The following is a 72,089-nucleotide window of genomic DNA, read 5'->3' on the forward strand; positions in this document are numbered from 1 at the left end:
CATATATCATGGAATAAGGTCACAAGCGAACTCCACTCTTTATTCTTTCTCCATTCTTCAGATGTGCATTCATAGCGATCCCACAAAGGCACATCGTCCCCTCGCCAGTGTGTGCGTGGTTTCACGAAGCATCGCAGCGTTCCCTAATCTGAAGACGGCTCCTTTCCTCGGCTCTGCAGTGTAATTTGTTGTTCTGATGGGACAGATGCGGCACTGCTTGACTCTTTTCCCAACTGATGAATTGATGTGATCATTTTTCAAGACACGGCGACTGAGATTGAGCTAAATTTAGGTTTAAGATTAAAACACAGGTGTTAACGACAGTGCATCACATAATTGTCTTGTGTCACATGGGGATTTAACACCGGGTTATAGAGTAAACCTCAGCTGAGCTAGCAATACTGCAATTTGGCCCAAGGTTTGTTTTGAAAGTCCATGTGAATTCTTTGAAATTAACTCGATTCTTCTCCCCACCTGAGCTGATTGTTCAGTGTGGGGATAATTGGCACGCAGAGCTTAAATCCCCCATGCCAAATCCCTTTATAGCACAGGGCTATTATCACTACAATTTTTTTTATCAATATTAATTAAAGCTAGATCCTCCTTTATGTCGGTCCTCCTCCTCATGTTTGCTCAGGTAAAACCGCCACCGTTGCCATCACCTCCCTGCTGCTGAATCTCATGTGGAGACCCCGACTGGGGATTTGAACTCATGTCTGTGAGTGTTGGCCTAAATGACAATTTGCGCCGAAAGGACGGTATGTGGAGACTTCACACACCGGCCGCTACCCACAGTGGTAAACACGTGTTATTATAACTTCCCTTGTGCTCGTCTCTTCGTGAGAGGAACCGGGGACTCCGTTTCATTCAGCCAGCAGTGTCAGCTAATTATTTCTGGGCCCCCTGCAGTTCAGCACACTCAGTTTCTCCACGTCCAGCCCTCCTGCTGCACGAAACTCCCAGTCATCCCCCAACTCCCTCTGATTAGAGGCCACGTCTGCGCTCCTCTTCATGCACGCCTCTCACTCTCCCAGTCTTTTTTTGTTTTATCTCCATTTGCTTCTCTTTTGTTTTCCGTGCGTGCAGTGCCTCTCTGAACATGGTACTCTTACCAGAACAAATCCAAAACGCAGCCAGATACGCAGACAAAAGTCAGACTGATGACTGCCCGACCACACGCTCACATACACTGAATTTAGATAAGCATACAGAAGAAATGCAGGTACAGCTCACGCATAACAAGGTCTTCAGTGATGTGCATGCAAATGCTCAAGCACAAGGGTGCAATTTAGTATGCAGGATAAGGGATTTTGGTTGCTTTCCACAGGCACATACCCCACAGTGGCTTTTTTGAAGAAAGAGTCTGTTTACAGTGTTGTTTTTGCTAAATAATCATGTGACATCTTATGCTTTAACATAAATAATCCTTCACAGACTAATTAAAAAAGCATCATTAACATATTTGTTGCGGTGCAAAAAAAGCTGCTAATCATTTGTCTTCTCAAAGATCATTAACAAAAAGATATACAGTATAAATCTCTATTAACAGAGACAAGAAAATTACAGAGTAAGATTTGGTGCATATGTATTGTAATACAATAAAAAGGCACAGCTATTTGAATGTTTTCAATTATGGTAATAATAATAATAATGTGTGGGTCTGTAGCTTGCATGCTTCACTCTTGTTGTATGTGTGACTGCTTTCAGACATGCGCAGCTTTCCACCAGAGGGTAACTGCAGAAGTCAGCCTCAAGTGTGAATGAGCACCCTTGTCACGCTTTCATTTAAGTCAAGATGACAATCTTACAGCCCATTTTCCACATAGTTCAGCATGCTTTGTTGAATGTAGATTAATAGCAGTCTTATATTTTTACATATCATTTCAGTCCTGTATTTAAGTGAAAATTATACCAAAAGCTGAAGCCAGTTGCCAAGCCTAAAGGCTTGCAGCTATGCCCTTCCAAAATCCTGTCTAACCTCTTGATGTGTTTCGTCGGCTTTGAAGGGACTTTTTTTAAGACAAAAAAGAAATGGAAAAAGAGCCTCCCATCACAAAGCTGCCCAGTGACTCTCCACTGCAGTGTTTCCGTGGTGCCGGCAGGTACCAACACATTAAGTGGCACCTCTAATTACTGGTCATTTTATACATTTGAGAGTCCAGACTGCTGGACAAATACATATTTATAAGGTCATTCTCTTATCCTTTATGTTTCTATCTTCAAAATGCTTACACCTCACGCATTATCTTAGCTTTAGCAATTTCTATCATTACTCTCGATAAAAATAGCCTTTTTTCTATAGCCTTCAATCTATAATCGTAGAAAAAGCTTTTGATGGAAATTGAACCAGTCAGTCTGTCTGTTTCCAAGGTGATAGTAAATGTAAGAAAGGGATAAAAGATGATGAGTAAAATGTCAGCTGTCAGCTTCCCTATTAACCGCGACTGTGTGAATTTTTAATATGTGGGATGAGGATGATTAACATTTATATTTACCACCTGTTAATGTTTCAGTTCCTAACAATCACGTTAAAGAGACTAAACATTTGTGCTGGCTGGGAAATGATCCCTTGAATAAATGAACAGGTATAATCCTGCTCAACCCGCAGAGTAATGCGACGCTTCTCATCTTATCATTCAAATGTATTTATTTTATTTTTTGCAGTTATATTGCATCTCCCTTACCTGCTGTTGTGAGTAACTTTGTCCACCAAGCCATTTGTTTTATTCAGTATCAAAACCTGTAAATGTTATGAAAAGAAACGGCATCTGTAGGCGTTCTCTGACTCTTATCAATCATCACTACGCTGCCTTTTATGACCAGGGTACCAAAAGAAATGGACACCTAGAGATTACAGCATATCTGATGCTCTTAGCTAAAAAAACGAATACGAAGAAATGTTTTGTTAATCGTTGAGAAAAAATGATTTTAATGGCTGCAGTTTAGCTGCTAAAGAAGAGTCCTCCAGTTATTGTGGAAAGTAACGAGAAACTCCTTTTTCTTTTAGATCAGAGGTTTTCAGCTGGTTTTGTCCCAGAGACCACCATTATAACCAAGAAGCAACTCGGGGACCACTGCTTTTGGGGATGTTTGTTTTATTTTGCACCTTGCTTTTAAATAGTATGGGCCTATATAGGCTATTTATTTGCATCAGTGTATATTTTTATTTGCACCTTTTGCTATGAAAAAAAAAATGAAAATGAATAATAGGAAGTAAAAAGGGCTTATAATATTTGACGTAATTTGGATGGGTAAATTATTCACAAAAATGAATAGTAAATTGAAAATAAATTCAGTCTAAAGAATGAATATATATTCTTTAAATTATTATTGTTTTCCATTTACAATTTCACAGACCAACTGCAATACTGCCGCAGACCACCAGAGGGCCGCGGACCACCGGTTGACAATCCCTGTTTTAGATGACAAGTCAAAATACCAATATTGTCAAAGGTTTCAAAAACAACATTGTGTGCAAATGTCAGAGTCTGAGACCTTCCCATGAGTTATTTATATGATACCACACAGTCATTGTGATGCGATCTTGCAACACGAGCAAAAAGTATCTGCGATATTTAAGGCGGCACTTAAGCTAGGCAGCAGAGGGATCGTTAAGTTTTTCCCTCAAACATGCTGCTTGATGTGATCATGAATCCCAGGGTGGAGAGGTGTGTATGGTCTCCTCCGTCCTCTCCCTACTGTAGCTGCCGGACTAAAACAGCGTGTTTTACATGCAAAACAAAACATCTTGTAATGTCTGTTACTCTTATTTTGTGATATGTCTTTATCAACCCTCCATTTAGAGAGATGTTTACACCCAGTCACATGTTTAATGCAGAGAACAATGTTTTCATAGTGATGCATATTTTATCTATTGACTCTATCGTTGGAATCAGCTGGAAGATGAGAAATGAAGTTTAGCGAAATATGAAATGTTGAGCATTTCGTCCTCCGAAGAGGAAAGGTATGGGTGTATTCCAGCACAAGCAGCAGCAGACAAGTACACAATTGTATCCACACACGCACACGCTTGCGTTTTCTTCTACACAAACTGGTGTTTATAAAAGGAGGAACATACAGTGACAGCAGAGGATGTAAAACTGAATCATACTTCAAGGGAAGATGAAAGGTAAATATGTGATCTGCAAAACAAGAGCTCCACAGTGCTCCCTCATCAAAACTCAGCATCTGTTCAAACAATTTTACTGGTCTGGACAAAATTTACAAGCAATGCTTTTTATGAGTTCTTTAAGTGCTGACCTCTGTACGACTCCACGGGGCATCTCATCTTGTGATCAGTCAAGGCTTCGCCCTGATGCGCGGCGTCCACGTCAGCTTTTCTTTTTAATCAGCTGTTTCAAACTGACTTGATCTGACCTGGATCATCGTTTTTCACTTCTTTGGTGCTGCCTGAATAATAAGCAGTCGATTCTAATGCCATAACGTCATAGATTTAACAACACAACCAAGATTTAAATGCATCATCTGTCATTTCCTGACAGCAAATGTGCTGAATGTTAAGATCATGTTAATAGAGTTCAACATGTTTTGTGTCAACTTTTGATCAGCTTTGTACACCGCCAGTCTTCCTCAGCCCATGTCCGAGGAGGCCACTGCTCCACAGGTTTCAGATGTTTCCCTGTTCCAGGACACCTGATTTAAACGAATGAGCCATTAACAGATTGTGCAGACCGTGATGGCAGGATGATGGTAACCCATTCGTCTGAGAAAGGTGTGCTGAAGCAGAGATGTGGCCCTCGGGGAGTGCTGTTATAGACCATTAACATTCAACTTTTTTTTTTTTTACACATTACCAGATGTGGAAAAAGCTGCTCTCGTATTTTATTTAAGTCTTCCAAAACTCTTATGAAAAATTATACAAACATGCCCAAGAAGGTACTCTAGTCAGATGGACCTTAAACTGCCTGTGGCACACACCCAACTCTGTCCACCTCCAGAACTCCTTCTCCACTGGACCCACGGTGGTGGCAGCTTCACCCTGCTGGACTCTCTCATTTGCAAGTCTTGAGAAATTTAACAGAATTGTCTCATTTACAGAAGCACTTTCCTTTTTTTCCAGAGAGCTGAGACTGGAACAACACGTCACATTTCATCACGACAATGGCTCTAAGCATACTACGAAAGCAATGTTTATATAAGGCTAAATATTTAATGTCTTGGGACGGCCTAGCCCAGCCAAGGCCTCGGTACCACTGAGACTGTATGATATGACTTAATGATTGTTATACACTAACAGAACTTGCCCAGCTTAAAGCTGTTGCCTGGAGGAGCTGAGACGCACATGAGTCTTGCAGCTATAATTACTCCAAAAGGGGATTTCTACAATCTCTTTGACATTTAACTTTTTTTGTGTGAGCTGGCATGTTGTGTTGATAAAAAAAAAAACGATTTTAATTCCAGGTTGTAAGGCATCAAGAAAACAAAAGATATTCAAAGCACGCTGCGCGAGGACTTCTCTTATGTTTGATATATTTGACTCAACATAATCTAACGGCAAGACCACTCTGACTCTGCCTCGGCGCGTGCAATATTGATCTCTGCATATTTTGTACATGCAATAAGCAGCGGAACAATCCATTGAGTTTCCCTGCAACTGCTGAATATCACTTGACTAAGTACGGCAACTACGGCGCGGACCAGAAGATGATGAGGCAGTGTTATGCAAAGTGGATACTGATATTTCTGAGAGGAGCAAAATAAATAAAAGCCTCCCAGATGGATGATAAAATAAGAGCCACAGTGTGAAAAATTTTCACTACACGTCCACACTCATGTTTTAGAAAGTATGCCCTTAAGTGGCAAAATCTAAAAGTAGCCTACGGAGCTGATGCATAAAACATGTGTACACACAACACATACATTTTTATCTGTGGATGGCAGAGGCCAAACTCATAAAGGGAAAATGCTGATGGTATAAAACAAGTGAGAAAGCAAAAAATGACCTAAAAGCCTCAGAACATGTGAAGCAGGAGAGCGGAGCCTCACATACAGTAAATGCATTAGAGTCTGGGATGACGTGCATCTTTGGCTTCAATTCCTGCCATCAGACCGTTTGCTGCTAACAGATTTCAACACTGCAGCGTGAAACACACACACACAACCAGAAGTGCACAGAAACAATTATAGATTCAGACAGGCAAAAAATAAATCACACACTTAGGCACATTATGACAAGTGCACACACGCACACATAGAGAAGAGACAGCCCTAGATAGTTTTTGATCAGAGTGCATGTCCACTTTAACACACACACACACACACACACACACACACACACACACACACACACACACACACTCTGTAAGCGCTAACTGACTCAGACAGTCTGTGTAACAGCCTGCCTGCACTCAGCCAGGGCTCATCTCGCCCGAGCCGTTTGTTCACCTCTAAATGAGAGCTGTCAAGCGGAGCCATAGTGACGCCTGCCACCTCTAATTGGCAGTGCATTAACAATCAAATCAGGCTAATTAGCCAGAGCATGGTAGCGAGAAATAATATTCTCAGTGTATATGATTGTGGCACATGGCCTACTCTGTTGCCAGCTTTCTATTTTGCATATTGTAATTTCCAAGGGACAATGGGGGAAAATTAGAAAGACTAGAGTAGTAGAATTGATCTGAGAGCGTGACAGGAAATGAGAGACAGCCAGCTCAGCAGAGAGCAAATATTCCAGTAAAAGGTTGGTAGCTTGTTTGCTGGTGTAACATTTCGAAAAAACAGTGATAGTTTACCTAAGAAAATGGAAAATCTGGTAGAAGAAATCAGAAATACCAGACTTTCCTCTGTTTTTCTCTTTCCCAGGGTGGTTAAACACTACTCCCGTCAAAGCCAGCGCCCTCTCCGGCATCCACACAAGGTGTCTGTTGACATTTGGGTTGTGAGACAGCGGAATATTAAGGGTCAGAATTACAAATCACCAGGTGTTGGCTTTAAGACCCCTTTCTGGAAATGTTTCTGTCTTACATTACTTGATTTCATTTTAACAAGGTGGTTCAGGCAACACATCAACTATGGTTTAGCTATCAAAACCATGTTTTATCAAGTTTACCTCACATGGTGAATAATAAAGAGTGGACAACAGGACATCTACTGCTTTGACCAATCCTATGTTCTTAGTAGTGCTGCTATGTTTTAAAATCTATAACTCTTGTGACATTTATACCTTCTGTCTTCACTAATCTGGTAAGAAAATATTTATAAATGACTGTCCAGCCTTTATTGTTTGACCACTACCTTTGTCCTTCTTATGAACTTTTCTGCAGCTTATTTATGCATTTAAGAATACTACATCAGGATTCATGCGGGGGGGTATGTCCAGCAGACCATGGATGGTCATTTGATTTGCATTTAAGGTGGTTTCAAACACAGAGTTGAAATGCCCTCACGGACATGGATCCGTTTTTTCTGCAAAACAGTATTTTAAAACAGAAGGTAGGAAGTCGGAACTTTGTCTGAAAAAAAAGAAACCATAAGATAGTATTTTAAAACAAAACCACGAGTGTGGACAGATCCCATGAGCTTGTGTAAATGTGTAATAACAAATTACGCTTTGGGTATTAGACCAGGTTCTCCATAAAAAGAGGGCAAAAAAACTTTGTCTGACTTAAATGAACCAGTGCCCAGTTAAGACACTGCAAAACACAACACATGTCCAGTCTGAAGGGCTTTTTGTACTGAAGTTTGACTTTGACCATGTTTTGGAAATGGGTGTTGTCACTAATAATTTCTACAACAATGTGTGTTTTTGTGATGGAGAGATGTCTCTTCACAGGGAGCGTTACGGTGATGAAAACGTGTGCCTCCTGCACACACACACACACACACACACACACACACACACATAAATCTTCCCGTGTACACACAACCCAAATACACATACATAAACACATCCATCATACCAGCTGTCTCGAAGTGCCCAAGAGGAGATGTTTACACTCGTGAATGATGTCATACTGGACATTTTCAGCCCTCAGTTTTATTTGTGTTTGGTCTGTGAAGTGTGAGAGGCTGTGCTTTCAAATGAGTAATTAGATAGCTGTAATGCAGTACTTTGTTTTAGAGTCTAATAAAGAACTGAGGGAGAGAAAAGGCAGGAGGGGGACAGAGGGAGCATTAAGAGAGAAAAAAGATGATCATGGACACATTTCAGTCATAACAACTGAGTGAAGACATTAACTTCCAAGGTCAAGACAAGAATACAGAAGTCAAAGAAACTAATGTCGGACATTCATTATAAATACACAACTAAAATGTTCCACAAAACGTTTGCGGTTGTAAAACATCACCACACCATATCATGTAGTATCTATAACTCATTCGTTAAAAAAGAAACTTATGTATTCTCCAATTTATAACATAAAACATAAAAATATTTAAGTAAATATAAAATATAAGATCAGAGATTACTCACTGCTTCAAGATTTTTTGTATATGAAAAGTTTACATTTTCTTAGATTCTTAAAAACCATACAATTATTTTAAACAGAACTATTTTTTTTTAATACTGTATTTCTTGGTGGACTGGGAGCACTATGAAAAGTCTGTCAGCACCCCTCAAGGTAGTCCGATATTGAATGAATTGAATGAAATAAGACACCTTGATATTTTCTTCCAGACATTTCTGCTGTGTAGTTGAACCCATTCTCTCTGATACTAAGAACATATTTCCCCATGCCCATTTGCTGCATCACACACTTAAAGCATAAAACTGATTCACCACAACACTGAACATGTTTCTCCCTTTTGTCTTAAGACATACGTTTGCTCATTGCAGCCAGACAGTTTCCTCTTGTTTAAATTACTTTATTTTTCCCACAGACACAATCAGTTAGTTTAGCTGTTATATTTCAGACTTCTGAAACCATTACATTTTTCTTAGAATGATTCTTACAAAATGATCAAATTTACTCAGATGTTTCTTTAGTCGAAAAGTACCACACCAGGCAGAGTCTGCTAAACCTTTCTGAAGATTTATTGGACAGTTTATGGTCTTTCAGACTTAAATCTAACCTTCACAATTCTTTTTAACTTTTTACCCCCCCCCCCCCCCTCCCCCCAACAATATGACAATAGACAAGGCTTCCTAAAAGCAATTTTCCAACTGGCTTTCTTTAACTTTTTGGAAATTGGTTCATGCTACTTTCCAAAGAAGGTGCCAGCTGCTAGAGGAGTTATTAAAGTAAAGAGTTTAATACAGTAAATAATTTCTACTATGGTGGAAAAAGTAAAAAATCTAGCCTAGTAGTTTCTCTTCAGCTGCTTTGCATTCAAGACCTTAAGTTTACTGATGGTTTTCTTGCAGTAGCACATTTCAACTGTGTTCAAAGGTTTTCTTTGGAATTTGAGCCGCAGCTCCTTGATTAAGTTAAAAAGATCATCTTTTCTTCTTCTATCAGTTCTGTGCTGATGGGTGAATGTTTTAGGTTGTCCTGCTGAGAGACACAGGAGCTTTGCATGAGTCCTAAGTTTAAACCTGCTGCTCAAGGCAAGGCAAATTTATTTGTAAAGCACATTTCAAGTACAAGACAGTTCAAGGTGCTTTACATGAAACGATCTTTAAAAATGCATTAAAAAGTTTAAAAGCAGAAATTAAAGACAGACAGACATAAGTTAAAAAGAATAAATCAAATGAGATGCAAGACAGTTGTAGTGCATTATGGTGGATTACTGAAATGCAGCAGCATTTGAGTGTTTCAGCAGCCCTGATACGTTTGGAGAGTTTGTTCCACAGGTGAGGAGCATAAATGCTGAACTCTGCCTCACCGTGTTTGGTTTTAACTCTGGGTACAGACAGTAGGCGTGACCCTGATGACCTGCAAGCTCTGGGTCATGATGGACCATGAGATCAGAGATGTGTTTCGGCCCCGAGATCATTCAGAGATTTATAAACCAATAGAAGGATTTTAAAATCTACTCTGTGACGGACAGAAAACCATTGTACCTTTGAACTGGACAAGCTCAAGCTCAATGCTCAAGACATTTCAGTCCAAATTGTTTTGGGAAAACCTCCATTTACATTAGATCCAATTGGAGACTAGATTCACAGATTCCTCTAAAGGCAGTGAAGAATCCCAAAATCTTATACGTTTACATGTTGTTTTCCCTATGAGTTTAAATCAGTTATATTCTACATTAAAGAACAACCTTAGTTTGATTTATTTGGTGCACAGATCAATATCTCAAGCACATTAACCTTTTTTCCTTTTTTAAGGCCCTTTGTGGTGTTCTCCAAGGGCTTCAGCTAGTGTTTGGTGGTGTAATTACAGACTAACACAAAACAGCTCCTTCAGCAGATCCCTACCAAAATGTATCTCCAGAGCTGGCAGCAGAAGTTTCAAGAGAAAATAATGTTCAACATGTTGACTCGGTGGCGAAATCAAAAACTACTGTCATGTTTAGCTGACACTGGATTGATATAAACAGCTGGTTGCTTCACGAAGCGCGTTAGCGTGACGATTAGAGATGAGGAAGTGATTATGGCTAACTATTGACTAACCCGACTGTCAATCAACCATATTAAAAATAGATTCATAGCTTTATATAAACTCTCCAGACATGATGTAAACATTTTGAACCACATTTTCCCTCACTCTTCTGTTTTTCTCCTGTCATCATTATGTTGAAAGCACGCCATGTACTGTAGCATCTCAGCTGCAAAACTCTAAATTATGGCTATGACTAAATATTTTAGTTACATAGAGGCGGTAAAATCATGCCTGTAGACTACCATTGAACGCAAAGTTTTTCTTATAATTTTGATATTGCAGATGCTGATATTGCAGTAGTGGTATTTTTTTTGTTTCATCATGGAACACTGCTTAAAGATCCCTGGCTGGTGAAAAGAAGCGGCCTGCTCACTCCTCAGGTTAAGAAGGAGACTTCGGTAGAGGGAGCAATGCTCAGGACAGTCACTTAGGTAGGAGCACTAGGTGATAAAATGGGAAAGAAATCGGGATAAAAATATAAAAAAAAAAAAAAGAAAAAAAAAAAAAGATAATACTCACCGTGGTGTGAAAAGTGACAATGTTAGTCCTATGTCATGAACAATAAATACACTGAAGATTATTATTTAAATTATTTAAATGTGAACTTGATTACACCGGACCTAAAAAAAAAATGGATGCTGCAAGTAGAACTACTTTATATGAGATCATGAAGAGCTATGATTGCTTTAGGTGTATCTCTTTTGTTAAAAACTACTTGCTTGGTTACGCCTGGCAGCACACACACATGGACACATATTACCCCCTTTAATTTGCTCATACCTTACACTGACATGAATTGACAAATGTGTTTACCGTCATTACAAAAGCTCGCCCGTGCCTCCGTATGCTCGTCAGCACAATTAGCAACAAGAGAGTAATCACGGCTCTTTGCTTCACCCAGTACAGCTCTGAACGGAGAGAACACAAAACACAATTAACAACACCAAAATCCAATTAGCATACAATGGAAGGTAACATAACCTGATGGTGCTAGTTAACCGCAGAGGGGGTTGCTGATGACGGCATGCTAGAAAACAAATATGAGATAGGTTAGCACAAACAGTCTGGTGGGGAGGGATAGAGGAGCATGAAGGTTGGTAACACAACAAACTTCCAGTTCCTGAGGCAGTGGAATCTGCTAAACAAAGACTCACAGCTTTGCCTACATAACTGAGAAGGTAAACATCAGATGCAGAGGCCAGGAGAATAAACAGGACGTAAGGGCTGTTCAATTAATCGTTTTTAAATCGTAATCGCGATTATGTAATTAGAACGATGTTAAAACGTGAAAATCGTAAAATCGATTTTTCACTTTTTTTTATTTTTTTTTTTTATTTTTTAAATTTTATTTTATTTTTTACCTTGTCTGCACACATATTAATGATTGATACCATATTAATTATTGATAGAAATACCTCTCAATACCTGCAACAAGTGCCCCATCGGAGAGGCTCTTTAGTGTAGGAGGGGGCGTTGTAACATGCCACCGGGCATCCCTCAAGCCAGATGCCGTAGACCGGCTCGTGTTCCTTACAAAAAACTTGCAAATGTGAATAGCAAATGTAATGACTGACATTACACACCTCTACCTCCTTCATGGGTTGCATTATTATTTAGCATGCAAAGACCCAGTTTAGTTTAATTAGTTTAATTATATAACTTACTGTATGTTTGCAAGTGCTGATTTGCTGATTTTCTTTTTCAGAGATAAAACTTTATATTTTATTATATTTTTTAAAACTTTTTTTCAACTAATTGAAAAATTTTGCACTTTATTCATTCATTTTTGGTTTAATAAGAGCAAAGTTTGCACTTAAAGCCCAATGGGTCAAATGTTCAATAAAAAAACAGCATATTTGAAATCATTTCTTTGCCTTTTGTCAATTCACAAAATAATCGTAATCGAAAATCGGATTTTGAGAGAAAAAAATCGAGATTTTATTTTTGGGCAAAATGGAACAGCCCTACAGGACGTTGTCCATTAAACCATCTGAAGTATACTGTCAGTGGCAGGGTCAGAACAAGACAATCTATCCATCCAAAATTGAAACTGTCCAGTACTGCAAAACTAGATAGGAGGAAGAGTCATTAACACCAATGCCCCATGGCATGAAACAGCGTGGTTAACCCAAGTCAACACAGTCCTCAGCAGGAAGCACACCCAAGAAATCCAATGACTTGCAAATTATATCTACACATGATGGAAGTTCCTGTCAGCCAAGATAAGTAGAAATATGATTCCACATATGAGCACAGCCCAGAAAAGAGCTGGAAGTTACACCAGAGGAGTCAATACCAACTACTGGTCAACAGTACAGTTGCTGTAAGTCTACAAAATATGGTAAACAAATCTAGGCACTGCCTGGATTCACGTAAAGAAAGCCTTCAACTCAATACCACACTTGGAGATACTAGAGTTATTGTATCTGTACGACATCAGTGGTACAAAGAGATCGTGAAGAACTCAGTTGGAATGTGGAGGCCATCTGAAAGTCAGTTGCACAAGTCACCATGAATTGTGGGACAGATAAGAGATAATTTTCTCCCACTGCTCCTCTGCAAAAACCTAAATGGTCTCATCCAGATCATTGCTATGAGTGACGATGCTAACTACGAGGAGACTGCAACAAAGTCGGCCACAGCCTAATACCTGAAAAGAGTAAGGTTGATCCTGAAGAGCGAGCTGAATACAAATAACTTTTGGTATTTTTTTTGTTTATGCCCAAAAAATGAATGTTCTGTTGGACACGAGAATAACTACTGCCATGTTTTTGCCTTTAAATCTGTTTAAACATTAAAGCTTTCAGTTATAATTGCATAAATTGTCTTTATTTCATCACTTCATATACTGTCTTGGGGTTAAATTCGCATAAAATGCTAAAAACCAAATTCTCAAAAATGTAAAACTGAAAAACACTGAAAATGGAAAGAAAATTATAACGGAATGTGGGAAAAAATAAAGCTGATTTCATAGGACCCTAACTTTGTTTGCTGCCCTGGATCTGTTTGATAATTCTGACCCACACAATGTTTCTGAAAGCAGTTAAATCCGCATTCTGGGAGGCTTTGAATCTTAAGAATCGGAATCGAATCGATTCTTGACACTTGAATCGATCCCCAGCCCTAGCGGTGAGGCATTAATCATGGCAGCCAAGAACGGCCAGGATCTACCACATCAGACAAGACCCCAGCTGCAGACTGTCTAAAGATACCCCTGAGACAATCAAGCACATACCCAAAACTTAGATCCCAAGAGTGGGATGTAAGATTTTGGCACATCATGCATACAAGGAAGGAACATAAGAAGCTGGAAAAAAAATCCAGGCTTGAAGGAAGATGGAGAATAAGTGTGGAAGGTGAAGGCAACAGTCTTCTCAGTTGTGACTGGATTACTCCGAGCAGTGACTCCCGAGATGGGAGACTGGCTCCAACAGACCCTTGGAGCAACATTCAAGATTTTTGTCCAGAAGTGTGCAGTCCTATTCATCGATTTCATGTGACGTCACACAGTACTCGCAGCGCCATCTTGAGGACCGACTTTCAGCATGCCGTCTATCTGTTGTGCCGTGGGATGCGACAATAATAAGTCTAAAAAAACGGGATTGACCTTTTATCAGTGCTTTAAGTGGGCCGTGGGATATTGTGATGTTTAAATGTTCTTTTATTTTCTTCCTTTCACTCGCGTTAAAAGCCGGTTAAAGCGCTGTAGGAAACAGTCATGATGAGGAACGGCTGGTCCAGTTATTTGAAATAATAAAGTTATCTCTATGATTCCTCCTCATTTCACTACAAAAACCTCAATAAAGTGGCAGAAATAAATAATATCCTATTATTATATAGGTCTCAGAACATCGGACGGGAGGGAGAGAAAAGGTCCTGTAAGTGGGGGGGAAAAAAAACAATTAATAACTGCGTGTGGTGACGCAATCAAACAGCAAACAGCGTGAATGAGCGGCGTGTTCGTGGTGTTAAATGCAGCAAACATGTCAGCATGTCAGATCATTACTGAGATGTGGGGAAAAAGCAGAGGACACGAGAAATGATCCAGGCTGAGTTGTATTTGGGAGAGCCGCTTGGTGATGGAGACGTCACGGGACGCACCGCGCAGGAGATCGGGAGCGCAAGATGAACATTTGCATTAATAATATAATAAATCATATTTTATGTTTTAATAAAGTTTTATGGTGACATGATGATATGCTTTTACTTTCTAGAGTAGTAACGTTACTGAAAAAGTGAACTGCCTTCTTACTTTTCATTACATAGACGTATCCTGTGCAGGCAATTCAATGCTGATGCTATTCATCAACAGACTGTCACTTAACTTTCCTGTTACCACGAACATTTTTTTGGCCTCCACATGATGAAGTTTGGCATCTTTAACCCATCCTGATGTGAAGTAGGAGTAAGCTTTGGTACTTTAAAAGCTTTGAGAGCTTTGCCGGTGTATGGAGAAGGATTGTGGACCAGGTAGATATATATGTCCGCTAACGACAAATCTGGCAGGTTTTTGGCAGACTGGAGTGGAGTCAGTAATTGATTAGCTATTATATACGGATCGAAACCTAAAGTGTCAGTTTTCTGTAGATACCGTTGCTGTTCTTCGGGAGTTAAGTGAGTTATTAGGTGAGACGTCATATTGGCTGCGCGACGGAAAGGTCCTCGGTCGGTCCTCAAGATGGCGCTGACAACCAAAAATGTCACGTGACTGAAACCCATGAATAAGAATAGTAAAAGTACAACGAAGAACCATGAAGCCCCAAGCCCTCTGTTGGAAGAGTTTAAAGACAGAGCATGTGTGTGTGTGTGATATAGATGGTGCTGTGTTCAGGTGTGCAGTTGTTGAAACTGTGAGAGTGGATATTATAGAAGTGACAAAAGTGGAGGTGTGGGGGTGAAATAAAACGCGAGAAAATTATATAAGTTTTGGAAAAGGAAAGGAAATGATTAACGTAGATGAGTTGAAAAAGTAAGATAGAGGTGGGAATACAAGTAAAGAAGAGAAGCACTGAGCGAGAAATGGCGGACAAGTAATTCAGGAGAGCGAGAGTATCAGTGGAAAAGGAAAAGAGGGATAAAAGGACTGGAAGGGTTTAGTGTTAATGAATCGCAGACTGAAGTGTAGTTCTTTTAAATATCTTATTAAAAGATGGTTTATTTGAGTGCTTACATTTAAAAGGAGGCTGAATTCTGCCAAGACGATATGTAAAGGTGATATTGCATGAATTACATTTACATTAATTTTAAATATCATGGTGAGAAACTCCGATTTTAAAACAGGAGGAGGGGTGGATACAGGACTGAAACACAATGTCTACTGAAATTGACAGTACTGCAACTAATAGTACTGCAACACAAGTGTCATATCACAAGGGAAGACTTATTGTTCCCCCTTCAATTTATTTTATACTACCTTGTCTCCTCCATCGTCCTACCCTGACCTGGTAATCTCTCAGAAAAATATTTTGAAGGATTACTCACTTCCTAAAATACAGTTTGAAGAAAGAGAGTTTTTACCACACATGACATATTAATTGGGCAAACCACATTGCACAGCCACCCACCTACTTCATGCCCCCGGCTCAAACCACCACATACACACACTCACAATGGTAATTTCACCTAAACAGCAGGCAAGTGTGAGGAAAGCACATCAATCATAAGGGAAAAACAGAAAAGACTTAACAATGAACAACAAAAGAACATCAAATCAAGCCGGCACGCATACGGATCAACATTGAACTGCCATCCATTTGTACTTGGAAGTTCTCCCGGAAGTTGGAATGCCAACGACAACTCGGAGAAACCCCAGATACGTTGCCTTAAGAGTCCAACATGGCCGCAACAGCTAGTACAACGTTTGGAAAAAATAATTTTCTTACTTTGTAACTGAAATGCTGATTACCTATTTCTACTTCACAACTGATTGTACCTGGACCTTATTAATATATCATTCTAATTAATGTAATTGTTATAATAATTATTCAATGGTATTGCAATGGCTGTGGTCAAGAGAAATTAAGACGGTTGGAATGATGGCATTAAAAAAAAAGAATAAACAGAAAGAAAGTTAATTTGTGGTTCCAAACATATACTGTTATTAACTCCCTTTTTATCCCTCCCACCACTTTATTCCTTTCCCTTACAGCATCTATGACAATACAATACAAATGACGAGATATGCAATTTAGGTGTTGACATCATTTAGTGACTTCTAGTAAATTTAAGAACAGCCAATAGTTACTTTCATGACTGAGGAGTTGACAACACTGAAGGATATACAGTATACACACACACACACACACACACACACACACACACACACACACACACACACACACACACACACACACACACACACACACACACACACACACACACACACACACACACACACACACACACACACACACACACACACACACACACACACACACATACATACATACATATATATATATATATATATATGAAAGAGAATGTATATATATTCATAGAAGTGCTCCTTGCAGGCAGCTTTCCAGCTACAGAAGCTGCAATACAGTAATGTGAATGAACAGGAATGAATATTCAACAAGAAGTGAGATGACAGGATGTTGCACAGTGAGAATATTACACCAAGAGGCCTTGAAAGGTTGTTCAATTGTTCATGAGAGAAATAACCTGTGGGGGATGCTCTCTTGCCTGGATACTCTGGTGCTGTGTGCTCTAAAACTAGAGAGCAGGAAGGATCAGATGTCCGTGGCTTACATGCAAATATCCTCAAATGATTTATCCGCTTTTACTCATTATAGAAGAATATAGTTCCTAATCTCAGCTATTTAAAATGTATTTTGTAGTTGTTTCCTATCTGATTTGTGAGCTGACCAAACTAGATTTTTACTGACGTGCACAGAGTGAATATTATCTGAGGAGGACTACCGTAGGCTGCAGCTGTTTGACGATTCACTGACAGATACACCTACAGATTTACTGTAGGTTTAAGACAAAGTGATGTATTTACACAGTAGACTTGGCTGGTGAAGGTAGAAAATAGTTGGAAGCAGTAACATAAATTGCAATATTTTAGTAACAGTTAAAAAGTAATAGTTAAAAATCCAAGGGTAAAAACAATTGGCCAAAAGTTGTCTGCACAGACATTTGGACAGGAAGCTATCAAGGAGAGCTTGGTGCTCTCCTTATCTTCTGTTGCTGTATGGGCTGGCAGACATCATTCTTTTAGATCTAATTGCAGCGTGAGTGAGATTTGGCTTTTCAAGTTGACAGTAAAGCAGATTAACGCTGTAAGCCATTTAGTGGTTATCTACAGGCTCAATGTCTTGTAGTGACATGCAGTTTTAAGGTAGCTGTGAGAGTGGCCAGTACCGCACATTCCACTTGATTGATCACCCCAGTTTTAGGCAGTTTTGTAAATTCAATTAAAAAGTTGTGACTGGCCAGAAATTCAGTGAATAAAACTCTGTCTGAATTTGGAATGAGAGCATCCTGCTGATTCAGGTGCATCCAACAACAGCAGACCACAAAGAGAAGGAAAGAGGCAGAACATGATTGGCATGTTTAAGTCTGCAGCTACACCTCGTAGTAAATTTAGATCTGCACATTTTGAAGTCAAACCAAATACTCTGTATAACAACAACCAAATTTTTATTAGGAATTAATGCAAATAATATTTACAATACGTGATTCAATATACCGTTTACACTTTTCTTGATAAAATTGCTGGCTACTTGACGATTCTTCATTTCAAGAAAGATGTGATTTGATGCAGAATTTTTGTGGTTTAAAGAGCTGATCCATTTATTTGTCTATTTTTTTTTTAAAAAGCACTTACCGTAATTGGGCAAAAGAAGGGCATAGCTGATGTGGTGTATTATTGTACGAGTGTATCTGTCTGTGTCACACCATTAAATGCACAGTGTGTATTTGGAGATTTGCTCAAAATCCACAGGAACAGCTTTGAATAGTGAATTCAGATAATGTTGATAATAAATGTGTTTGTAATTTGATGGGAAAATTGCAGGAGAGATTCATTCGTGCAGGCTTGAGAAAGGATGTAAACACTTGCTGGAATAAATTAAGAAAACACTTTCAGCAAATAAAAAAGCCTGCAAGCGATAAAGAGAGCTCCTGAATAAGGACAGCAAATCTTCCAACACTGTTTCATCTGTGCACCAAACTTCATTTAAATGAAAACATAATCTTTCACCGCTTATTTTCCCTGATGAGTCTGAATGGACCGCTCTGAAAGCTGAAAACCCGGCGGTTGCGGTTTGGGATGCCTCCTTGTCAGCAAGCGGTTGCCTGTGTCACATTACCGAAAGAGTTTGTCACAGGTCGAAGATAAGGACTCATTTCAACAGAGTATCACTTCTTGTTAGGAATAATTTGAGGTTTCTACAAATGTGCACACAAGGGGCATACATTTAACAGTTAGAGACATTAGTTAAGAAATAAATCTTGATTATTGTAATCGAACAGGAAACAAAAACCCTTTTGCAGACAACTCAGTGTAGTTTGTTGTGCTGTTCTGCCCCTTTTTTTTCTTCTATACATGTTCGCAGGCCAGAGTTTCCAAAGCTGCATGCCCCACATTCTGACCACGTCAGTGTCTGCTGTCTACACCTGTTTATATAGTCATCTCCGTAGTACATCAACTAACCATGTACTAGTTATATGTGCATAGAAAATTTCTGCTCTGTTCTCCTGCTCATGGATAGTTAATACTAATATATCTTGTCTTTTGTACATTTGACAATATCTCTGTACCTCGCCCTTCTCTGTTCTTCATCCTCTCTTTCTGGTCTCCCTTTTCCTGCTCTGCCCAGCTGGCCTTTGGCAGGAAGGTCCCCCCTTATGAGCGAGGTCATGTTCAAGGTTCTTTCACTCTTAAAGGGGTGTTTTTCCTTGTCACTGTTTGGCTTAAGGGTTTTCTCCCGCTATGGGAGTTTTTACCTGACATTTTTTATCTAATTATTGCCCAGGGGGTCATGTTCCGGGTCTCTGGAAAGCACCTACAGTAGAGACAACTTTTCTTGTAATAGATGCTATATAGATAAAATTGAATTAAAAATGTGTGTATATAAACATATATACACACATACACAATGTATTTCAATGAATCTCATGGAAGTTTGTCATTTGGAACATAAGCTTTGTCTTACACCTGGGATTGTCTGATTGCTCCCACCTGTTTCTAACTACCTAATAAGCATCTGTCTGCTTGTGTGTTTAGGTACTGTATATACCGTATTTTCCACATTATAAGGCGCACATTCAATGAATGACGTATTTAAAAGCATTTTCCATATATAAGGCGCACCGCATTATATGGTAAAATACCGTACTATAGTGGCTGGGGTTGAGTTACGTTTCTACCTGATGGAGCTGCGCTACAGGAAATGCTACAAAATCCTACAGCAAATGCAAAAAAAAAAAAAAACAAGAAGAAAAGTACCGTATGTCAAACTTTATTAACAAAATAAAAACCAGCTTTGCTCCGTCTTGTCAAAGTCGTCATGCGAGTCAGCATTGCTGCTGTTGTCTTGAACGTCTGTGACGATTCCTGACGTTTTTAGCGCCATTACTTCGGCGACACCAAGTACAGTAGCTACAATCCCCCTGACTACAGTAACAGAAATTACCGTAATTATCATATATAAGGTGCACTGCATTATAAGGCGCACTGCCGGTTTTTGAGAAAATTAAAGGCTTTTAGGTGCGCCTTATAGTGCGGAAAATACGGTACCTGTATTTTGCCTTGAATTTATCTGGTCTGCTGCCATGAAACCATGTTTCTCTTTGTGTCTAAGCTTTTTTAAGCTCAAAGACACATCTTAGTCTAGAGATGTATTCTTGATTGACATGAAAGATACATTTTTTTGAGTGAGTGGTGTAGAAGGTCAACGTTAAAACAATGAAATAAAGAAAAGAAAGAAAAAAGAAAACGGTCTTTTGTGATACTTTATAGGTTGAGTCAGTAATGGCAGAAGACATATCTCCAACTGTCAATAATATTTTCTTAAAGTACAATAAAGACGATGGATCAGAACTTCAGACCAGGAAATTATGCAAACTGGGGGAACTTAAAGATGGTCATTTTCATTGTTGCATCGCTAAACTCAATACAACTGCAACTCTGTATAATTTGGGTATAAGAAATGGCCTCACTGCATTCCCCCTGCATGTCTTAGTTTTAGCAATACCCTGTGGTAACATTCTAATTTGTAGTTGTAATATTATACTGGAATGAATAATTACACTCCTGAAAGCTGAAAGTCTAAACCAACTTTATCTTGGATAAAGTAGGACTGTTTAATAACTTAGAAGCTTAAGTTTGAAACTGACAGAAAATTGTTGGAGGAAGAGAGCTTCTCACCAGGAGGTTATCAGCCATGAATTTGTTTTTCCTCAATTGAGAAAATGGACATGAAGCATCAGAGCATGTCAAATAGGTCAAATGCATTTCACGGTCAATATGTGAGAGTTGGTAGCTCTGCCAGTGTCCAAATTATATGTAAACGAGCTGTCTGATTCATTTACTGTGCAAACATCGCATCTTCACAGTCAACTCCTGTTCGACCATCCAGCTAACGTTTGGTGGCAGGAATGACAAAGTTAGCTAATGAATCTGTTCTGCATGAAAACTACAGTACAGAGTTTGACAGGTCTGATGTGTAGCTGGAGGCAATTGACCAAGCAGATTCATTTAACAGACGCTTATATAGCTTTGCTTTCTTAAATCAGTAATTGCACTTCAGCCAAGTGGCGAATTTCTTGGCTTTGTAAACAATCAGACCCCTGTGCAGAGTATCAGGCTTAAACAGCAACCAGGGCATTCTGTGAGGCTTTGGTATGTTGCTGAAAATAAGAAAATGATTACTGATAGAAACCACTGAAACATAGAACATACATTTGTAACATTGCCTAGGCACTGATGCCCTAAGCCCATTGCCATTAATTTGCAAATCTTGAAACTTTGTATATCTTTAAGTATACAGGAGTTGTCTTTTATATAGTATAATATTTTAACAGCTGGAGGCTGAAACAGCAGCTTGAGCTTGTCAAACACACAAACGGATGAAGGAATCAGCTCACTCAAGATGTCATGTCATGCTGGTTCTTCATCTTTGCACGCTCTCGCAGCATTTCTTTGGTTCCTGCTGTGTAAATACAGAAATCTTAATCTAATCGTTTTTATAGTCTGGATACACTCTATCTTATGCATTATATTTTTATGACCATGCAAGCTGTGACCACGGGAACGTCAAATGTAAACACACCCGTTTCTCCGTCCTCACCCTCAAGCTCTGCTCTCTAATGACATTTCCAGAGAAAAGAGGCTGGAACGGTAGGAGCATTAATCTGCAGCAGGTGTCTGATTAATGCCGCAGTCTGTTTCTTGTTTGGATGGCAAGGACCTGACTGCAGCAGACTTTAAAACACACATATCAACTAACAAGACATTTAATTCTGAGACTGACTCAAGCTCTAATTGTTCAAGAGACCAAGTTGTGTTTTGTTACTTTTTCTGAAATGTAACACAGAGGTTAGGACATTTTATATCCAAATAAAATGAAATTTTTGTGTTTCCAACAAGAGTTCTGTTAAAAAAAACACAAGTGAACGTGTGATGAATGAATGATGAATTAAGCATTTTTTCATCGTAACAAGTAAATTCATCCCCTGTGATACGATCTTGTATTTTTGCTGTGGACAATGTGACAAAGGTCTTTCGTCCAGATTCAAACCTTTCAGGTGAAAGATTATTTTTCCTTGATGGTGAAACTGGTCTCAGTTTTTTTAAGCTCACTAAAAGGAGGGAAAGAGAAGATGACTGGCTCGGCAATGGCAGAAAAGATATCTCCAACTGTCAGTGGTATTTTCACACCATTATTAATAATATTAATAATTCACACCATTCCTGCTTATGATGTTGATCAGATGTATTTTTGAAGGCAAGGATGAGCGTCCTATTTCATCATTTATCTTGGATATCCATTCATCTACTGCTTTTCATCAAAAACTAATCGGTAGATTGAATTGAAGTTTAACATTTTGCACCAAATGAATTGCTACTAAAACGGTAATCTTCTTAACCATACAGTAGATATTGTTGAGGAAATGCTGTAAAAGTTACATTCACACCAGAGAGTGTTTTCAACACCTAATTAGCATGATGCTGACTCAGTAATTGTTTCTATAGCGTCAAGGTCACAAGACTAATCAGCATGAGAGCAAGCTAGAGAGTGTATGCTAGAGAGGCAGGCAATTATAGTTAAGAAAAAAAATGTCTTGGCAGCAACCCGGTCAGACAACAAGCTGCAACACTGGGACTTCATAGTGGACTGTCACTGTTCAAGTCAAGATGTGGTGGTGGTGATGAGTGGGAAGGCAGCATCAGGAAAACAGGAAGGGAAATACAAGTAAAACATGCTAAACAGACTGACAGCATGTAGGACACAATATTTTGTAGTTTCAAAATAAGGGCCCAAATGCTACACAACAACTATCTTCTCATTTTGTACTGAGACTGTATGTTTTATCCCAAATTAAATGCTGTGTGGCACAGTGGTTAAAGCAAGCGACTCATGTACGGAGGCTACAGTCCTCAGTACATGGTTCGAGTCCGGGCCTTTGCTGCATGTCGTCCCCATTCGCTCTCTCTCTACCCCCTTCCTGTCTAAACTTTGAATAAAGGCCACTATAGCAAAAAATGTTTTAAAAAAAACTGAATATATCGAGAGGAATGCGGAAGTGCAGAAAGCTGTTAGTATATGGATTATCACTAGCTTTGGAATTGTTGCAAATATTTTCCACCGCCTTTTCACTCTTAATTCAATCCCACTGGCACTTAGTTGAAGTTAAACGTTACCATCAATATCCATGATTGTGGTTAAAGGAGCTTGAGGCCGGATTGTGGCAAGATTTATGAAAAAAATCCGTATACATTTTAAGTTTTCTAGTAATAATGTCAGATGAAGCGTTCCAAACCCAAAAGAATGAGCCCTCTAGTGTATCTCTCCTTTGCCTTGAACAGGCTGTGTGCTGCAAAATGTGCTGCAATTCGGTCCCGAATTTCCCGCGCTGGGCTGCGGATGTGACGTCACATGACGCTGCATGTGCGTTCTCCCGTGCCGGCTTCACTGTTGGCTGCAGTACCCCCAACGGCCGTCGTGGTGAAGGGTGGCGCTAGAGAGTCTCATTTCTTAAAAGGAGCCTCAAGCTCCCTTAAGGGGCTAAACACTTTTATGACAGGTCAAGGTTCCCTCACGGTGTGTGGGTGATGCCTTGAACAAAAACACTGAGCAAAATGTGTTTATTTCACATTTTCTAAACAAGAATTGCTACTCTTTTGGTGGTTGACTCATCCATTGATCATTTGGCTAGTTAACGATTATATCTGACACAGCTGGGTGCTGCAGTGGCCCTCGTTTCCCTCTCCACTATTGAGGTGTTCTTTAGTAAACTACAAGCAAGCTACATTGCCCCCTGTGCACTTCTGTAGTTGTCCACAACATTAAAGTAGTTTTATATGTCACTTCAACGCTAAATATTGTATGTCATTGATTTTATATTATCATTTTAATTATTTCAGCCCTAACTGTAACACTACCATGTCTTAAAGATTTGGACAAACATGACTATCACATGTTTTCTGGTGAACTTGGGCTTTAAAAATAGGATGTTTCTTCAGAATATAGCAAAAATGAGGGATTCAGATGTTAAATAAGTGTTGCCTGGATGCAGCCAATACTTTACTTCATCGGCATGGCCTGGCATAAGGTTTAGTGGGAGGTGGGGACGTGACGGGAATGAATTAAGGGATTGAAAATAGGCAGGAAAGCAGAAGTAACACAGTAAGGTAATGGGATTGGCATGAGTGAAAGGAAAGAACGGAAAAAAGGCAAATGAGGCAAGAATGAGAGGGAAAGTGAGTCAAGTGGTGAATGTCCCTCTTTCTCACTGCCAAGCGTGAGAGGAAGCAATGCCAAGCTCTCAGCCTCCTCCACAGTCTCTCTTCAATTTCTTTGCAAGATTACAGGTCATCTGGGTTTTTATTCATTCAGAGCGTCCCTGCCACAGAACAGGAATTGTCCTCCCAGAGGAGAAATGAAATAGTTGTGGGTGCATGGTGGTCACATCTAAATGCAATTCCTTTTTAATTTGAGTCAGTGTTAGACTATAAAAGCATATTACTGATACTTTGTGGGATTTCAGTTAGTTTTGATCAGTTTGATAATGTCTTGAATTTCAAGTGAGGATTTTTGTTGTTTTGGCTCATGAAGGTTTTAATGCTTCACACTCATAATTGAAATGCTTCTGATCAGTGTCTAAGATAACAAAATATAAGTTCAGGAATAAGTTAGAGCCAGGGTGAGTCTTAATGTATTTTTCTTATTTACGTACGTGTTAATATATAAACACCAGATCAAAGTGAATCAGCAAGGATAAGGTCAAGCTCATTCACGTGCTGTCAGTTGTAGAAGTTGAAATTGGGAATCACTTTACTGACAGAAAACCCTATTCAGCTCAGTGACTAATGGTTTGTTTACTTAGATGTTTTCTTTGCAGCTCCAGAGTGTACATATGTAAGTTACTGCATCACTTACAACATTGCCCAGACACTCAGAGCTGAGTCTGACCATCTGTGATATTCTTCTTTTTATTTTTTGTTTTGGGAGGGGGTCTGTTTATTCTGTTGTATAGTCAGTCAATGTCAGACACAAATATAGCCTATCAAAGGACTATACAGTCAGTCTGGAAAGTATTCAGAACGCTTCACTTTTCCCCACATTCTTTTATGTTACAGCCCTATTGATAATAGGAATAAATTCATTTTTTTTTCCTCAGAATTCTACACAAAACACCCCATAATGACAACATGAAAGAAGTTTTGATGCGACTTTTGTAAATTTATTAAAAATAAAAATAACAAGAAATCATATGCGCATAAGTATTCATAACGTTTGCTTAATACTTTGTAGAAGCTCCTCTGGCAGCAATTACAGCCTCAAGTCTTTTTGAATAGGTTGCTACAAGTTTGGCACACCTATTCTTGGGCAGTTTTGCCCATTCTTCCTTACAGGCCCTCTCAAGCTCCATCAGGTTGGATGGGGAGCGTCGGTGTACAGCCATTTTCAAATCTCTCCAGAGATGTTCGATGGGATTCAGGTCTGGGCTCTGGCTGGGCCACTCAAGGACATTGACATGGTTGTTCTGAAGCCACTCCTTTGATATTTTGGCTGTGTGCTTTGGGTCGTTGTCCTGCTGAAAGATGAAGCGTCGTCCTAGTCTGAGGTCAACAGCACTCTGGATCAGGTTTTCATCCAAGATGTCTCTGTACATGGCTGCATTCATCTTTCCCTCAATCCTGACTAGTCACCAGGGTCCTACTGATGAAAAACACCCCCACAGCATGATGCTGCCACCACCATGCTTCACTGTAGGGATGGTGTTCTCCAGGTGATGATGGTGCCTGGTCTCCTCCAAACACGACGCGTGGAATTCATGCCAAATAGTTCAATCTTTGTCTCACCAGAGGATTTTTTTTCTCATGGTCTGAGAGTCGTCCAGGTGCCTTTTGGCAAACTCCAGTCGGGCTGCCATGTGCTTTTTAGTAAGGAGGGGCTTGCGCCTGGCCACTCTACCATACAAGCCTGATTGGTGGATTGCTGCAGAGATGGTTGTCCTTCTTGAAGTTTCTCCTCTCTCCACAGAGGAACTCTGGAGTTCTGACCGTCGGGTCCTTGGTCACCTCTCTGACTAAGGCCCTTCTCCCCCGATTGCTCAGCTTAGGCGGGCGGCCAGCTCTAGGGAGATTCCTGGTGGTTCCAAACTTCTTCCATTTAAGGATGATGCAGGCCACAGTGATCACTGGGACCTTCAAAGCAGCAGAAATTTTTCTGTACCCTTCCCCAGATTTGTGCCTCGAAACAATCCTGTTTCGGAGGTCTGAAGACAATTCTTTTGACTTCATGTTTGGTTTGTGTTGCAACATGCACTGCCAACTGTGAGAGCTTATATAGACAGTGTGTCTTTCCAAATCAAGTCCAATCAACTGAATTCACCACAGGTGGACTCCGATTAAGCTGTAGAAACAACTTGAGAGAGATCAGTGGAAACAGAATGAACCAGAGCTCAATTTTGAGCTTCATGGCAAACGTTCTGAATACTTATGCACAGGTGATATTTATAGTTTTTTATTTTTTACAAATTTACAAAAATCATAACAAAACTTCTTTCATGTTGTCATTATGGGGTATTTTGTGTAGAATTCTGAGAAAAAAATGAATTTATTCCTATTATCAATAGGTCTGTAACATAAAAGAATGTGGGAAAAGTGAAGCGTTCTGAATACTTTCCGGACTGACTGTATATGCATTTAAAAACTTGACACACTATTACCTGCTTTGCATTTGTAGTCTTTCAATGTGCTTCACAAGTTGTCTCCACGAAGGAAGCTGTTTTGCACAATAAGTTATTTAATGGTATTTTACCCTGGATGTGATCTCAGTGAACGCATTTGTGCGTTGAGTGTGTAATAGAGGGCTGCATTGCGATTGGGTACCGCCAGGGTTCCGCGGGACCCAACGCAAATCTGGCGGGAGCGGGCGGTTTGAACTTTGCTGCGGGCGGGAACGGGCGGCTAAAAAAAACACTGCAGAATCGGGATGTAGTCTAGCGACAAGATGGAAATCAATGACGTGGAGAAGAACCTCTTTACAAAACAATGACAAAGAAAAGCAAGTCAAATATCATGTTAACATTAAATCAGATAGATTTGTCTAGGACAACATTTCTCTTGAGGGACAGGAGAAGACACAAAATCAATACATCTTTATTATTGTGCGTGCATAAACTCTAAGAGTTTTGCGGGTGCGGGCGGGAATGTAACACACACGTTGCGGGTGTGGGTGGTAATGGTCAGAAATTCAGCGGGAGCGGGCGGGAGCGGGATGAAGAAAACAGTCCCGCGCAGGGCTCTAGTGTGTAGCCCGGCAGCAACTGAGCTGATGATGTAACATGTTATGTCAGCAGGTAAACACGGGAAATCTTGGTAAATAATATGTATGGAAACCCACAGGAACAGTTATATAATAATACAATAATCTGAGTGTACAGCAGCTACTTCGTAGTAAGAAGACCTGGATTGCACCAACTGGTGTCTACGAACACTGCAATCACTGGTCCTTTATGTCATGTAGCCCAGACTCTACCCAGTGCATATGAAAGCACTGGAGAAGGCACTGGATTCCAAAATATGTCACTACCGACATATCTTAATAAAAATACTTAATTTCCAACAGCATAGTCCATGCTAGTGATAGTTTAGAGAACAAATGGTTCAAACTTCCTTCTCCTTTCTCTCTGTTTTGTTCATGTTCAACTTCCTCTGCATCACCTTTTCAGCTTGTTTGGAACTAAAGTCTTTGGGGCATTGCACGGCTTGTAAAAGCATATTCAGCTGCTTCCGTAAAAGACTGAAACTTACTCATCAAACCAGGTTTTGAAAAGTGCCAAATTTACCTGTAGAAATCATTTAAACATATTATCCATCAGCTATATAAAATAAGAGTTTCAAAATCTAATGTTTTAAAGGAAATACAAAAACTTAATTAAAAAGATTAATAAGATGTAAGTAGGCAACCAATCATCCAAGTGTACTAACAAAGAAATGCTGCAACATCATAACTAAAGCTGGTAAATTAGTGAGCTGTGTTTCAAATGTTAGAAATTATGGTAATAAAAATTGATTGGTGCATAAACAGACATCTTCATGCATTGTCAAGGGATCCATCAATACGCAGTGAATTATTGGAGATTCATTTGAAGACTTCATAAAACGTGCTGAAATTTCACATCCAAACCTGCATGCAACAAACTCAAATAAGATTGCAAATTGTAAACGTTTTTTATTAATAAAATACTTGTAAATTATTTTATTATGTACTGAATGGTACAAGAACAGAGAATAAAAACTATAATGTATTGATGGATGTTGTGCATGTATGAGATACAATAGGATTTCAGAAAAAAAATCCATATTCTTTACGTTTACCCTATATAAATGAAAATACAATATTCCACAGGGAAACAGATTTAAATGTATTTATAAATCACTGACTGAGTGGTCATCTGGTATTTTAGGCAAATGCAAATAGGGGTCCCTACTTCTGGACCACTGGCAAGCTTCTTTTTCCTTTTCTTTTTTCAATTTTTATGCATTCACAACTATTTAATCATTGTGATATGCATACATTTAGCCCAAAACATGAGCTTGGCTCAAAAGCAGTTTTTAATAAACACAGTCTCACACAGTCTAATAATCTAATAGTATATTCTAATGGGAACTCTCACATGAGAGTGTGGAGAGTGGAAAGGTCAAGTGAAGTAAGATTTACAGCTGAACTGCTGTGATGTGACTTAAATGATAAAAGACAATGAATTGTGGAATAGCATGAGCAAAAAAGGGGAGCTCAGAAAAACAAAGAAATCCCTATTGCCTTAAGGTGAAAAACACACCAAAATAACAGATTTGTTTATGTAATATGCCACTGCAGACAGCACTTCAGCATCAAATAAACAGCAATGTTGACTGTAGCTTAGAGAACAACTACATGGGCATTGTAGAGCCAGACCAAGAACAAAAGAAACATGAAGTTAGGGACAACATATGTGAGAAAGAAGCCTGGATGATGGACCTACTGCAGAAAGCGAAAATGATCACAAAAAAACCTCTGGAGGCCCATCACTGCAGGAGCCAGATGATCTGAAGCAGTGCCACAGATGTAGATAAGCTTGGGATTCTTCCAGGCATCCAAATTTTAACACAATCATTTTTCAAAATGTACCCACATCAACTGGCTGATGGACTGATCAAGAAGGCAGTTCCGCATAAAAATAGATTGCTATATGAATGTGTGTGTGTGTTAGCCAAGAAGCTGAGTGACGTGTAAATTATATAATACGAACAATTTCTTCAGATAATTTGGAGGCCTTTACTCTCACGGTGAATGAGAGAGAGGTCTTAATGAACCCATCCTCTGGGGATGGTTTAATGATAGAGCTAGTCTGGTGCAAATGCCATTGCCACTTTACCAATTGTTTGCTTATCTGATTATTAGAATTATACATTTGTATTGGCAGCTGAATTCATTAAGAAAAAAAAAATGGTGTTCTGTCACTTAACACAACTGTGCGTCTTGTCCTGTGTCTTGATTTATTTCCTTATAACAGGTCTTTTGTTTTTTTTGTTCTCATAAGTCTGTTATCTTTCTATAAGGGATAGGGGAAACTGGGGAAAATGTTGGTTTTTGCGCAAATCTAGGGGTGGAAAATGCAACTCTTTTGCTTCAGCTGAGGCAAGCAGAGGGGAGTTTGAAAGATGTAGCGGCCTTTACTCCAACAAATGGAATGTGAGCTCCATGAGCCACAATACAATCAGCAACCACTTGGTGTGGTCAATCCTTGATAGCTCCAGCAATCTGCTTTCAGCACAGAATTTAAAAGAAATTATTGAACAGCCAGCGAAGAAAAACTTTTTAGGTTCAGGGTAAAATCTGAGTCTGTAACTAGTGCAGACTGGAGAACAGCACAGTTACCTACTGAAAAAGTATTTTTGACAAAAACCAGCAGCACAGTCAGATCATTTATTGTTAACTTCTGTTCTGCTCTCCATTCTAATTGTAACTTCTGCTCTTATTTTAAAGCTGGAATGTTAAAGACTTCAGTTATGACTATTATGTGACATAATTGGTGGAAACAGTAACAGCTAGGGTTGTCAAATTAGCGCGTTAATTGCGATTAATTAATTACAGGCATATTTAGTGCTTTATATTTTTTAATCTCTAACTTTACTTTTCATGTTTGCGAGTTGTCTTTAATTTGAAATCTGTGTTTGTGGGGTGGGCTTCTTGATGAATTGTTAGGGGTGGAAAACAACGGTCAGTCACACCTTGAAGTGGACATGATTGGCTGTCACTGTGTTTGGGCGTGTTTAGCAGATGCCGGTAGGCTCCCATTGTAGCTGGATAGGCAAGGGGGGGGCGGAGAGTAGCATAGAAGAGAGGTGAAAATGGAGGAGCATGTGAAAGTTGTAGGTCCAGTGAATGGGGAATTTACACTTCAAAAACGCCCCGACGGCACCATTGATAAAGGTAGAGTGATATGTGTTCTTTCTGAAAAGGCTCAAGTTTAGCCTACCACAAACGCAGAGCACCCAGTCGGGAGCGCAGCTACAGCTAACGTTAGCAGCAAAGATGTTACCACAGCAACGCTATTCCCCAAACTAAACTCGAGGAGAACACAACGCGCATGCGCATGTCTGCGAGAGAGAGGATTGGCGAATGGTCTTGCCAAGTGGATGTAAATGGCTAAGACTGCATCTGTTCAAATCTGTAAGTAAAAAAAAGACTTTATAAAGCCACTTTTTTGTCAATCTTTTGATCTGCCACAATAATGTAATTAATTCAAAGGAAAACACCTCAAGTTGAGGTAGTGCTGGGCGGTATGACCAAAAATGTATATCACGGTATTTTTCAAAATTATATCGGTTTCACGGTATATCATATCACGGTATTTTTTTTTTCATGCACAACTGGGTGTTAACCACATTTTCTAATGATTTGGAAAGGAATTGCTGCAGTAAATTCGCTTAGAATTGCCTATTTTACTGTCATGAGGAGGAAATATTGTAGAAAAACATTAATGTCCACACTAGTATAAATACAGGGTAGCATGGCCTCACGTGTGCCTGGCGCTAGGACCCCGCGGACGCATGGTGTGTCGTCGGGTGTTTTCCTTCATGCTTCCCTGCAGCGTCACATGCAAACACAAACACACGTACCAGGCCCATACAGTGGTAGGGGAAACACTGTCCAGCGGCGCTACGTTCCCGCGCGGCGTTCCAAACGTTGTGTGCGCTACTGTACATACTCAGCGGTATTACGGTATATGAAAAATTCATATCATAAGAAAAATAAACGCCGGTATTCGGTATGGACCGGTATACCGCCCAGCACTAAGTTGAGGGTTTTTCTCAGCAAGTTTTAAGGTGAGATTAAGAAAGCGATTAATTAGATTAATTAATTACAGATCTTAATTAATCGCTCAATTTTTTAAATCGCTTGACAGCACTAGTAACAGCATTTTAATAAAACGGGGCTTATTTGCTGATCATTGCCTAAAACAGAGTAATTTAGGACCAAGTGATCCTGGTTACACTAATATGATTGTTTTTTTTCCTCAATCTTTTTTTAAACCCCATATGAAGCCAGGAAACCTACGGCGACGGACCAGGACCCAGCCGAGCACCAGCCACCCGGCATAGGTTGATCACGTAGCCAAGAGGTCCACACCCTCCAGGCCCACAATCCCCACCTGGCGAACGGCCAGGCCGCCCGGAGAGACGGGGCCATGCCGGCGGGCCGGCACCCGCCCAGATGAAAGCGAGAACCCCACAGCTAAAGGCGTGCCCAGCTGCAAGGGCAGCGGGGGGAAGCGGAGAGGGGCACGGCGCGCGAGAACCCCCCAACAAGGACCCACCCAGATAAGCCCAACAGCAAAGAGTCCCAAACCCAGGCTAGACAACGGACACAGACACACTAATATACACTCATTGACGAAGACATGGACAATCATTCTCTCGCCACTCCCATCTGCCCCCGGAGGCCCGGCAAAGTCCAGCAGCCCCCCCAGGCAACACGGCAAGCCCAGGGGTCCAGCTATCAGTCCGTCCCATGGTCCCCCCGCCCCTGGCCGAATGCAGGAAACATGGGTAGAGGAAGACCTCACTCCTGCCCCCTTTCATTGTTTATCGCTTGTATGCTTTTTTGCATGTATACAATTCAGTATTTGCATATTGGCAAAGAAGCAGAGGTCTTCCTTTGGGCCAGTGAATAAAGTATCATTCCCATTAGGACACTGGTGTCAAATGGTACCAGAGCCATGGTGAGACAGATTTCCTGACAGTTATGGTCCATCATTTTCATGCTCCATCAGTCCACTTAATAGCATGTTCTCTCTTAAAGATACGGTCTGTTGCCTTGACAACAAACCTAACAACCATTTTGAAGAGCCAACAAATCCAAGCTGAAACAGCCATTCCTGCACATAGCAGTAGTAGCTTACAGTCTCAGAGTTCTGGGGGCAAAAGAGATGCAATGCACAATATTCATTATTTTATCCTCTCACTACAAAAAATGTTTGATATTTTGTGTTGTGTTAGATTGAGGGAGAAGTTTCATTGAAAGAGATTGTGTGAAGAATTTAGCCAGACCAAAAGGGAAAAAAACAACAAACAAACTAGGTCACAGTGTAATCCAAGTCCGAGTGGAATAAAGCACTTCATGAATCATGTAGGTACCGTGGAGCCATGCTCTGGTGTACATACGTGTGACAGTAATTACGTGTCTGGAGGGGGGGCAGGGTTTCTTATTTGATGTTTGTGTACCGCCTGCATGCATTGATGCATGTTAATATGCACTCAACTTTCACACAATTGTCAAATTCAGGAATACTCCTGAAAACAGGTTTTACTGCAGCGTGAAGGCTTATGTTCTTTATTTGGAGGTCTTCTCAGCCAGAGTTCTGCATCATATTCCACAGAAAGCTTTGCACCACAGACTTATATGCAGAACTCTAATCGAACAAGTTCAAGCCTTTCTGTGAAACAGCTGTTTTGCAAAGTATGTATATATTTATTTATTTGTTTTGGTTTGTTCGGTCATATTGACCACTGATGACAAGATAAGACTGTTATCAGCACTGTATTATGTCAATTTAGGTGAAGGAGAGAAGTGAAAGGCAAATTTGTAGCAATGAAAGGGAGCTTATGCTAAGAGTTAAAATACAAGTAGGGAAATAAAAACACAAAATCAGGCCAAGGCAAGAAATGGAATACTATAAAAAGGTACAAGCGGAGAATAGCTCGACGCACAACATGGGAAATAGGGAAAAAAATGATGGCTGACAGGAAGAAGGCCTGGGTATATAAACACAGGAAACTTAATAATATAACTAGTCAGATGTTGAACCAATATGTGCTGAGCAGGTATCCACATACACAGGAAAATAGAGATGGGGTTGAGGATGGGGGGGGTTGAGTTATTTCAACATAAAACAAATTAAAGGAGAGTGTACATATAAAGACCAGAGGAAGAGCCTAGAAACACAAAACAGAAGTTGCAAAATCTTGACTTTGACAAATGATACCAGAATCAACACAGACACGCCATATACTCCAGTTCCTTGAATGGTCAAAGTGCCAAAGTGTGTCCAATGCCCAACATTGCAGCCCACAGAAAAGTCCCTGTAGCTGATTAATTTATGCACCAACAATAGGTTATGCATTATTCTGCAGGTTGCTTTTAGTAATAGGTGACTGCACAGATGTGCATGGTGTCACACAAAAAGATGTTCTCATTTCTCCTATTTAAAATTCATGTTTAAATTTTAAATGATGCCTTTTTTTCCATTTTCTCATTTGTATTGTTTTAATGTCTTTGCAAAGCATTTTTAATTACCTGTTAAATTGTTCTTTACAAATAAACTTGCCTTGCCTTAGCAACAACCCTCCCACCCCCACCTGTCTGTGGCCCAGAAATGAATCCAAGCACAAAATCTTAAAGGACGTCTCAATACTTGAACTAGATCTACAAGAGTGTTAAGGCTTGTGGAAGAAGCTACTGTATGATCGTGAATGCAAAAGGGTGTCCTTCGTGGAATTTGGGAGAAGGATACATATTGAGGCGCAACACATTGTTTTAATCTATTGTTAGGTCCAGAAATGTCTGAACAATGAGAGTTTTTTAATTATTTTTGTTTTGTACACCACACTAGGTTTTTGTGGCACTAGTGGCCTTTATTGAGAAAGTAGGTAGACAGGAAACGGGTAGAGAGGAGGGGGGAGACATTGCATTGCATTGCTGAGCGACAGGGCAGTACTCGAACCTGCGCTGCACGCACGAGGCCTATAGCCTCCACAAATGGCACCTGCTCAACCCACTGAGCTATCCATGGCCAACCACAATGAATTTTGAAACAAAACAATAATAACATGATCAACGACAACAAAAAGTTGTCGTTTCATCTGACCTTCGGCCGCACGTCTTGGACACTCAGGTGAAGAGAGGGGCTGAGCTGTCAACTGATCACCACCTGGTGGTGAGTTGGATGCGCTGGTGGAGGAGGAGGTTGGACAGACCGGGCAGACCCAAACGGATTGTGAGGGTCTGTTGGGAACGTCTGGCCGAGCCCTCTGTCAGGGACATCTTCAACTCCCACTTCAACTCCCACCTCTGGGATCTGAGAGCTTCTCTCAGATCCCAGAGGAGGCGGGGGACATTGAGTCCGAGTGGACCATGTTCTCTGCCTCCATTGTCGACGCGGCGGCTCGAAGTTGTGGACGCAAGGTCTCCGGTGCCTGTCGTGGCGGCAATCCTAGAACCCGGTGGTGGACACCGGAAGTACAGGATGCCGTCAGACTGAAGAAGAAGTCCTATCGGGCTATGTTGGCCTGTGGGACTCCTGACGCAGTAGAAGCGAGCCGCGGCTCGGGCGGTCCTGGAGGCAAAAACCCGGGTCTGGGAGGAGTGGCTTGGGCATCTGTATCGGATGCCTCCTGGACGCCTCCCTAGGGAGGTGTTCCAGGCATGTCCCACCGGGAGGAGACCCCGGGGAAGACCCAGGACACGCTGGAGACTATGTCTCTCGGCTGGCCTGGGAACGCCTTGGACTCCCCTCGGAGGAGCTGGAGGAAGTGTCTGGGGTGAGGGAAGTCTGGGCATCCCTGCTGAGGCTGCTTCCCCACGACCCAGGAACGGATAGGCGGCGGACGATGGATGGATAAACATGATCAATGTTCATTTCACAAAAATATAGCACACCATTTTTAAAATACAGCCATTTTGAACAAAGTCTCTATTTTTAGGATCTCAAAAATTGGACAACTGAGTGAAAATAATTTATCTGTTGAGGTTTAGTCCAATCCCTTGTTACTTTGAGACATCTGTTTTGAAAGGAGTGACGATATGAAGTCTAAAGAGATCTCACTGCAAGTGAAGAAAGCCATTATTAGGCTTAAGGAAAAAAAAATCAATCGACAATCGAATAGACAGCAAAAACCAGAAGTGACCAAATCAACAGCTTTTAAATAAGAACAAAAAAGCACTGGTGACCTGAATAACCACAGAAAACAACTTATAAACAACTGATAGTGGCAGAACCCCTTTCTTCGGTGAAGAAAAACCTTTTCACAACATCAATGGAGAAAGATAAGAATACTCTGGAAAGAAGGTAGGTCTATCACTCAGTTACATGCACATCTCAATCAAGCTATTGGCAAGAATCTAGCTAAGGATTAAACTGGAGGTTCAGAGAAATCCAATACATGTGCGAGAACACAATCGAGTATTGAGTGAGGTGCTTTCAACTCTGCGGCGCTAGGTGACACCACACGCACTTTCTCGTTGACATTCTTCTGGTACAATTAGTAAACAAGAGCGAAGGAGTGTAATGGAAAATTTTGGTATAACACTGTCTGTTGCCTGTTTTCATTCCTATGCCGAGGTCATGTTCCTTTGACACAAAGCCTGGCACGGTTGCCAGGGTGATGGGTGATGTTTTGTCTTTTCCAGCTCCCAAGTATAAAATAACTTGTCTCTAATCTTCTTCAGCTCACTCCGGACAGACGGTTCATGTGACCGGTTGCGCTGTGTGACTCCATTCAATTGAATGTTCTTTCTCTTTTCATTAATCTTCCGAAAGACAGCTGAGGTATCCTGACATTCATTTTGAACAACAATTTTTGCCACCACAGGAGGACAACAACAAGCGAAAAGATGGATGCTAATGATGCAGCAGCTCTAAATTTCGTACATACTAAGCCTGATCATGTTGCAGGTAAGATGCACACAAAGTCTCCCATTTCTTCTGTTACCGTGTTGTTGTGATGCCGTGACTGTTATTATTCCCGCGGCTCATCACTTCCGGAAGCGGGAGTCCCAGGGCACTCAGTAGCTCAGTTCAGTGTGGGTAGCATATCATGCCGGAATAACTCCAATTAGGTCCACATTATCTGGCACTAACATCGATCTAAAGAGCTGCAATTTGGCCCAGCTAAGTTGTATACATGGCTTTTAAAAATTCAAAATCGGTCGGATTAAGGCAACAATTCCCCTTTTTGTTAGTGCATGTAAACATACTGAGTGTCTGGTTCAGCAATCGAGAGATGGCATCATGGATTTAAGCAACAAACAATCAAGATAAGAAAAGCCAGGTTAGACCAACAGAGAAAACTACTTAAAGGAGCATGAGGGCTCCTTTTAAGAAATGAGACTCTATAGCGCCACCCTTCACCACGACGGCCGTCGGGGGTACTGCAGCCAACAGCGAAGCTGGCACGGTAGAACAGGGAGAACTCGCATGCAGCGTCATTTGATGTCACATCCGCAGGACAGCGCAGGAAACTCGGCCCCAGCACTGCAGCACATTTTGCAGCACACAGCCTGTTCAAGGCAACGGAGAGATACGCTAGAGGGCTCATTCGTTTTGGTTTGGAACGCTTCATCTGACCTTATTACTAGAAAACTTAAAACGTTTACGAATTTTTTTCATAAATCCTGCCTCAAGCTCCTTTAAAAAGCCTCCTGTGATCTGAAATCAGATTCTTTGGACAGCTGAAATCAAGATGCAAGAGAGATGTATAGGTAGGGAAAGGATCCGCTTATGTGCACGTATGATATGAGCATGTATGGCTGCCAGTGGAACAGGCTTCCTGTTTTTTATTGATGAGTTGACCACTGAGAGAAGAAGCCAGATGAATTCGGAGATGTATAGGGCTAAAGCCACTGCATCCAGCCAAATGCTACAAAATTGATTGGACAGCACTTCACAGTGAAGTTGGATAATGACCAACCATACTGTGAAAGCAACTGAAGACTTGTTGAAGGCAAATAAAAGGAATATTCTTCAATGGCCAAGTCAGTGGCCTGATCACAACCCAATAGAGTATATTTATCAGTTACTGAAGGCAAAACTGTAGCCAGAAAAGCCCACAAACCAGCAGCAACTGAAGGTGAATTTGATGATGTCCAAGGGCTCCACCTTCAAGCAGTCTTTTACCATGAAAGACTTCCATCCAAGTATAAAAAATATTGGTTATATTTACAATTATGTCACTTTCTCCAAATACTTATGAGCCCCTGAAAATGGAGGTTCTTTACTTAAAACAGCTCTGATTTCCACATGGAACCTTCCATATTTTAGTGAAGGCTCTTACATTAAAGCTGTTAAATGTCAAATCATAAAGCCTCTGTCCTTTTCCAAATACTTCTGGACCTAACTATTTATTCAGGAAAAGTGGAGCTGAACACTTGTTTCTCTGGCACAGGTTATAAAATGTAGACTAGAACTCTGGTAAAATGATGGAGCTGCAGATTACATATTTAAATGAAGCCACTTTAAAACGTGTGGTCTGAAGAAATGACTAATTCTGTTTGGTGTCTGCCTCGACCATTTGTATTGTAGCTGGGAGGAACTAAGAAGTGAGAAGGGGAGGCAAGGAGACTAATCATAGTTGTATACTACATGCTTTTTTTAATGAGGAAAGGAAAGAAGAAAAAGGGTAACAACCACCCAGCTGGGATTACAATACACTGCTGTTTACACTGCAGTCAGTAAAGATTTTAAAGCGGTATCGTACCTGGAAATATTGTCCCATAAACCTGAAGAAAAACCTTCAATCTTTTCATTTTTACTATATTGAGAGCTATAGCTTATGTCATGAACATGGACAGTTTAATCCTTACTAACATAAAAATGAAGCCAGTTGCTCTGATCTGAACTAAGCAGTTTATAGATCATTGCATTCAGGATGCAATTTAAAAAGGATTTTTTCATTAATTTTGGGCAGATGAAATCAATGTCTATTGTTTGGCCACTTTAGGTTGAAACCTACATCTATAGGACAATGGATTCATATTTATATGTATTGCCTGTGTAGTGTGTAAACAGGAAAATTACAATTAATGTATGTTGGCAGGATGTAAAACATAGTCACCACCTTCCTTAGTAGAGAGACACCTTTCACCCCAGTCGTTGACATTATGATAAGTAACAAGCATCACACAGGTAATGAGGATAAACTCTGTGAAATATATATACATGAATATATATAAATATAGTAGGCTGAAAAAGAAATGGACTGGAGGAAATGCATGACTTGTTAGACTAAACTAACACAAAAACAGAACTAAAAACACGAAGGCTCAAGGGTGACAACATTTACAAGCAGAAGCCAGAGAAATATAGTGTGCAATCTATTGGCAAAGATGATTTATTGTTAGTGTCTGAGAAACATGTCAGCAGGTAGGCTATAATTATGTGTGTTGCATGTTGAATGAGGTTGCCATCTTCTTTTGTATTGATTGGGTGCGTTTTCATTAGTGGGGTCCATGGAAGTTGATGGGCGAGACGTAGCGTTAACTCTGTTTGGGTATGCTGTAGGCAGGAGATGATGTTACTCTGCCCTTCCCAGTGTCTCACGCTCAAATGCTTTCTCATTCATTGCCACCATACAAACAAATGGCAAAGTTGGAGTATTACCGTCACCTGGTGGTATGGATCTTTGGGGAGGTCAGTGGATCCTACTAGGTCCAACACTGGAATGGAGATGCGAAAAAAAAAAAAAAAAAAAAAAAGAGGACGATGTTGGTCTTATTGTACTTTCACCCTCCCAGGTTTTATGGCAGACTACCACTTATAGAAACCAACCTATTAGTGTTACGATAAGCAACAAACATCATAGAAAGAATGAAGAAAATATTTTGAATGCTGATGAAAGCTCAGAGAAAATCCAAAAGGTTAAACACAGTATAACCAGGGCAATCATGTTTTCTAGTTGGTCACTTCCTTGATTGGTTCATTGCTTTATACTGTATGAAACAGTTAAAAGTGTGACAGTCTTGAAAATGCATAGCTGAGTTTTCTTGTCAGGTTTAATTCTACAAGCCATTGAGAATGTATGCGATGTCATCTTTGAGTATATGGTAATGAAACCTTTGGGATTGACTCACCCATATGTGAAATTATAAGTCCTCTATCGTTGGAAAGTATGAAGGCATATTCCTGACATGAGGTGTAATACAAATTAATTCATGAATTCCTGGACTGCATCTGCGGAGGTTAAATCCCAACCGTCTGTTCATCTTGTTATCTTTCAGACAGTCCTGAGGGCTGGATTGAGCCAGATGTAGCAGGGCATGGACAAAGTCTGTGGAGGTGTGACATAACAAAAAGATTAAGATTACAATCACATTTCATCGCCCTGAGTAAGAGATGAGCAAGGGGATTCAGCTACAGGGCCAGAGTCTTGGCATATGCATGAGAGAGAAAAGAGACAAATAAATATTCAAAAATGATTGCAAACATGCACACTGTTAAAGTAAATTTAATTCTGTCATAGTAATGAAATCTTGTTTTCAAAATCATTACTTTGAATCTAATCAACCCACTCTGACAGAAGCTTCTAACAGTGTAATTAAGTCTCTCCCTAGTGTCCATGCCGTGACTGACAGATTATTGACTGTTTAACAGTGCAGAGTCAAGAAACATGGAGCAAGCTTGCAGAAGATGTGAGTTTATAACTGCTGGCTCATTTTCTAACATCACTACAAGCTGTTTGTTGTAAATAAAGTAATTTCAGAAATATACTTTCAGCATGTTTTGACAGGCTCATTATCAAAAAGGGCTTCCCACTGAAGGTGCAATGAAAGTTGCAGGCATATTACAAACCTATTAGGGCTGCAGCTATCGATTATTTTGGTGATCGATTATTCGATTAAATATTCCATCGATTAATCAGATAAAACTTATGCTTTAAGCCCAATTATAAATATACAATAGAAAACAAGACAGATTACTTGATTAAAAACAACCAATGTGTTTCTTTTATGAGAATAATTGACATGTATTTACATATTATGCAAACTAGTAAACTGTTTGTTAAATTTTCCAAATTAAAAAAAAATAAAATTATTTTAAACTTAACATTTCCGGAAACATAAAAAAAAAACAGTATCAAAAATAAAAAATATTCTTAAACACTGCTTTTAAATTGTGCAACTTCACAGTCAGAACCAACAGAAATGCTTGGCTGTGGACCGGGACTCGGAACAAGAGCCTTCATTTTTAATTTGAAATGATCCCACACCTTTGACATCTTCTTTCTCTTCCTCTTATTACTTTCGCTTTGCTGCGTTTTCTCATTGGGGCTGTCACTGTTGTCAGTCCCAGGCCGGCGTCTGTGCAGCTAAACGCCCTCTTCTTACACTTTATACGGGACACATGCATGTTAGCACGTTGTGTCACATTAAAAAGAACCCATGCGAAACATGAAGTTTAAATTCATTGTTTATTTCAACACCGTTTCCATTTTCTTTTTTATCGCTGAATACGACAGAACTGCCTGAAACGATTGGAGATGAATGCATTTGTAAGACTAAAAACCAAAGCTTTTTATTCAATCAAGAATATTATTTTTTACAATTTAAAAATGAAAGCTTGTTTTGGCTATTGGGATAATTTTCGCATTTTCTTCCGTCCTAAAAAACCCCAGAATGATTTGTTTGTTTAAAACCCCTTGATGAAATGTAATAATTGTCATTTATGACACATTCACCTTTATATTTTCCCTCATTTTATATTGACTGTTAAAGTGTAGTGTTTTCTGTTGAATTCACTACAAAATGAACACCAGTGGGAGCCCACACTCATTACTTTGATTTGTCTGCACAAATCCACTTGTGCAGCATGCGAGCTGAGGGGAATCCCAGATCATTAGCCGACTACCCAAATGGCCTTCATTGAACTTTGGCTTTGCTCCAAATCACTTTTCAGGAGTGAAGAATATACAGACTAAACAATTTATACAGACCATAATAATTGAGCAAAATTAGTATCTTCACTTTGTGGTGTCCCAAATGGTAGCTGAAGGCAAGTGAGTTCATACAAAATACTTCTGCAGGTTTTGGTCTGCGTGTTCATGGAATATTATGAATACAGAAAAATCAGCGTGCCGATGAAATGCCGTTACCTGTTGGAGGTGTGGACAGTTTTAACTATACAGTGTTACATGCAGAACAATGTGAGAAAACGTGAGAGGTTGTGACATGATTAATGGGTGCAGTAAGAAGAAAAAGTTCTAAAACAGTGTATGGACTTTTACTCTGGTCTTTGACTTTTCTATTGAACGTGTATTGTAATAAAATTAACAAGTTTATGGGGGGGGGGGGGGGGGGGGGGGCGTCATTTATTGGGGCTTAAAACTTACTTTAAATTTTCTATCCTGAAGAGATCAGAGGTCAAGAAGGTTGGGAGCCAGTAGTTTACTGTAATAATAGGACTGTTTTATTTCCAAATTCCCCTTCTTCTATGCCACATTATATAGTTTACAAAGTGACACTGTTTAACATTTTTTGGTATAGCGACTCCGCTTTTAGTTTTTCCTCTTTACTTCCCTTTTACAGCAAATCATTCTTTTCCATCAAACCCTGTGATCTTACACTTCTACTCTCACAACAACTGGCTGCATGTCTTCTTTCACCATATCCATGAATCTCCTCTTTGGTCTTCTTTGCTACCTGTCTTCTTCTACCAATATATCCATTGTCCCCTCTTCTGCCTGTCTCGCGCTGCCAGTAGTGGTAGATCGTTGTGCGACTACCACTTACATGGTAGCAGGAGTTGGTTGGGCTTGACGTGCCGGGGCAGTTTGTACACAACCCCAAACCTGCCTGGTCTCATGTGGTGTGAGTCTTTAATCCATTATCTGGAGGGCAATAGGACTGGGGAAGAGGACTAACAAACCAACTCCACCCCTCCCACATCCGACCAATTATGGTCAGTGGTTGGACATAAGGCTAGCAACCTTATTCTGGAAAAAAGTATATGCTACGAAAACCTCAGTGAAAAAGTCTCAACCTGCTAGAGCACAAACTCAGAGCGGGAAGAGGCGTGTTGACAGTTCTGATGACACCCCTGGAGGACGACAGCCAATGACGTCTCATGGACCGAAGCTTTTGTCCCCCAAATACCGTACTAACATTGCAACATGGAACGCTTAGTCTGAAATTTCCGAGCTGGAAATCAGAGAAGCCAGTTGTGTTAGTGGTAGTGTATCGGCCCCCTGCTGGCGCTTATCTAGAGTTTTTGTCTGAATTTTCAGATTTCCTTTCTGGATTATTGATCAGTACAGATACATTCATTATAGTGGGTGATTTTAATATTCATATGGATGTTGAAAGCGATAATCTTAAATTAGCTTTCAATTCTCTTCTAGAATCAATGGGTATCTCACAAAAAGTGGACGGGCCGACGCATTGTTTTGATCATACTCTCGATCTTGTTCTCACCTACAGTGTTGAAACTGATGATCTGTTGGTGTCACCTGTAAACTCCCTTTTATCCGACCATTATTTAATAACGTTTGAATTTAATGTTGTTGATGTTGAAGTGCAGGGCAGGAGGTATTATTTTAGCAGATGTTTGTCTGATGAAGCTATTGCTAAATTTAAGGAGGCCATTGCTCATCTTGCGACAGTGGAAAATAGGGAAGCCTACTGAAGCAATAGAGGCCAGTGACCTGGGTTCTACCTCTGATGTTGATGTTGATTTTCTTGTTAGTAACACTGCTGATCTGTTGCATTCAGCTTTAGATGAAGTTGCTCCTTTGAAAAGGAGGGTTTCTAGCCACAGGAGCTTAACTCCCTGGTACAATTCAGATATTCGCATGTTGAAACAAAACGTGCGTAAAATGGAAAGGAAGTGGCACTCTTGTAAGTCTGTAGACTTCTATCGTGAATGGAAAGATATTCTAATAGTATATAAAAAAGCCATTCGCAAAGCAAGAACAGCTTATTATTCAACGTTGATAGAGGATAACAAAAGTAACCCACGTTTTCTGTTCAGCACTGTAGCCAGGCTGACAACTCTGTTGAGCCGTGCATTCCGGCAGCTCTCAGTAGTGAAGACTTTATGAGCTTCTTTAACAGTAAAATCACGAGAATTAGAGAAGAAATCAACCAGCCGGTTGTGGGCGTTTCTTCAGCTTTAGCGACGTCCCTAGGCTCTGACTTGACTCTAGACTGTTTTGATCCTATAGACTTCCCTGAGCTGACTTCACTCGTTAATAGAGCTAAGTCTACCACATGTATGTCAGACCCCATCCCGACTCAACTATTCAAAAATGTTTTTTCTCTTATTGGTGCGACAATACTGGACCAAATCAACCTATCCCTAAGCTTAGGGTATGTACCACAGGTTTTCAAAGTGGCAGTAATCAAACCTTTACTTAAAAAAACCTTCTCTTGACCCAGACACCTTAGCTAATTATAGGCCAATTTCCAACCTTCCATTTGTATCTAAAATTCTGGAAAAGGCAGTTTCAAGCCAGTTATGTGACTATTTGTATAGAAATGATCTGTTTGAAGTCTTTCAGTCAGGGTTCAGAATGCATCATAGCACAGAGACAGCACTGGTTCGAGTTACGAATGACCTCCTTATGGCCTCAGATAAGGGATTAGTATCCATATTGGTTCTACTGGACCTCAGTGCTGCTTTTGACACTGTAGATCATGGCATTTTACTGCACAGGTTAGAGCATGTTGTTGGGATTAAAGGGACAGCTCTACATTGGTTTAAGCAAGGCAGGGTGTTGCTTAAGGCAACAAACCACCAATCTGGACCTCACACTGCCCCTTTAACTTTTTTGAGGGAATAAAAACTTTTAAATATCGACAGACATGTCTGTGTCCAATAAAAAGAGGCAGTGATGTACGAGTGACCTTTACTTTTGGAGAAGTGCTGCTCTATCAGGGAGTAAAGCTGCAGGGTGCACACTGCCAATAGTTGGAAGGTTGAATATCCTTTTAAAACATGTTTAAATGTGTAGTAACTGTGAATAGAAATTATATTAATGTGCATAAGCCTATATAGAAACATTCTTAAATAATTTTAAAACTTAACTTTGTTGTTATTTATATACTTAAACTGTCTTTCTTGTTTTGTTGCCTCAGGGTAACAGCGTGGAGTTAGGGCAGTTCATTTCATACAATACCATTCTAGAGTATGGAAGTGCTTTTTGGTAACAAAATAATGACCCACTGTATTTATTTTTTTTTTCTTTACCATCAACCAACACTTTCAAGGAAAATAATGTAACAATATTTTATGAACGTAAGAAGCATTATCTCAAATAAGGATTTTGTAGTTGAAGATGCTCCACAGCCACCCCGATGAAGAACATTAAACAGTGCACACATCAATATTTACCCAGAATGGCAATGCCTTTTACCATTTTATGGTATCATGTCACCCCTTTAGCACTTAAGAGGTTCTTTTCAAAGGACATTGTAGATGCTATTGTCAGGCAGTCAAATATTAACCTGTTAACCTCTAGGGATTTTGGAGGTGAATTTTGCCTGAACAGGCCTATCCAAATTAAATCAACAATATCTCCACAATTATAAGGACAATATGCATAATCTTGGTCTCAATGGATAGCTAGGACCTCACAGCATACATTTCCAGTTACAGAAAAATTGTGAATGTTCCTATCCTGAGCCATGGCTGAGCAAATTGTGATAAACCAAAGAAAAAAATGAAATTTGTATCCTCGTTTAATTAAGGCCCGAGCACTTACAGTGCGAAGGCCCTATTGTATCTGTAGGAATTTTTCTTTTTCTTCTTTTCCTTCTGACGAAAGGAGGGCCTTTTTGCCCCCCTAAACGTGCCCCAAAAGTCACCAAATTTTGCACACAAGCCAGGCCTGGAGAAAAATTTGATATTTAATGGTTTGCATTAATGGGCGTGGCAAAATGGCTCGACAGCGCCCTCTAGAAAACTTTGTGCCTCAAGCCCCACAATACGGTTTGACGTACATGCACGAAAATCGCTACACACCTGTATCATGTCACAACTTAAAGTCTCTTGGTGCCATGGCCGAAACCGAACAGGAAGTCGGCCATTTTTAACATTTTGAATTAATCGCGTAATTTTGGCGCAATTTATGCCATTCCTTCGGCAGTTAATACGGCCCAAACCGTAACGTGCACCGAGGTGTGTTATACATCAAAATATGCGTCTCCATCCTGCGACGACGCGCATTACTTTTCTCTTTCAAAAACGTTACCGTGGCGACGCTAGACGCCAATTAGCGCCCCCCCTTCATCTGATTGGTCCATATTTGATAGTTCCCCAAAAGTCACCAAATTTTGCATGCAAGCCAGGCCTGGTGATACATTTGATATTTCATGGTTTGCATTAATGGGTGTGGCCTAATGGCTCGACAGCGCCCCCTACAAAACTTTGTGCCTCAAGCCCCACAATACGGTTTGACGTACATGCACAAACATCGGTATACACCTGTATCAAGTCGCAACTTAAAGAAAAGTCTCTTGGCGCCATGGCCGAAACCGAACAGGAAGTCGGCCATTTTGAATTAATCGTGTAATTTTGGCGCAATTTATGCCATTCCTTCGGCTATTAATATAGCCCGAACCGTAACGTGCACCCAGGTGTGTTATACATCAAAATGTACATCTCCATCCTGCGACAACGCGCATTACTTTTCTCAGTCAAAAGCATTACCGTGGCGATGATAGATGCCAAAAAGCGCGCCCCCACTTCATCTGGTTGGTCCATATTTGATAGTACCTACTTTCTGTCATAACTTTTGAATGGTGTGATATAAAGAGTCATGGGTGGTGTCATCTGACTCGGTATTGAGTACTTGACCTTCATTGGCATGAATAAGCCCCGCCCCTTCTTCTGTTTGGTCAATATTTGATAGTCCCTATTCTCTGCCATAACTTTTGAATGGTTTAACATAGAGAGTAGTGGGTGGTGTCATCGAACTCGGTTTTGAGTATTTGACCTTCATTGGCATGAATTAGCCCTGCCCCTTTTTATGATTGGTCGATATTTCATAGATCCTATTTTCTGCCATAACTTTTGAATGGTATGACAGAGTCGTGGGTGGTGTCATCCGCAAAATGTCCAGGCCTGAAGAAATCTACATGCAAGTCATACAAGCGCTTCCACTGCAGCACGCCTGAACGTGCACAAGGGTGCAAGGGCCCGTTCATCGCTGCTTGCAGCTTTAATTCTTTTTTAGTTTGCACAGTGGAATACATCATGATAGCAATGCATATGCATAAATATACCACTGCCTGAATTCAGCAACTCGTTGACTACAACTGTACCAAGTTACATGAGAATAGCTTAAAGCACATAGATTTTATAAAAAAGGTATTAGTGTGGATAGTACCAGGCGGACTCTCCATTTTCACACTTGGATACCTATACTATGCCAAAATGTGCCAAATGTGTTTTTTTTTTAACATTTTTGAAGGAAATATGGCTATAAAATACTTTGATTTGATGATACATGATTTCGTAAATCTCAATCCAAAAATCACTGCGCTCTGTGCGGGTCTATCGGTGGGTGTCGCTCTATTCGCTGTGCAACTGTGTGTCAATGATCCAAGATGGTTGCCGAGCTTTAGCTCACGCTCAAAAGGTAGAGGCCTGATGGAAGAAGTCTCGTTCAAGTTTAATATATCGTTTGAAAGCATGTAAAATGTCAACAAAGTTTACGTAAATTCCCAAAAGCCAAGTCAACAAAATGGCCGCGACCGGCAAGATATGAAATGACGACGCATGAAGCAGTTTCACTACTATGAAAGATTAAGCTGTGAATTTTGGTCGAAGAAGGGTGTGGATAGTCTGAAACTGACAACGAAACGGTAAGGAAATAAAATATACTGCTTTTGGTGGGAATAGCTTAGGGATTTGCTGACGTAGTGTGCGAACACACAATCTGATGTGCGGGCTTTGAAATGTGAATTTTGGCTTTCGGTTTGTTTTGAGATTGGCATGAAGTGTTCGTTATTTTCGGTATCATCTGAAAGTGTAGCTTTTCTAGTTTCATATGATATCCACTACATTGGGGTGAGGAAAACTGATCTCGCGTTCTGTTGCGTTTTTTTTCCAGGGCTTGCTCGTGTTGGGGGCGCCATCATTGTTGCATATGTGTTTTGATGTTGTTATAAATCAAATATTTTGTTGACAAAACGTGCTTGGAGTTTTGAAATATTGGCTTTAGGGCTTCTTCTTTGAGAAAGAGTTGAAAGAAAATACCCTTACAGCTCTTGAGTAACTTTTTCCACACATGAACTGGTGCATACAGCTGCTGGACCCAGTACCGGGTCTGTCAGGGGGAAGGGGTTAATGACAGTTTTCTTCAACCCTGGGTCTCAGGACCCATAGTCTAGTATAATTTAGACATTTCATTGCTCAAAAACACCTGATTAGATCAGCTTGACATCCAGGTCTGCAAGATTTTGTCTATGGCTCACTAATTTGAGCCAGGTGTGTTAGAGCAATGCATCTAAAAGATGCAAAACAGTGGTTCCTGATACAATGTGGCCTGAACCTCACACCAAAAATATGGGAGAAGTTCAGATACAACTGCTTGCTGAGGTTCTCCACAGAAGACTGCAGTTACTCCACCCACCCATCTTTATAGATCTTCCCTTTGAATCTTAAAGTTACTTTCTTGTCACACCCCTCCCCTCCTCCATCCAGTCAACCATTGCTTGCATTTTGCTTTTTACCTTTTTTTCCCCACTTTGCTCTGAACAGTTAATCCTAAATACTTAAATTCCTTGCGCCTTCTCCTCTTCCCCATGTCACCTCAGCATTTTAGCCAACTCACTTTCATTAACATACATGAATTCTGTCTTGCTTCGACTGACTTTTATTTCTTGTCTTTCTAGATCTTACCTTCATCTCTTGAGGTTTTCACCAGATTATATGTCATCTGCACACATCATTGTCAAAGTGGATTTGCGCCTGACCTCAACTGTCAGCCTGTCCATCACCATAGTAAACAAGAAAGGGCTTTAAGCCAATCCTTGATCCATCCCCACCTCTAGTTTGAAATACTCTATCGTGCCTACTACACATCTCAACTCTGTCATACTCCTCTCTGACATACACCACAAATAAATGGGTATGAGTGTTTTGAGTGTACTTTTTTAGTGTACTAGGGTACTTCTTTCCCACTCCAGATTTCTTCATACAATACCAAAGCTCTTCTGTTGGCACCCTCCCATACATTTTCTCCAAATCCACAATACAGCCCCTTCTGACCTTCTCTTCACTTCTCCATCAGCACTCAAATCAAATATTGAATCTGCAGTGCACCTTTCAGCCATGAAACTATACTGCTCCCTACTAATGGGAACGCCAGTTAGCTTAGCTTCTACTACTCTTTTCCAGATCTTGACTGTGTGGCTCATAGCTTCTTACCTCTTTAGTTGCTAGTGCTTTCGCACATCAGCCCTGTTCTTAAAAATTAACACTACAACACTTTTCTTCAGTAGATTCTCTGGTGTCTATTCTGTTCCAAATTTGTGTTGAATAACTTTTCTGCCATCTCTCCTAAAGGTTTCTTGTATTTTTCAAAGACAAGATCAATTCCATCCGGTCTCAGCTCAGGCTCTTCAGCACCATTTCTGCCACCTGCCTGCCCTCAACCTGCACCTTTTAGCACCTTTGTAGCTGTCACACAGACCAAAGTTGAGAGTCTCATCAAAAAAATGAAACCCTCCACCTCAACTTTGGATCCCATTCCTACAACACTCATCAAATCCAACCTGTCTGTTATAAGCCCTCTTATCACACAAATAATAAACTCTGGGCATGTCCCGCCGTCATTCAAGACTGCCATTATCAAGCCCCTTCTGAAAAAACCCAGCCTCGACCCAGAATGTTCTCCAACTACCGGCTCATTGCTCATCTTCCATTTCTGTCCAAGGTGCTTGAAAAAGCTGTTGCCACACAGCTACAGGAACATCTTCAACACCATTCTCTATTTGAAATTTTCCAATCTGGTTTCCGCACCGTCCGTCTGTCCGTCCATATTAGGGCTGTCAGTTTAGTGCGTTAATTAGATTAATTAATTACACTGCTACTGAAGGTGTGAAAATTAACCCAATTAATTATGAGTGGTAAAATGCGCAAGCATTTGAAATTTGGTCCATTGAGGGACCCGTAGGCCACTTTGCAGTGGCAGGTCACTTCCCACCTGCGTTGCTAATCAAACAAACAAAGTAGGGTGACAGACAGGGACGCGACTCAGGGGAGCGAGGCGAGCAAATCTTTGCTAGATCCTTTGAACGGCAAGTTTATGTATAAAAAGAAACAAGACGGGACTATCAACAATAACCGTCCGTCCGTCCGTCTGTATATATTAGGGCTGTCAGTTTAGTGTGTTAATTAGATTAATTAATTACACTGCTAATGAAGGCGTTATGAAAATTAACGCAATTAATTATGAGTGGTAAAATGCGCGAGCATTCGAAATTTGGCCCATTGAGGGACCCGTGGGCCACTTTGCAGTGGCGGGTCACTTCCCACCTGCGTTGCTAATCAAACAAACAAAGTAGGGTGACAGACAGGGACGCGACTCAGGGGAGCGAGGCGAGCAAATCTTTGCTAGGGCCTTTGAACGGCAAGTTTATCTATAAAAAGAAAGAAGACGGGACTATCAACAATAAAGCAGTGATTTGTACATTTTGTAAAAAAGAATTTTCCTTATTTTATTTCCGAATTTTATTTATTTAACTGTATTTGTATTGGATTTTTTAATAATGCACCTGGCCTAATTGGTTTGCTGATGTGCTTGAGCTTTTTCTTTTGAATTTCATTTATGAAACACACTTCAATCAAAATGTGGATTTCAAATCTTCTCAGTGTATTCAATTGATTAGTCATGCACTGCAATTTTGCAATGTCCTATAATTCAAATTCTTTATTCGGGGACCTTTAGCAGATATGAGACTAAAATGCAATTAGATTAATTAATTATAAATCCTGTAATTAATTATAAATCCTGTAATTAATTAGATTAATGGTTTTAATCGCCTGACAGCACTAATATACATACATACATACATACATACCGTATTGACCCGAATATAAGACGACCCTGATTGTAAGACGACCCCCTCTTTTTCAAGACTCAAATTTGAAAAAAGACTTTTTTAACACCAAATTAAATTTTTATACAGAAAATAATTACAGTACATCTGAAACAAATGATTATAACAATATATTTGAGAAAAAAGCATGTTATTTTGCCTCATTCAAATCATGATCTTGAAGTTTGCATCATAACTTCTTCGACCCACTTTTCTCCAGATTGTCGCTACGTTTCACCATTTTCTGTTATCTCTTCTGTTATTTCCTTGTCTTTTCTTTCTTACCACTATTTTTTATTTTTCTTCTTCATGCTACTGCTATTTTTATTTTTCTTCTTCGTGACAGTGGTTTGCTTTGGCCTGGGAAGTTAAGTTCAGCATTCGCTTTAAAGATATCTGGCGCCATCTAGTGTTGTGAATGGGTATAACGTCTAGACCCCGAATGTAAGACGACGCCCACTTTTTCAGTCTTATTTCAATGCAAAAAACCCCGTCGTTCGCACGCACGCACACACACACACACACACACACACACACACACACACACACACACACACACACACACACACACACACACACACACACACACACACACACACACACACACACACACACACACACACACACACACACACACACACACACACACACACACACACACACACACACACACACACACACGCGCACACGCGCGCAATTGTTATTTCTATCCTTTTAGCAAAATCAATTACCATCTGTCCTTGTCCTCCTAGATTCCTTTCAAACCTGCGCATCACCTCCTCATCGCCTTTGTTCCCTTCGCCAACATGTCCATTAAAATCTCCTATCACCATTGTCTCTCACCCCGGACAACTCTATATCACCTCATCTGACACACTCCAGAATTTCTCTCTTCTAACTCACAACCTACTTTTAGGACATAATCACTGACAATATTCAACATCACGCATTCACATTCCAGCTTTGGACTCATCACCCTGTCCGACACTTTTTTTAACCACCAGAACATTCTTCAACTCTTTCTATTCACACTATGATAGACCAACTCAAACCGTGCCCCAACGCTTTCTCACCATCATGTCAACCAGTTCTCTACCGTTCCCTGTCATTGTGCCAATATTCAATATTCCTATTCTCAGTCTTAAAGTATAGCATTCCCTCTGTCTCCTGACAAATCTACCTCATCTCTTTCTCTTCACCCTGTTAGCCAACAGCACCAGTGGTAGTCTTTAATAACCCGGGCCCTGACCAATCCGGTATGGAAGCCGTTTTCATAAATCACCTCATTATTTTGGCCCTTCTCAACAAAACCCCCTCCATTTGTCTGGGCTTGGGACTAGGACTGCATGTGCCCGACAGTGGCTAAATTTAATTTCTTAATTCTAATGTATAAAATTGTATGGCTATGTAAAGTATTGTGACAAAGTAGAAAGTACAGCACTTCCCTTTGAAATGTACTGAAGTGAATGTAAAATTAAAATGTTTAAATATAGTGCAATTATCTGAACTATATACACCACTAGTATAATACACTATCGATGGCATAGAGTCTCAACTCTCTTTCTTATGGCAAACCTTGGTGTTTTATACCAACTGAATTGAATTACAATGAAATTATAGAGTTTGTCCTGTGCTTAGTGCAAAACAATTAGAGTAAGACAAAAAGTAAGTAAAAAGTGCAAATATGCAAAATAATAATATACGAATAAAAAGTATAGTTTTTAAAAATGTAGGGTATATACATCTTGTATTTGTTCAGGATGTTGATGGCTTTTGGAAAAACTTTTTCTCAGTCTGTTTATTCTTGCTTTTAAGTTTCTGTGGCACCTGCCAGACGGCAAAAGCTCAAACAGCTGAGAACTAGGATGTGAGCTGTCTTTGGTGATGTTGCGAGCTCTGCTGAGGCACCGGGTGGAGTCGATGTTCATCAGGGAGGGGAGAGGACAGCCAGCGATCCTCTATGCTGTTTTGAATGTCCTCTGAAGCCTAACTTTGTCTGCCTCAGTGCAGCTCCCGTACCAGGTGGAGATAGTACTTCAGCAGGCTCTCGATGGAGTGGTAGAAAGCCAGCTGCAACATTGTTCCTCCTGAGGACTCTCAGGGAGTATAGACGCTGTTGAACCTTCTTTATGATAGCTGTGGTGTCCAGGAGTGGTCATCAGAGATCTGGATGCCCAGGAACCTGAACCTGTGGACTCTCTCCAAACGCTCGTTGATGAAGAGGGGGAGTGGGACGGTTCTGTTCCTGAAGTTTATGATGATCTCCTTTGTTTTTGCTGTGTTCAGTGTCAGACTGTTTGAACACCATACCAGGTTGAGAGCCTCTGCACCTCGTCTCTATAGGCTGACTCATCTCCCTTGGAAATCAGTCCAACCACAGTAATGTCATCAGCAAATTTGACGACGATGTTCTTTTTGGGGCCTGGGCTGCAGTTATGGGTGTAGAGACAGTAGAGGAGGGGGCTCAGCATGCAGCCCTGTGGTGACTCGGTGCTCAGTGTGCGGGTGGAGGAGAGGTGGGGGCCAAGTCTTACAGTCTGGGGATGGTGGATCAAAAAATCTTTGATCCAGGTGCAGGTGAGAGGAGGGAGGCCCAGGGAGCCCAGTTTGGTGATTAAGAGCCCAGATATACTTACAGTTCAGCACGCGTACGCATCATGGCCGCCATCCTGAATGAACGTGTATCCTGCGTTCATTTGACGCGTCGACGTGCACGTTCTCAAAAAGACACTGAACGCGACCTGCAATTCTCGCTCTGCCCATGAGTGGCGCTGGTCCCGGTCTGATACCAGCTGGCCACAAGTGATGACGCGGAGGTCTCTGGCGCCGTTTCCTTTGCAGAGATCGCAACCAAAGCAATGTTATAATCTCCTCTTCATCCAATGTTGTCATCTTAACTTGTTTGTTGTTCTAATCTGCTACTGCTACTACTGCTGCTACTACCGCTACTACTAAATATTTAATCACTTTTCCAACTGTTGCTCTGCCCACTACCCCCAATCGGTTACCGCCGGTACGACGCGGTCTCCTCGCATACTACGCGAGCAACGTTGCAGTTGGTGGTGCATGCGAACGGACGTGAACGCAAGCACAAACGGGAAGTATATCTGGGCTGTAAAATGTCTGGGATTATGGTGTTGAATGCTGAGGTATGATCCAGAAAGAGCATCCTGGCATAGCTCTATTGTTGCTCGAAATGTTTCAGCACAGCGCGCAGAGCTATGGCGACGGCGTCCCCTGTGGACTTGTTCGTTCAGTAAGCAAACTGATAGGGGTCAAGTGTGAGGAGGAGACTGATTACTGGTGTGAGGGCAACAAGGCGGTAATCATTTAGGCTGGTTGTGGGTGACTTTATTGCCGGGATTATTGTGGCATATTTTAGGATGGTGGGGATGACTGCTTGGGATATGTGGAATATTATGAAACCACTGGCCACCAGGTATGGGTTGTGTATAACATATAGCATTTCTCTCTCTTTCTCCCTCTCTCTTGCATCACCGTCAGAGATGAATGAAACATTTGATATCTATAAGATGGATCTGACTGATCCCTATTGACATGAGAATCTAAAAACAAGTTATTCATTAACCAAAACTAAGCCCTTTCTCATATGAATATCTCAGCTACTACAGCTAAGTGAAATAAGACCCTAGCTGCTGCTTTTGTTATCAATTTAACATCTTCTATCTTCCCCTTTTATTCTCTCTATTACACTCTACAGCTGACTGAGTCATGTGTAACATCAAAACCCTCATGATCACACATAACTTTAAATTTGGTACACTTGTGGACAAGTATGAAACAGGAATTAAAACTGTTTTCACAGTAATTAGATTCAACAAGAAAATAAATCAGCGTGTAAATTGGAGTATTCTCAATATCCTGCTGTTTCATGCTGATGAATACATTGAGGAATTTACGCAGACAGACTTAAAGGTAAAAATGTATTCTTCAGTTTAAGCCATTTGTTTCTGTCATGTTTGTAGGAAGGTTAAATCATTACCCTTTTCATTCCCAGATTCTTCACATGAGAACAGTCTGAGACTCTAAAGACTCCAAAGTTTTTCTTTCCTTTCACATCAGGATAAAGGAGTAAGATCAATAGCACTAAGGCGATCTCATCTTAAACCATCCTACCCTTGCAGACCTATTGGCCGCTATAACAGTTTAGGGACCACCAAATAAAGCCTGCATCAGATAACTTATCCCTAACGTCTTCTTAATTTGTATCAGCTCCTGAAATGCCCAAAGTTGTTGTTTAAGCCCTCTCTAGACACTCCTTCACCTCCAAACTGAATCAGTAAAGCAGTATTGATTATTCCCTGTTGAGACGACTGCGGGCCATGTTGTTTGTCAAAAATCTGCAAGATAAGAAATCCCCAAACAGAAAGAATGAGGCAGACAGATAAAGGATGAGAGGAAATGAAAGTGATACAACAAATAAGATGAGAACAGACAAGGATGGAAAACAAACACTGAAAGAATGAGGACTTTATCTGCAAGCTGAAATCACTGTGTATGGACTTGTATAGGTTAATTACATAATCACAATGCAAAAGATCACTGGACGAGTATCACCATATAATGGAAGCTTTTCTGCAAACGTTCAACTATCCCAGGTCCAAATGTATGTTCTTACTATCATCAAAATAAAAGATTAGCTAATTAAAGCAAAGCGTAATCAGTTTCACTTTAAAAGTCAAAATCAAAAGGATGTTTTAGTATCCTGCAGGGTCAGTACTTAGTAATACCTCGTTTGAAAATGACTATACACCTTGGAAAAGCTCTTAAGCTTGTTAAAGTCTTACACCTTTTGTTTGGGGACTTTTAATCGGTTATTCCTGAAAGGGCTTCTTTCTCCGCAAAAGTCTTGCACTGCTTTTCCTGCACAGCTCTTTTGAGGTCTCCCCACAGGTTGCCAGTGATATTTTTGTCAGGGGACTGTGAAAGCAATGAAGAAACCTTCAGCTGTTTTGCTTTTGAGGTAGTCCATCGTGGATTTTGAGCCAACATCTTTTCCATCTCCGGCTTACTTACAGATGTTGTGATGTTTCTTTTCAGAATTTGCCATTTCAAATTCGATCTCCCCCGGCTCCACCAGTGGAAATTTTGCCTGTGGCAGTAAGATAGTCCCAAAGCATGATTGGCACATTTCTGTGCTCTTCAAAACAACTTCTTCTGCTGTTGTCAACTGTATCTACGCATTTTGACTAAGACTTGCAGGAGATATTTTAAGACAGATTCAATGATTGTCATATTTGGACTGTATGTCTTTAAAGTTTTGATGCTGGTCCATAAAGCTCTGAATGGTCTAGGACCAAACTACATCAGTGACATCATGACCCATTATGAACCTTCCAGACCTCTCATGTCATCTGGATCCGGTTTTTTATCAGTTCCCAGAGTCAGAACGAGAAGCTGCATTCAGCTTCTATGCTCCACATGTCTGGAACCATGTCAGCGGAAACTCCCAGTGTATTTAAATCCAGGTTGATGACTCACCTGTTCTCAGCTGCATTTGGATAATGCTCCACATCTGCACTGATCCTTTTGAGTTTCAAAACTTGATCATATTTTAACTACAAATTTTATCTGATGTTATCTATTGTTTTTATTTATTTCTTGTTTGTTTAATTTTTAAATCATGCTTTTTGTCTTTATTTCTTTCTTGTTTGTTTAATTTTTAAATCATACTTCTTATTTCTACTATGTGAGGTGTTACCGTATTTTCGCGACCATTAGGCTCATATAAATTTTTTTTTTTTTTTTAAACGCACCCAATGAAAGAGTGCACCCATTGAATTACTTGTATTACGGTAATGTAAGGCGGACGTAATTGAGGCCACCATGAGAACGGTAAAGGAGAAGGGGGACATGTGAATCACCCGTGAGTTGCGGACGTGAGAGATTTAAAGGGGGAAGGGGGGCGTGTATAAAAGAACAAGTATGTGCTTCATACAGAACATTGTTGTCTTAATAATAATAACAATAATGACTTGGATTTATATAGCGCCCTTCAAGGCACCCAGAGCGCTTTACAGAGATCATTATTCATTCATACACATCCTCACTGGTGGTGGTAGCTACATCTGTAGCCACAGCTGCCCTGGGGCAGACTGACGGAAGCGTGGCTGCCATATCGCACCAAACGGCCCCTCCGACCACCACCAACATTCATACACATTCAAACACATTCACACGAGGCAAGGTGGGTAAGGTGTCTTGCCCAAGGACACTACGACAGCAAACTGGGACAGAGCGGGATTCGAACCGCCGACCTTCCGATCATTGGACGACCCGCTCTACCACCTGAGCTACTACCAGCCCTGAAGATGGCAAAGCGACACGCAAAGCGACACGCTTATGAAGCACAGTTCAAACTGAAGGCGATCAGCTACGCGGAGGAACATGGGAATCGAGCAGCCGCGAGAGAATATAAAATTAATGAATCGATGGTTCGCAAGTGGAGGAAGCAGGAAAACAAACTCCGGCAGGTGAAGAAGACGCAGCTCAGCTTCCGCGGACACAAGGCGAGGTGGCCCGACTTGGAGGAAAGACTGGAGCGGTGTGTCATCGAGCAAAGAGCGGGTGGAAGGAGCGTTTCAACGGTCACCATTTGACTGAAAGCAGTAGCGCTGGCAGAAGAAATGAAAATTGAACATTTTCATGGAGGTCCGTCTTGGTGCTTTCGCTTCATGAAACGGTGCCATCTTTCCATCCGGGCCAGGACAACGTTAGCGCAGCAGCGTTCGGCGGATTATATGGAAAAGATGGAGAGCTTCCGCTCATACTGCAGCAGACACATCACCGACAAACGCATCCAGCCCAGCCACATCACGAACATGGACGAGGTGCCGCTCACGTTCGACATCCCGGTGAATCACACGGTGGAGAGGAAGGGGACCAGTACGGTGGCGATCCGCACAACGGGGTATGAAAAGTCATCATTCACTGTTGTGCTTGGCTGCCACGCTGATGGACAGAAACTGCAGCTATGGTGATTTTTAAAAGAAAAACTTTGCCTAAAGAGACTTTTCCAGCCGGAGTCATTATAAAGGCAAATGAAAAGGGCTGGATGGATGAAGGGATGATGATTGAGTGGCTGAGGCAGGTCTATGTGCGGCGACCCGGTGGTTTTTTTCACACATCACCATCGCTTCTGATCTGTGACTCTATGCGCGCCCATCTCACAGACAGTGTAAAAAAAGAAGTGAAAAATATGAACGCTGTGCTGGCTGTTATTCCGGGAGGTCTGACGAAGGAATTTCAACCGCTGGATGTCGGTGTGAACCGGCCATTCAAAGTGAGGCTGCGAGCGGCGTGGGAGAGATGGATGACTGAGGGGGAACACAGCTTCACCAAGAGTGGAAGGCAGCGCTGGGAAAGTTATGCCACGGTTTGCACATGGATTGTTGATGTGTGGGCTAGCGTGTCGGCTGGGACTGTTGTTCGGGCTTTTGCAAAAGCCGGCATTTCCGTGGGGCCGCACGGCACGGAAAGTGACTCTGACAGCGGGGAAATTCGGACTGGCACAGCTGAATTAGCGGAGCTCTTTAATGCTGAAACAGAGGATGAATACTTTGAAGGGTTTGATTAATGTAAAAACTGAAATCAAATACAATCAAACTAAGTTTTGCTCCCACTCTATTTTTAAATAAGCACACTTTTGTGCTTGTGTGTGTGTTCTGCAGCGCGCGCGTGTGTGTTTTGCGGCACGCGTGTGTGCGCGCTCTGTGTCTGTAGACGGCGCCTTTTAGGTTGGTGCGCCGTATGTGTGTTTTAAATCCAAAAATAACACACAAAACTGAGGGTTCACCTTTCAACACGGTGCGCCGAATGGTTGTGAAAATACAGTAATGTTTCTGTAAACAACTTTGAATCACCTCGTTGTTTAATTGTGCTATGCAAATAAACTTGCATTGCAAGGCTAATGGAGATTGTGCTTTGTCCTTTTATGTCAATCGATCAGTACTCTTGGAATAGTCGTTTATTTCTCACAATTCAACTTGACTTCCGCTGATCCTGCTGAGTGTAATTTCTTCATTACATCATTAACCCCTTTCCTTAACTCTCACTGCTCTGTCTGCAGTTTCTGTGAGTGACAAAACTACCAAGAGAAGCGCCTCCCTCAAACAACACAAAATCTAAACCGAGCAGAGGAATGTCCCAATCGTCAATGATTTAACGAACAAGACGTATAAATCATAGTTTATATTTTGGTGGTCTGAGATCTTTATTGTGATTGTAGAACCATATTTATTTAGCATTATTTCCTAATTTTAAGCCAAGAACAATGTGATAATCTCTACTTTACATAGGCTTTAATAAAAATACACAAACACACACATCCATCCATCCATCCATCCATCCAAAATGATCCAGAATTCACACTAACACGACATGCATCCCATTCTACCATCGTCAAGCATTTCTCCACCTCTCACGGACACAAACCAGCACAGCTGCTTGTTCTTGCTCATAGGAAGCACAAATCTGCCTGTTTGTTTGCTCCTCAACTCCCTCACACTTTTCATTTATTGCAGCCTTTTGCTCGAGTGGCTGTGTTGACGTTTTGGATTGGCTCCAGCCCCAAACCTCACAGGCCCAATCTTCTCTGCATGATTGGATAGGCCCAGCCTTATCTCCTCCCGGTCAATATCATATACCTGGCCGTGTTAAGCGATTGCCTCTTTCCCCACATAGATGCTTGTCATATTGAATGAGGGCCAGAGTTTATTGACTGGGTGATAATAGGGGTGGCAATTGAGAGATTGGGTGCATTTTGATTCATCAAGTTTATTCTGAGCATTTGCCTGGGTCTTTTTTGTAGTCTTTAAATAATGCCAATCAAGTGATTCAGGTTATATTAGTCAATATTGTATGGTCGTAATTAGAGCTCATTCATTGTCTGTTGCCTCATGATCTTGGCCGTCTTTTTTTCTAAAAAGACGCCAAGAAACAAACTAATTTCTAGTTTTGAGTTGTTTTGCATATATGCCAAAACTTTCTTAGCTCAAAATATGATTCTACGTTTAGTAAAGTGGAGACGGGATAAAAGTACAAATTACAGGGAAAAACTATCAAAAACCTCATAATTGAAAGTATGAGTTTTATTGAATTAGAAAACACAAATTATTTAATATTAGGGTCAAAGATGTATAAGGCCTTTGAGTAGCCCATTTTTAAAATACTTAAAATAAAGATATTTTTGGCCATTTTCCAAACATTTGAAATGTAGTGTACACATACATGTATGTGAAAACTTCAAACAAAGGTATTTTAGTGTTTTTAAACCTTTAAACCGTCATTTGGGGCGACCATTTATCTCAAAATTAATAGATTTCCATAACAAAATTTATATTTTAATAAGTATCAGTAATTAAATTAACTGTTCAAGAAAGATAGACACATTTTTCCTTTCATTTTTTGAAAACCATTTTTAAATACAATCTATCCATAATGGCAGTGTCACCCTCTTACTTACTCTAAAATTCATTCAACTGATTTAAAATGTGTACAAGGTGTATCCACTTATGCATGCTATACCAATAATTTATATTTGAACCAAAACTGATAGACATTCCATTTTGAATTTGATACAGAATTGCCATTTGTTGGTTACCCCACATGACAGGTGGTCACCCCACATGTTGCTTTCAAGTTTAATCAAATATAACAGGCTAACAGTTAGCTATATGATCTAAGCTAGCTACTTCTCACCACATATCACTAACAAATTTACCTTCAAAATATAGATTTGCAAATAAAACAAATTATTTACAGTTTTAGGGTGGTCACCCCACATGATATCAAAATGTGACGTATACACTGCAGCAGTTAGAAAGAGGATTTATTTGTAAAGGAGAGAGAGACTACTGACCTGCAGGTTGTCTCTCTGGGACCCTCATAGAGTAACTGGCTGATGCCACATCCTCTTTGAGATGATTGTCAATATAAAAGTCCCTCAATTGTATTTTTTTCATGGTCACCCCAGATGATAATTCAGACAATGAACATATTCGGACAAGATTAGTTTGTGTATTATGATTGAAATGTGTGTACAAATGTTCCATAACTTTGTCAATAAATCTAAAACAAGTTTGAAAGTATGCCCAATAGGACAAGCATTATTTTTAAATTGTTTTAATGTGATTTAAAACCAGTTGTCCAAACAGAAGTCAAGGCTGGACGGTCACCCCACATGATGTTTTCACACTTCAGATGGCAGAAAATGACCAATAACCAACATGTTTAAATAAAATAAGAGTGGGCACAGGAACGTATTAGACATACATGTTATATTTTTTATTCATTTTTATGTTTATTATTAGGTAAAAAGTTCAATCGGACAGAAAAAGTAAGCGTCACGTCTTTGACCCATTAGTTCCTTGTAAACGTTTATTTTCTTAATAAGCATTCAATCATACGCGGAGTCCAGCTCATGTAAAAATATCTGCATGATTTTATTTTTAATTCTCCATAGTGCCTCAACTTCTTCTAATTTTTTTTTTTTTGTAATTTTACTAAATATTTGTGCTGAAATTGAGATCCAGTTCTTTGGTGTTATAGCTTCAGTTATAAATATGAATTAGTTTTTTTTTATATAAAAATAGAAATAAAATTATTACTCTTAAATGTGATCATCCATCAAACAAAAATCCAGGGAAAAAATATAGATGCAAATGTATTAATAAAATGACATTTTAAGCTAAAAGAAAGAAGAAAAAAAGAAAAAATCAGCATCCTGACTTCATATGTCTGCACACGCTTTGAAAGTGCAGCTCTAAATGTCCTCAAAATAAGTAGGTAGCATCAAAATTAGGCATTTAAAGCAGCACAATGTAACGTTCAGCTTTTTTTGAGTTTGGCGGCTCCTTTGGACAAAAGCGGTAGTGCTTTACCAGTAGTGTGGAAGGGTACCATGCTCCTCCAAGTTACATAGTGCCAGTGAAGGCGATACAGACCCCTCAGACCATGACAGAGGTGTCAGTAAACCTGTTGTAAGTTGATGTACCATCACAATGACTCTGGAAATATTATATTAAGGTGGAAAAGTTACATTGTGCTGCTTTAAGTAAAAATCATGCAATTGTCATCAATTGAATTAATTCTAATTTACGAGACAAATGTCAGCGGTTGCTGCATTATTTGGTTGAAGTTTTGGGGTCACATTGTGGTCTAACTTCTGGCTACCACCTCCTGTACTCTCATTCACTGCTAGCTAGCACAGAGCAAATAACTGTATAGTGAGAAGTACAGGCTGTTGTTTGGGAACTGGAGAATAGGTATCTTTTCTACAGCATGAAGTTGGCATTGAACCATTAGCATAAGCATCAAGCCACTCCATCCATAAAGAGATGTATTTCTTGTATTGAACATCAGGGAGTTCGATCCATATTTTTATATTTATTTTGGACTGATAGGGCACAAGTGGAAACGAGGTGTTCCATTACTAACGTATCGCAAATTGTTCAACCAGGTGAAAAACAAGCGATTAAGATCTGCTATGGTGAAACATAATGCCAACAAATTAACCAGAAAATAAAATTTCGGCAAATTTTAACTTTATAAAACCAAGAAATAAAAACAAGACAACTGTTTTATATGTATTTTAATTGGCAGGCTGACCCCTTCTTTTAGGTTATTGTATCATTTCTTATCATGCTTTCGATTTCCGGCAGGTTGGCCAGCTCCTATTTAAGATACATTTTATCTTTTTATTCCTTGACTTTTAACCCAGTTTTGAGATGTTGACTTTATTGTTCCAAATTGTAATTTGTTTTATTTTTCCATCTTATTCTTCTATTGTTTTGTTTCATCTATTTTAATTATCTTGGTATTCGACACTTTGGCCAACTGCTTTTGCTTTTAAAGTGCTTTATTAATTAAATTGAATTGAGTTGAACTGAGAATAAGCTAGACAGTTTGTAACAAGTGTCAAGAGGAGTGAACAAGTAGCAGATTTTGTGTTAGCCAATTTATTTCCTGACAATGAATGGCCAGTTTTATTACAAATCCACTCCTTGCCGTCAGTCATCTTCAGATTGAAAAAGCAATTAATAACAAAGCAATTAACTTTGCATCAGTACTTCCATGAAAGTATTGGATGCTCGATTTAAGTGTGTACTGGTGTCTATGGGACTTGATCAAAACAGATGGTAACAGCTTATGTACATGACAAAGCACTAGTGCTCTGTCCCTGTCGGCTACCTGAAAGATGTGATAGATGTGTAGCAACTAGGAGTTGTTTTTGTTTTTTCAGTCCATGACAAAAGCTACTGTCAAATAAGACGAAAGAAGCCTCGTTAGAAAATCCTCTATGGACAGTAATTGCATTTTAATTCAGAATTTATTCATCCAAGTGTAATAATTATTTAAGCAAACGAAATGTGGAAACGTGTCCCTTGTTCTTGTGTAAAACCTGTTTACACATGCTGGTAAATTTCATGACATTGGGGAGCTGGCTGAACGACAAAGCTGTTCTGATTGACCCATAATACCACAGTGTTTATAGAGGCCAAGGCAAAAGTGCCAGCTTACTCCTGAAGTTCAAGATTAAAGTACCAAATAAAACACAAGACTATTGGGATTGATGGTGTCGCAGTTTTTTGGTTTCCTTTAAAAGAGACATAATCAGATGTTGATGTTTTCATTAAAGGCAGTAATACTGTAGACTGAAATCAGTACACAGGCAGAGAATCAGTAACAGATATTCCTGGAAACCTGCTGTTTATCCCTCACCGATCAACCTCAATTGTATCATTTCAATTGGTAAAGTATTGTGTTTGAGAAATATCTTCATTATATAAAAAAAAAATAAAAAAAGTTGAACATTGCCGTGGGTTGTTTTTGAATAAGTTGTTTTACAACTTTTGACAGGTATTTTTATAACACAGACTTCCCAACATGGAATTTCAGACCTTAAACGTGAGTTCCGACGAGGATTAGCAAGAGAGATCCTATTTCCCAAATCTAAGCTTCCCTTCATTGACTTCCTTTTAAATTCAATATAGTATCTAAAGTTATTATTCTGATGTATAAAGCCCTTAAGGTTCTAGCTCCTCACCTTAAAAGAACTCATAGTTCCATGTTATCCCAACAGAGCTCTCCGCTCTCAGACAGCAAATTTACTGTAGGTATTAGACTTTCCAAAAGCAGAATTTAAGGCAGAGCCTTCAGCTATCAGGCCCATCTTTTGTGGAATCAGCTCCCACTGTGTATTTGTGATACGGACCCAGGCTCTGTCTTTAAGATTAGGCTTTAAGTAACTAACTAACTAAGAGCTTTTTGATAAAGCTCTTAGTTGAAGATGGCTTTAATAATGCTGATGGAGGTTTCTTTCATTTTTTTTCTTCACCCCGTTAAATTGATTTGATTTCCTCTCCATTCCACTCCACTCTCACTTTGTCCTTGCTCAGTGACCTAAATCACCGTACCAGTCATCAAAACATGTGATGGCTTAAAGCCGTGATTCCCAACCCCCGGTCCCCGGACCGGTACCGGTCCGTAGAGCCGTTACTACCGGGCCGTGGAATGGCTTGTGTTCCGATCATAATTAGGGCTGCAATGATTCGCCAACGTTGTCGACAAAAAAGCGATAATCAAAATTGTCACCAGACGTTTTTTTCCCAATGGAGTGAGGCATCTCACTTCACTTCACCTCATACAATCTCTGCCGAGAGCAGCGCTGCACGACAGGGTCTCAGCAGCTTTTCTTTTTTTTGCGTGTCAGCGCAGTTGCGGGGAACAAAACTTGGCACTGGGGGTTCTAGGATTTTTCTGAAACAGGGGCCATTATGGGGCCAAATGTAACCTTCAGGGGCCAACAGTATTAAGCCCCTTTCACATAGAGGGCGCAAAGCGGGACCGCCGCCGGCTTTCCCATTCACCGTGTATGTGCTACCGCAGCGCAAGAGTGGACCGCTCTGCTGGCGAGCTTGGCGGCGCGCGAGAGGCCACCTTCCACCGGCGTTTCACCTGCCTGCGTCTGAATTGAACATTTTTTAATTTCATCGCGCTGTGAGGGCATCTCGGTGCGACCAATAGGAGAGTAGATGGTTGTCATCCTGCTGAGGACCCACTCCCCAACAGGCTGTCAAACTGCTCCCTGTTCAATCTGAAGTAGACCTGGTCATCATGGAGCTGTAGCTCCAACGAGCCTGGATTCCCCCAAATCTTCTCAAGTCTCCTCATGAGGATTTCATGGACCCTCCTTGCTGCTGCTGCTCGTCTCCTCCTCAGAAGAACTAAAGCCAGCATCCCCCCTGAAATAAAAACGGTCCAAATCATCCCCCCCTGAAATAAAAACGGTCCAAATCATCCCCCCCTGAAATAAAAACGGTCCAAATCATCCCCCCCTGAAATAAAAACGGTCAGAATCATCCCCCCCCCCTGAAATAAAAACGGTCCAAATCACCCCCCCCCCCGAAATAAAAACGGTCAGAATCCTCCCCCCTGAAATAAAAAAAGTCCAAATCATCCCCCTGTAAAACTGCCATCCCTCCTTTCCATCCCTTATGTCATTTCATCAATGAATGTGGTTTTACTGCTATTTCAACATTTGGAGTCATCACCAGAAAAATAACACCAGAAAAATAACTCATTTGACAATTTTCACCTGTTTCAAGTCAATTTTCACTTGAAATAAGTAGGAAAATCTGCCAGTGGAACAAGATTTATCTTCTCATTACAAGCAAAAAAATCTCAGATTTTTCTACTTATTTCAAGTGAAAATCTTTGAAAAAAAATGGTTGTTTTTTATTTACTTTTTGTATGAACAGCAGCAAAGTTGAAAAAAATATCTATTTTTCATTGAAGTACCCATCTTTCTCGTGTTTATTATCATTTGCCACATAATTAAAGCAACCTCATACTAAATTTAAGAAAACAATTTTTGCATTTTTTTGTCATATAATTTCATCCAAAACTTGTATAAATCGAAATGTGTTTCTTTGAGTGGCAGCCCTGTCATGGCTTGGCGGACAATAAGTTCTGGTACCCGACCGGACTGAACAGCGCCATGCACAGGTGCTGTATGCAGGTTAGGTACAGTCAGCTGCAGAGATGAGCGGACCTCAGCAAACCTCCATGAGCCGTTTCTTTACTGGTTGTTCGAGTAAAAGAAATGGTGATGAACAAGTAGAAAATCCTACCAAAAAGAAAAGCAAAAGCTTTAATCGCAAGTACGACATTATGTATATAAAATACGGATTTGTTGCAACGGGCGATTGGGAGGCGCCAAACCCACTATGTATTTTATGTGGAGAAACGCTCGCCAACGAAGCAATGAACCCATCCAAGCTTCAAAGACACTTAAATACAAAACATCCTTCTCTCAAAGACAAACCAGTGGATTTTTTCGAAAGGAAAAAACGTGAGTTACATTTGCAGAAGCAAGTTTTAAAGGTCACAACATCAGCTAACGTCGCTGATGATAGCCTGCATTTTAAAATGCATAGTTTTTTTCTAAAATGTTTATTAAAATTGACATAAATTGTCAACCGGTCCCTGAGCTTTTTGTTTATACTTCTGCTGGTCCTTGGCTCAAAAAAGGTTGGGAACCCCTGGCTTAAAGGACTGATGAGAGTTCAGCAAATGGTATTTTCAACCAAACAGAAGCCGATAACAATGTTTACAATGCAAACCTTTCATGTTGAACTATAACGTAAAGCTGTTACAGCACACATTCTCAGTGATAACGGAGGAGAGCGACAAATATTGAATGCAGGCCAACAGGAGCCTTATTGTTTTTTTTCCAACCCTCAATTACATGAGGTGGTGGGACAGTTCAGTACCACAGCATCCTCGAGCACATAGGTTTCAGAGTAATGGAACGTGGCAGAGTATAAGAAATTAAATGCTCTGCAAAAGGTTTTTGACACTGCAGTTTGTGAGCAGTAAATGATGTAAGAGAGAGCATGGCTGAAAAAGTCATGAAGATCAAACGAAAATTCCCTCTTACCTTATTTTCCATTGCATTGCTGTAACGAGCTGAAGTATGCATAGCCATGATACACATTCTTGCTGCAAATTATTCCTTTGTAGATATAAATGCATGTGTTGAAGTAGGTGTACAAACTGTCTCGTGCCCACTAGGAGTTTATAAATCCAGCCTCTTGAACTGGGCTTATACCGAACAGCCTCGAGATCCAGTCCTCTTTTGTTCAGGTGATGGGGAAAAAAAGAAGTAATTCAGGCTTTGATTGAGACACATGGTGCATTTGGCATGAGTGCACTTAGGGCTATGTATAGGGACTGTGATTTGAATTAGTGCTTTTTGCTAGCGATTAGTTCACATGACAAGATAAAGCACGGGAACAGATTGGGTGGTCATTATTACCGGTTTTTAATTTCCTGTTTGTGAAAGCATGTCAAAATGATAATGGATCGACAATTTGGTTCACAATTTTGCTGCATGCTACTGTAAGTCTGAATGAACGTTGACATACAGTATCTTTCCGTGGAAACAGCCCAATAATTTCCATGCGATTACGGATTCAAAATATTGAAGAACATTAACGGCTTGTCAAGAAGCCACGATTTAAACATCAGAGAACCAGTGTAGATTGTCTTTTTATCTCTGTTCTAGAGGAGAAAAGCAATAACGCTCTTCCTCTACATTATTATTCCTCGCTGCAAGTCAATTTCACTCTAAATCAAAACACTGCACATTGTGGCAACAACTGATATTAAAATGCTTGCATGGCCAATAGAGAATTTTATTTTCTTGTCAGAAGTAAGTACGACATCTTGTTTTCATTTAGTATTCCATCTTAAAAGGTGACGTTGATTGATTTTCCCTTCCTTTATATTGCACTTGATGACCTAGACTCAGGCTTTTGGTTTTTTTTTTTTCACCTCATAAAACTCCTGCCCTAAAGGCTCCTTTTTCCGTTTTAACATGTCTATTACCTGCTTTCAGACAGCCCAAATATTACCAGAAAAAGGAAAAAGTGCTAACGATGTATCAAGAGGATGAATCCGACAAATGGACAGCACTAAAAGATGCAAGGTGATGGGGGCATTTGAGATTATCTTATTATTGGGGAAGAGGGGATGCAGAATGAAAGACAAAACAACAGGAACCAAATAGGCAAAGTACCAAATGAGGAAAAAGTGTGAAAGGAATAACATGAGCAGGAAGAAGGACAAATGAGAGAAGAGGGACCTCTCCCAGGGTTAATGGAGAGGCTTTGGTGTAAATGAGTGCAAAGAGCGAGGGCAGCTACCTGAAAACGAGAAGTATGAGAAAAGAAAAGGGAAAAAAGGAGGTGAATCAATGTAACAAACAGGGTGAAGGAAGTAGCCATGAACTATTAATGAGAACCCATTTTGCCTGATGGGGGAGAGACAGGATCTAAAGGTCAGCCAATTGCCAGGGCTGGGTTGCTTTGTAGCAGGGACACACCAGAACACTGATGAGCATCGTACGAGTGGGAACATGGAGGAGCCTGGCCTCAGGGAAAACGAGAACTGAACTGAACTTCTGCTGTATCCAAGCACCTTATCAAGTGTTAGCTTCTCGACAATTTCATCTGAGAAGTGCTGATTCTCTGCGTTAAATTGCGTCTCACAGCTAGAAGGTCCTGGGTTCAATTCCCGCCGGGGACGCTGAGTGCGTGTTAAGTTCCTTCATGACTTCAGTGCCCACACCCTGGGTGAGGTTGGCGAAAGGGCCTTTCTGTGTGGAGTTTGCATGTTCTCCCCGTGCTACCGGCCAGAGAAGCCCCACCCTGTTTGGTGAAAAGAAGCGGCCTGCTCACTCCTCAAGTAAGGAGGAGACTTGAGCTCCTGGGGTTGGGGTTAGAGGGAGCAAAGCCCACGACTGTCACTTAGGTAGGAGCACTGGGTGATGAAAATGGGGAAAAAAATTGGGATAAAAATATTTTTAAAAAGAAATAAAAGTTAAATCAAATGTCAGTGGAGTAATGATAATTACTAAAATGCTTTAAGGTTTAAAGCTTTTCTTTCCAATTAAAAATGTAAAAAAAAAAGAAAAAAAAGACAAATCTGTAGCTTTAGACAACTGAATGGACTTCTGTCTAGACATGCTCTTTTTTTGTGTTGACTCGTACGTGCACAACACAGAAACCACAACAATGGCAGAAAAAACAACAACGAAATAAAATGTCAAGAAAAAAATAATTAAATAAAATATTTTGGGAAAAAAAAAAAAAAAAAACGCACAACACCATAGTTACAATGGGTCAAGTGCATTGCCATTTATAAACGGCTGACTTACTGTAGCTGTGAGTCATCTGAAGTGATGCCTGTTGTGATGCTCAACTTAGAGTGTACTTGCACGTTAGTGCACCTGCAGTTAGCATGTGGCTAACTGTCTAGAATATAAACATACACATAATGCTGAAATTGGCTTAGTACTGGAAGTACTGGAAGTATTACTACAAGTACTGAACTGGAAGTTGCAAATTGGTAGCTTACTTAATTGTTCCTTGAAGTACTGTATGGTTTTTAGATTTACCCTTTAGAGTCAGTACACCATGGTTAATTATTTATTACTATTTTAATTTGTTCAGATGTACAGATTTTTTTTAAGTGCATGGACCTCATTTAGGCAGTCAGAGCCGCTGAATTCTAACTGGTCTAAATCAGGATAAATATGAAAAAATTAGCACGCAGAGTAGGGCTGTTCGATTAATTGATTTTAAATCGTAATCGCGATTATGTAATTAGAACGATGTTAAAACATGAAACTCGTAAAATCGATTTTTCACTTTTTTTTTTTTTTTAACCTTGTCTGCACACATATTAATGATTGATACCATATTAATGATTGATGGAAATACCTCTCAATACCTGCGACAAGTGCCCCATCGGAGAGGCTCTTTAGTGTAGGAGGGGGCGTTGTAACGGCCACCGGGCATCCCTCAAGCCAGATGCGGTAGACCGGCTCGTGTTCCTTGCAAAAAACTTGCAAATGTGAATAGTAGTGTTGTCCCGATCGATCGGGTGGCCGATCGGCCGATCGATCACGTCATTTTCAAAAGATCGGGATCGGCCAAAAAAGTATCGGGACATACTGTTATGGCTCGGCCGGCTGGTTTCCGACTCCGCGACCCGGTAGCGCTGGGAGCGCGGAGTCGGCGCAGCGGCCAGAAGAGCCGGGCGGCTCTGCTCTGAGCCCCAGCTGCAGCTCAGAGCGGCTCCAGCAGCTCCAGGCCAGTTCGTCTTATTTGTTTGCTTATTGCTCTGTGCCTATGTTTTAACATATATTAATTATTTAATCATTTTATAATTGCATTTAACAATACAGACAGTTGATGTGTGTTTATTGTAAGATTTTGGGCAGCGCCGGCGGCTGAAGAATCGTTTGTGCTGGTGGGGAAGGAAGCGTGGCTAACAGAGAGCTAACAGCAGCTAGGCTACGCTCAGATAAACGGTCTGAAAGTTTTAAAAACAAAGAAAAGCTGTCGGAGAAAAGTGACTGTAGTGTTATGTAAATGATTATCCGTCACTCGTAAATCATCTTTTGGTCCACTTTATTGACTCGGTAACAACACAGGGATGACGGACTGCTATTTTGCAGGCTGGTGTTACGGTCTAAAGGGTCCGTGTCTGAACAACCACAATTGGTTCCTACGCTCTGCGTGACATCAGCACAACACAGTGACAGAAAACTATAACAGCCACAATGAATATCTGCTGCTATTCATTTCATGCTGTTGAGAATTCTGCACTACGGTTAAGCCAAAATGTATTTTCATTTTCTTATTGATTGTGAGTTTGACTGGATGTCATTCAACTTTTAAACCTCGTAAGTAAACTACCTCCTTTTGAAGTGAAATTGATTTATTTTTGTTATTTTACTATTCTGAACTTTTTGTTTTAGTTTACAATTTCATGTTTCTACATTTTGTGACACCAGAGCTGATAAGCTTTGTTTTGATCCAATGATGCAGTCAGTGAAAAAAAAAAAATATGTCCATGTTGGAGAGAATGGACAATACAGTTTTTTACTTAATTTACTTTACTTTTTTTTACTTTACTTTTTTACTTAATTCTTTGCCAAAATGTATCTGATTGGGAAAAAGTATCGGAAATGTATCGGGAGCCAAAAAAAGTGATCGGATCGGGAAAAATCGGGATCGGCAGATACTCAAACTCAAGTGATCGGGATCGGATCGGGAGCTAAAAAATCCTGATCGGGACAACCCTAGTGAATAGCAAATGTAATGACTGACATTACACACCTCTACCTCCTTCATGGGTTGCATTATTATTTAGCATGCAAAGACCCAGTTTAGTTTAATTAGAAAATGTCTTGTTTTATTTAATTGGAAATATAACTTACTGTATGTTTGCAAATGCTGATTTGCTGATTTTTTTTTCAGAGATAAAACTTTATATTTTATTATATTTTTTAAAACTTTTTTTCAACTTATTTTACAGAGTTTTGCACTTTATTCATTCATTTTTGGTTTAATAAGAGCAAAGTTTGCAATTAAAGAAATGTTCAATAAAAAAACAGCATATTTGAAATAATTTCTTTGCCTTTTGTCAATTCACAAAATAATCGTAATCGAAAATCGGATTTTGAGAGAAAAAAAATCGAGATTTTATTTTTGGGCAAAATCGAACAGCCCTAACGCAGAGTGAGATGATGTCTTAAGTGTCTGCTATTTAAACATTTTTATAATTTCTACTTTCTTGTTTTGCTTTTTATTTTGGGGTGATTCTCTCATGTGCTTTCCTTTTTTTCCTACAGTGCCACAATGTTTTGTATTTATTAAAGTATTTTAGCCATCCATGAACTTCTGCTTATCTGAATTTGGGTTGCAAGGGCAGCATCTTAAGCAGACGGACCAGAGGCGGATCTAGGGGGTGGCTACTTGGGCTCAAGCCCCGAATGTTTTTCCAAAAGCCCCGGATCCATAGGCGCCGGAACCGTGGGTGCTTCGGGGCCCGAGCCCCCATGTCAACAATCACTGATTGGCTAAAGCGGTTTTCACGTAGAGGGCGCACAGCGGTAGCCGCTGCCGGCTTTCCCATTTATTGTGTATTTGCTGCCTCCGCGCAAGAGCGCAGGGTCGGCGGCGCGCAACAGGTCGCTCGTCTGGTCTAAATGTTCAATTGGGGCGCAAACACCGCGGCAGGTGCCGTCTCGTGCCGCCAAGTTCAGTGGGGAAGCGTCCGCTCTGGGCGCAAAGCGCAGACCGAGCAGCTGTTCTGTCGATTTCTGCTGCTTCGTCGAAAAATGCTACCATGGCATAAACCGATAGCGTCTATCTGTCAAGTTTTGCTACCCTATCAGAAAAAGTTCCTTAATGGTTTTCTACCTTTTGCAGAGCAACAATCTTACTGTTTTACTCCCTAAACCACTTCCTTTCCCCCCAAGTGGTCCTTGTCTCTTGTCAGGCTGTTATTGTAAATAAGAATGTGTTATTAATGACCTGCCTGGTTAAATAAATGAAAATGACTGAATTAATATCAAATAAAGCGATAAAATTGTTTTATTTTTCCTCTTTATCGTATAATGTTCACAAAAATAATGCAATTAATGTCATGGGTAGTGAATTTTAAAGGA

Source organism: Cololabis saira, chromosome 14 (assembly GCF_033807715.1).
Source record: "Cololabis saira isolate AMF1-May2022 chromosome 14, fColSai1.1, whole genome shotgun sequence".
In the NCBI taxonomy this organism is placed as follows: Eukaryota; Metazoa; Chordata; class Actinopteri; order Beloniformes; family Belonidae; genus Cololabis; species Cololabis saira.